This window comes from Macaca mulatta, chromosome 5 (genome assembly GCF_049350105.2).
Source record: "Macaca mulatta isolate MMU2019108-1 chromosome 5, T2T-MMU8v2.0, whole genome shotgun sequence".
In the NCBI taxonomy this organism is placed as follows: Eukaryota; Metazoa; Chordata; class Mammalia; order Primates; family Cercopithecidae; genus Macaca; species Macaca mulatta.
In genome coordinates, this window is record NC_133410.1 from 194,844,865 (window position 1) to 194,909,407 (window position 64,543).

The 64,543-nt window shown below is 45.0% G+C and overlaps 1 long non-coding RNA gene across 1 annotated transcript; it reads left to right on the forward strand.

The window, feature by feature from the left end:
• Nucleotides 1-49,664: 49,664 nt before the first annotated feature.
• LOC144340933 (uncharacterized) lies at nucleotides 49,665-54,537 on the forward strand. The gene is made up of 2 exons (XR_013417487.1): nucleotides 49,665-51,273; nucleotides 53,108-54,537. It is a non-coding gene; the product is annotated as an uncharacterized LOC144340933 (long non-coding RNA).
• The last annotated feature ends 10,006 nt before the right edge of the window (nucleotides 54,538-64,543 follow it).

The following is a 64,543-nucleotide window of genomic DNA, read 5'->3' on the forward strand; positions in this document are numbered from 1 at the left end:
ATACTGTGTTCCCTGCCTCCTTCTGCAGCCTTGCACATCCTTAGCTAGCCTCTCATTTTCAACATTTCTGAATTACTTTATTTTAGATCCTCTCTTTTACATAGTTCAGGGCTTTGCTTTATAAGTGACCTTTTTTTTTGTCTTATTTCCGCCAAGAACATATTTAATGATTTTCACAAATCTTTTGTCATAGTTCCCTTTGTCATCTCTTGGTTGACTGAAATTTATTCTCCTATGGTTTCCTAAAGGAAAAGCCCATGAGAACAGTATTTTCTATCTTAATGCATGTTTAATGGTGTTTTACTGACTTTTTTTTTTTGACATGGAATATCACTCTTGTTGCCCAGGCTGGAATGCAATGATCTCAGTTCACTGCAACCTGCGTCTCCCGGGTTCAAGCAATTCTCCTGCCTCAGCCGCCCTAGTAGCTGGGATTACAGGCGCCTGCCACCACGCCTGGCTAATTTTTTTGTATTTTTAGTAGAGATGGGGCTTCACCATGTTGGTCAGGCTGGTCTCAAACTCCTAAGCTCAGGTGATCTAGCCGCCTCAACCTTCCAAAGTCTGGGAATACAGGTGTGAGCCACCACGCCCAGTGTTTTACTGACCTTTTTACTACACAAAAGGACAGTTTGCCTTCAACTTTCCTCTTTTCAGTATTTTGCAGGTGTTGTTTTGCTACCTTCTAGTTAAATTTTGCCAGGAGGAAACTAGAGGCTAATCTTTTACCTGCCTTGCAAGTCATTTTCTTTTCTTTTTTTTCGTTTTCTTATGTTGTTGTTTGTTGTTTTGGCCTTACTGACTTCAAAACTTTATCTCAAAGCACAATGATTTGACTAGAATCATTTCAGTGTTTACGATTCTAGTCCTGTTTTCCTAGGCCATAGTATACCTTTCAGTATGTTGCTTGCTTTTAATTTCAGGAACATTTTTTGAATTAACATGGAAATAATCATTGTTATTTTGTTTTCTCTTTAGGATTTTAATTTTTGTGCATCACAAATTCTTACCTGGTTTCTGATCTATGTTTTTTCCCTAGTCCTTTTAATTCTTCCTGTGTTCCCATTTCATTGAATTCGCTTTTCTCATCTGGTGTCCCTATCCATTTGTGCAGCTTCCATTTCTATTCGTGCAGCTTCCATTTCCATTCATGCAGCTTCCATTTCTATTCTTCCTAGTGCTCCTTTTGATGTCATTTACTTTTCATTTTTTCTTAAATAATAATTCTGAGTTCTCTAAGCTCATGTTTCATCTACTGTTATTTAGTCATCATTTCCTTAAGTTCTAAAATACCTGATTTGTGATTCTCCTGCATAGAGGTTATTTATTAAGATTTTTTTTTAATCATAGAGAAACAGTCACTTTAACAATCTGCGCTGTGACAATGTGTTTTCTAGTGAGTGTTATTTCTCTATTGAAATTTTATTGCTTTTTTTTTTCAAAATTTTTCACGTAGTAGCTTGCGTCAGTGATGCCCCAGCTCCTTCCTAGCCGCTGTTTTTTTTTTCTCCATCATTGAATGACTTAGAATTTGTGGACATTTCCTGTATAAAGGAGGGGTCCAGGGAACCTTCAGATTTTTACTGTGAAAGATTCTGCCCTCTGCTGCCGTAGAAACATAGCTTCCTGCAAATGTGGCCAGTTACTGTATTTCCCTCTCTCTCCTTCTTTTTTGATATCTCATTTCCTCTAACTCTTTGAGCCAAGCCAAGTTCAAGAAGGCTTCTCCCTTATACTCTGTTTCTCCATCCCTTGTTTCTAACAAGGAATTCAGCTGTATGTTTCAGTTCAGCTGTATGTTTCCATCGTTTTTGGGAAATGTGTTTTTCCTAGCTTTTCTAAAGATCTGCTACAATTTAGCTCACCTTCAGCTTTTCATTATTTTACTCTTCAATCTTGCTTGCATGCTTCTGCAAGATCTTAGCTGTTTCTAGTATCCTGTGCATGCATTTTGTACTAGAGGGGATACATCTATCTCAAAATGCTCAAAATGGAGGTTTTGCTCAAAATGGAGGTTTTCCTTTTACGATTTCCAGGAGGAGAAAGGGAGAGATGATGATCTATGCAGCAATGCTCATAGTGTACATCCACTTAGAAATGTTTTAATTTGATTTATTGGAAATATTTTCTGTGGGTATTAGCTTTTGGTTAATATACTATACAGAGATGCTGCTTGACTTACAATGGGGTTACGTCCCAATAAATCCATTGTAGGTTGAAAATATGGTAAGTTGAAAATGGCTTTAAAGGATAAGATGGTCAAGATGGTGAAATGCAGAAGCCCTAACTCGTGTGCAATGGCCATTACTGGTTTGCAACTTCATGCTGGGAAGTTGTCTTGAGTTTCATCTCAAGAATAATTGCCTTCATCTCATCAGAAGCAGGAAACACAGATGAGTGTCTGTAGAAATGAAGAGATGGGAAACACAATATCCAAAAAACTGCAGGCAACACAGTCCACTGTGCAGTACTGGCTGTTACCCCGCTGGTGGTGGGGCTGCCCGGGTGCTGCGGCTCACTGCTCCTGCCCAGCAGCAGGAGGGAGTATTGGACAGCACGTCCCCAGCCCTGGAAAAGATCAAAAGTCAAAAGTGGAAGTGCAGTTTCTACTGAATGTGTATCACTTTTGCAGCACCCTAAAGTCAAAAAATTAAGTCAAACCATTTTAAGTCAGGGAACATCTGTCTAGCTGTAGGACAATTCTTGAAGAACTAAATGCAGGGCTCCCAGCATGGTGCAAATATTAGGGTAACATTCAGTTTAATTAAATGTCAAATCATAGGGTGGAAAATGACAGTGTCTTTGTCCAAAAAGCAGATGCAGAAGCAGCATAATCCACAGAAATTTTCCATTTCATTTGCGACCCAGCGGCTAGAATCCATTATCTGTTAAGTATTGTTCCAGGGCTTCAGCCTCCCCCACAGATTTCTCCTGTTTTTACTGTTGCTGCAGGGACTGGCCCCGTCTTCTGAGGGCCAGGCCTCCGTGGTGGCTGCACACCTCTGCCTTAAATACTTTCACACTTGCAGAAAAGGACCTTCTTGAAGTAAAAAAGACACTGTCCTCTTCTGCATGGGCCAATGCTCAACATACACATGCATAGAAAAAATTTCCAGGAACTAATAAACTAAGCACCGGGCAAATAAAACAATGCATGACCTAATTTCACCTCTAAGTTCGCTCTTGTGTAGGAGAAGATAAGCATTTCTTTCACTGTGAAGTTGGGGTGGTATCTAATAAATCAGAATGAAAACTCAGGTTTCGTAACAGCAGTGATTTCTCTTCCAGAAAGGGCTCTGAATACCTTGCTACTTACTTGAACATGCTGTCCTTCAAGGCAGGAACTGAGGCAGGGCTCACACCTGTAATCCCAGCACTTTGGGAGGCCAAGGTCAGAGGACTGCTTGAGCCCAGGAGTTTGAGGCCAGCCTGGGCAACATAGTGAGACCCAGCCTCTACCAAAAAAAAAACAAAAACAAAAAAAGGTGATGCTTGCCTGTAGTCCCAGCTACTCAAGAAGCTGAGGTGGGAGTATCACTGGGGTTCAGGAGGCAGAGGTTGCAGTGAGCTGGCATCACGCCACTGCACTCTAGCCTGGGTGACAGAGTGAGACTCTATCTCAAACAAACAAACAAACAAACAAATAAAACAAAGTAGGAGATGATATCCAAGCCATTTGTGATTTGTTCTGACCTTCCAATCTGTGATTTAGGTATTGATTTAGGACGCATTTTATTCATCCCATAAAAATCTCTGCCAATTCTTCCTTTTTTTTTTTTTTTGAGACGGAGTCTGGCTTTGTCACCCAGGCTAGAGTGCAGTGATGTGATCTTGGCTCACTGCAACCTCTGCCTCCTGGGTTCAAGTGATTATCCTGCCTCAGCCTCCCGAGTAGCTAGCTGGGATTACAGGTGCCCACCACTACGCCTGGCTAATTTTTGTATTTTAGTAGAGACACAGTTTTGCCATGTTGACTAGGCTGGTCTTGAACTCCTGACCTCAAGTGATCCTCCTGCCTCGGCCTCCCAAAGAACTGGGATTACAGGTGTGAGCCACCACACCTTCTCAGAACAATGTATTCTTTAACTTTTTGTATGCTTTTTTTAGATTGAAAAATTTCAAAATTATAAGCACATTAAATGGTTGAAATTGGACATCAACGTTGAGCTGGAGAAAAATCAATGGTTCCTTCTGATGTGAAAGGAAGCAACAATATATAAATACAGGTCTATGTCTTCATTTCTCCTTGTAACAAAAATGGGGTTATTCAGTGTTGAAAATTTCCTTAGGCAATTCCCCAAACAACTACTTAAAAATACCCAGAGGTGGCCACTTGTTCTGTGCCTACATCAGACTCCAAAAAAGGAACAAACACTTTCAGCAATGCTGATTGACCCTCCTATAAGTTTCTCTCATTTTAAAACATGGGAGAATCATCACTTCTCACTCAACAGAAGAGGTCAGGTTTAGGACCGTGCTGTGTTTGTTTTATTGCTACTATGTAAGCCAACTTTGATTCTGGCCAGAACGATCAGCTTATGTTTATATCAGCTTTAACAAGATCCATAACTGTTTTCCCTCTTCACTATCCTGGCTATATGTGGGATATAAACTTCTGTGCTTCTTACCAGGAAAAAAAAAATCCAATTTCAAAGACTCAGGTCTAACCACTCAGGTGACTTTAAAATCAAATTATTCTGTAGAATTTTACAGAATGACAGCAAGTTTGTTGAATGATACGATATTGATGTATATATGAATTTTTAGTTGGAGACTAAAATCTGTTTTAGAAATAGACCCAGTGCTTTTTAGAAAGTATTTAAATTTTTCCCATTGATCGTATAGTTCCCTAAAGTTTTAGCTTCTTAAAAAATCTAAACAGCATTATGCTTTTAAAGAAAGCAAAGTGGGACGTTTGATTATGAGATGTAAGGAATGCTAATGTTTTATAGTTATGTCTTCGATAATCAGCTTCTAACTTTTTTTTTTTTTTTTTTTTTTTTTGAGACGGAGTCTCGCTCTGTCCCCCAGGCTGGAGTGCAGCGGTGCGATCTCGGCTCACTGCAACCTCCGCCTCCCAGGATCACGCGATTCTCCTGCCTCAGCCTCCCGAGTAGCTGGGACTACAGGCGTTTGCCACCATGTCCAGCTAATTTTTGTATTTTTAGTAGAGACGGGGTTTCACCATGTTGGCCAGGATGGTCTTGAACTCCTGACCTCATGATCTGCCTGCCTCGGCCTCCCAAAGTGCTGAGATTACAGGTGTGAGCCACTGTGCCCAGCCCAGTTTCTAACATTTTTAATAACCATCATACAATTGAAACAAGGTGCAACTGGACTCATGAGGTCATGGGTCCATTTCCTGACTGCGGGTTTAGACCATCCAGCTTGTTCTCCTGCCACCCACTCTTCGCATGGAAGGATGAAGCAAGTGACAATCAGCCAACATGTGCTCAAATGGCTAGATGTTCGATATTGAGTAGAAAAATCCTTACACATCAGCTGAGTTTTTCAATGTTTACCCATATATTTTGGCACAGAATAAACCAAATCTGTGATTTTTCAGCATGGTATGGTTGTAGAGTTCATGAACTATTATTCCATCTCAGGAATACGTTGAGGAGTAAAAGTAAATTTTATTATTGCAAAAGATGCAGTAATATGTGGTATTTTGTTTTAAAAGTGAAAACTTACTCAGCAAACGCGTGGCATACAGATGGTGAAGAGCTGATTCAGTAAAGGTTTGGTTTCAAGAAATCCTGGCCCACCTAAGGAACCTCCAGGATAGCAAGGTTTATCTTAAAGATAAAAAAGGATCAAAAGACCCTCAAGAATGAGGCACCCACCCCCTCTGTCTCCCTCTCCCTCGGGAGCCATGCAATTCCTTGCAAGACTGTCCGCTCCCCACCTATGACTGTTCTCTCCCTTCCCTCAGAGTGGGTTCTTCACCACAGCCGCTTGTGCTGGCCTCACATGGTCACTTGTGCCCCACTTGATCGTAGCTCACTGGCCCCTCTTATCATTTCTCAGTCCCAGATTATTGACAGATGAATGGGATTTTCACAGTTTACCTTTTCAATGTGGCTCTGCATCCTTCGCAAACCTATGGATTCGCTGCCTGTGGAAGAATACAGACGGTTACAAACTCTGTTCTTCTGCCATCGAAAGATGAAATCTGGTTTCCCTCCCTTAACACTGGCTTTGCCTTTGAGATTTTCTTGATGCATAGAATACAACAGAAGTAACTCAGAAGAACTTCCAAGGTTAGGTCAGAAGGAGCCTCGCAACTTCTATCTGGGTCTCTGGTAGAACCACACTCTTGCCCTTGGAACCATGAGCTGCCACTTTGCTAGAAAGACCTTGTGAAAGGCTCTTGGACAACACAGATAGGAGAGGAGTCCAGCTGAGTCTTGCCTTCCAATGCCCCCGCCAAGATGCCAGCCATGGGAGTGAAGCTGTCTTGGACCCTTCAGACCAGATCAGCTATCAGCTATTGAATACCATCCACCGTCCCGAGTCAATGCCATGTGTAACAGCATCACCCACAGGAGCACTACCTAAATCTCTGACCCACAGAATTATGAAATTTAATACAATAGTTGTTTTAAGCCACTAAGTTTTAGGGTAGTTCGTGATATAGCGGCAGATGAAACGCCTCTGTTCACAGCGGCTGAGACTCAAATGGATGCAAGCCAAGCAACCTACGTCTACCCCAGCAAGGACAGTGGGTAGAAGTTTCCTTATAGAAAAGACTGCATGTCATCAGGAATCATAATTGAAATATCTAAGTTAATTCCTATCCTAAATTTCCCTTGGGGATATAACAAGGAGAAACAGTATTAAGTTACAGCTAGACTCTAGTGGGATTTAGATTAAAAATACAAAAGTACATCTAGATGCTAGATGAGACTAGTGATGTCATGAGCCAGACTGAAACTTAATCACATTAAGAAGCAGGTAATCATATTCAAACTTCATTTGTACTTGGTAACTTAAGGATAATTACATCTCACAGCCAAGGACTATCTTTGTCAGTCTCATGTTTTCATGATCATCTGAAGCAGAGAAATTAATAAATTTTAATGATGCCTCAAATTTTTTTGAAACTTAGCCTCCATGTATTTTGTAGATATTCACTTAAAAGTGAAAAATACTATGCAAAATTCAGTTATGTGTAGATATTTTTGGAGAAAAAAACCTTAAAACTTAGAAACCAGTTACATAGTCATTATTAACTCAACACAGATCATACTGATATATTTCTCATGTTTCATGCCCTTCCTTAAAGACAATGATTTTTTCTTAAACATCAAACATTTCAGCCTTTACATATTTCTCCAGAAACCACCACAAGCATCCATATAATGTATTCACTGTCAGGTTTATTTTGACTTGCCTTCAAAACAGTTGACTCTGAGTTTAGTTTGTTGATTCACAGAAAAAAAAAAAAAAAAACCTGAACGCCACCAAGAAATCTCCATGGATTGTTAAAAAAAAAATTAAATGTGAAAAGAAGAACCTCTGATCCTTGCCCAATGTGTCCTCGATTTTTCCCTCAGATTAATTAAGAAAAGCATGTTAATTATAGTGGATTCCAAATGTGCTCACCTCCAGTTAGTATTTTTCTAAGTATTGACTATTTTGGCCGGGTCCAAGATCACCTACTAGATTACAAGCTCCTGTGAGACCCAGAGTCCATGCCTTTCTTGTCATTGACCAGATAGGGAGAAACAGGAAAGCTCTGTTCATTTTGCGGGGTGTGATAACTCACATTTCAACTGTGCTGAAGGTGCCAGTGATTGACATTTGCTATTTTTACCATCTAGCCTCTGTTTATTGCTTTATTCAAAATAGCTTCTCCTTGAGGAGAACAGCCTCCCGTATTTCATCCATCTGATCTGGGTGGACAGAAGACCCACCTCCAACTGCAAGGACGAGACATCACGGGCTTCAGTTGATCAACAAATCTCAACACCTTTGCAGACAGATTTGCTTAAAAATGTCCCAATAGTCCATAGCCAAGGTGGTATGTTTTAGGGCTTCTGGATAAATACGAGCTTTTTTTTCTCTGGCTTGCAGGAGCTCCGGAAAAGCAATCTCATTCTTCTCCTGAGTGTGAGGTTGGAGATCTGTAACTACAGTCACCAGTTTCCTGCCAGGTGGGAACAGCCTGCAAGGGATGCAGCTGAAAGCAGGAAAGGTTCGTGACATAGACACAAGCTGGATGAAGCCTCACCTCAGGTGTACATCTGGACTTTGCCATTTTATGAACCAATAAGTTCTCTTATTCCAAAGGTGAGTTTTATTTTGGTTTATATTTTGCAGCCAAAATATTTCTACCTTCCCTTTCACCACAGGACCTTTGAATGATTTAGATATAAACTTCGAGCTCCATTTAGGTCGGAGATTTTTGTCTGTATTGTTCACTGATGAATCCGCCTGCCTTGGACACTGCCTGGTAATATTAGATGCTCTGTAAATATCTGTTGATAAAATGTGTAGACTCAGTTCAGCCTTTAAGAAGATGAATATTGTTAATAACACATGCCTAATGAAAGAATCTGAGTACATATTCCTAGAATACACACATAAAATTTAAAACACCTAAAAATGCTTAAATACATTAAAAAAAACCCCAAAACTATAACGATTGGTGAGATTCAGCCAGTAGTGTGTTGCGACTGGCTTGTCCTGGCTTTGGAGACTGAGCTGTGTATATCTCTTCCCGATTCCGCACCCAGTGTCTTCGTGCGGGCAGCCTGAAATTGATCATAGGGGCATTTATGCCATGGTAATTGGCAAACACTACAAATGAGGGGTTTATTTCCTCTCCTCTGCCCCACCCTCCCAGAGAGCCAGTTCAGCATTATTTTCCCTAGAAAAACCTTTTAGTGTAGTGAACACTTTCTTTTAAACAAATAAAATCTTCCAATTTCAGAGCTGGAAAGAAACTTTGAAGTTTTTGACTTCAGTATCCTAAGTTGACAGGCAAAGAATCTCTCCGTGAGCTAAGTTAAGGAGGTGATAGCACACCCCGGACCCGCGATTTGCAAGATCTAAATCACACAGCCACTCCGCAAGAAAAAGCGTGGAAAATAATCCAAACACATGACCTCTAGTGAGATGCCAGGCATTTATTGGGGAAAATATGTCCCTCTAATTATGCAATGTCAGGGATCACTCTAGATGGGGGTCGTGTGGGTCAAATGTGGTACCAGGATCCCTAGATCTGGCCAAGCCTCTCCCAGGCTCACTGACCTGCAGGAACTGAATGCCCAGTTGCAGCCCGGTGTGCTGTCTCTGCGAGATGTGTGAAATGACTCGGCGTTTCCTGCTGTTTCTCAAAGGTAAACTCACACCAGCCCTTGTGTGGCAGGCCAATTCTCCCTGACCATCACACAGACAGCCCTGACAGTCACACAGACAGTCCTCCCTGACAGTCGCACAGACAGGCCTTCTGACAGTCACACAGACAGGCCTGCCTGACGGTTGCACAGACAGGCCTGCCTGACGGTCGCACAGACAGGCCTGCAGAGCACTGCAGTTACACAGACAGATTTCTACAGCACGGCCGTTACATGGAGCACTTAGTTAAACTAGGGAAATCAGAGCCCAGACATCAAAGCTAGAAATGAAACATACGGTCAGTAGGAGCCTTACGTGTGCTTCTCCCTAACCTAGAGCAAGCTAAAATAATAGACAGTCTTACATTCCTCGTGCCAGGACCCACCTCAGGTCAACAAAATCTGAGATGAGTCAAGGTAAGAGGCAGCTGTTTGAATAGATTCATTGGAGAGTCTAAGGCAGCTCTGTGGACCAAGCTGTAAAGGAGATAAAGTAGAAATGATCACTCCGGTGCCACAGGAGACAGACCTGGAAGGTACCGGGGCTCTCACAGCTCAATCGGACTTAGCAGGCATGTTTTTGCCTCTGACCTTCTGGTTGAAACAAAATTAGTTACCAATAGACTTAAGCACTGCTATACTGCATGCAGACACATAACCCCAACCTATATCAGCACTAAGAAAATTGTAACACTTTGAGTTTGGTGGAATTTTCTCTGGCCTTCTCCCTGTATCCAGTTACAGCAATAAATTCCTTCTTTCCTAGCTTGTGTGCTTCTTGTTACTGGGCCTCGAGAAAATGCAGCAAGATCCAGCTTGGTTCCGTGAACACTTGTGCACCAGAATCGAAGGCCTAAGGCAGTAAAAAACCTTGATCTTTGTGATATTCTGTGAGCCAAGAATAATGACTATTTGGGCTTTTTCTGGGAAATAAAATCAATAAATGAACACACATAAGAAGAGATGAAGAAAATTGTCTTAAATTTACTACAAAAAAAAAAATCTCGCTTTCCCACACCTGAAGATGATAAAACAAGGCATTAATGTAAGCACAGACTGATGATTCCTGGTGTAATGCAGGCTGCGTCTCTTGGTTTTCCCTGGAAGGTGCCCTGCCAGCTCCCAGCTAGGACTCCAGGCATCCTCCACACTGCTCCCTGCCCCAGGCACGGTTTCCTTGATGCAGCCAGGAGCGTGTGGAAGGAATGAGGGCACTGCGGTTCACTGCCATCCCAGAAAGGCTGCTGTCCCTGTCACTGACGTCTAAGAATAGTCTGGCACTGGCTGCGTGTGGTGGCTCACTCCTGTAATCCTAGCACTTTGGGAGGCTGAGGCAGGTGGATTGCCTGAGCTCAGGAGTTCAATACCAGCCTAGGCAAAACGGTGAAACCCCGTCTGTATTAAAATACAAAAAAAAAAAAAAAAAAATTAGCTGGGTGTGGTGGTGTGTGCCTGTAATCCCAGTTACTTGGGAGGCTGAGGCAGGAGAATTGCTTGAACCCCGGAGGCAAAGGTTGCAGTGAACCAAGATCGAGCCATTACACACTGCACTCCAGCATCCTGGGCGACAGAGTGAGACTCCATCTCAAAAAAATAAAAATAAAAAAAAAGGAGTAGTCTGGCACAATTGAAAAAGCAGTGTAACCCTGATTATGTCAACTTTATGTGGATAAATCAGGTGTTATTTTCGTTATAGGATTTTTTTTTTTTTTTTTTTTTTTTTTGAGACGGAGTCTCACTCTGTCATCCAGGCTGGAGTGCAGTGGCACGATCTCAGCTCACTGCAAGCTCCGCCTCCCGGGTTCACGCCATTCTCCTGCCTCAGCCTCCTTAGTAGGTGGGACTGCGGTGCCCACCACCACGCCCGGCTAATTTTTTGTATTTTTAGTAGAGACGGGGTTTTACCGTGTTAGCCAGGCTGGTCTCCATCTCCTGACCTCGTGATCCACCCTTTTACCCATACTTAGTTTTTGTGTTTTCCTTCCAGAGGGAAAAAGAAACAAATGCCAATCTAAAAACATATGGAGTTTCTATAGTCAGCCGATTTTTTTCTTGGCTGATTGATTGATCAGTAATAACCTTGCACTTAGCATGACCTAGGTAATGACATTATTTCTATCGTTATTGCATTTTCCCTATTTGGATAATCAATTAAGTCAACAATATTTAGAATTTTGCTGCTCAGACTGAGTCACTGGAAAAAAATATAAGCCAGTGAAAATATAGACCCCAGATTAGAGGCCCGGTCAGGATCAGGCCATGGCTGGTGGAGTGGAGTGGAAGCCTCAAGAACAGGGAGAGGCTCCTGTGCTGGCCCAGGGAGGTGTCATGGCAGGTGCCGCATCTCTCCTTTGCTCAGACACCCAATGCGTGAATGCTTGGAACGACTGTCTTCTTCTTTTTCTTTTCTTTCTCTTTCTTTTTTTTTTTTCAGACGGAGTTTCACTCTCGTTACCCAGGCTGGAGTGCAATGGCGTGATCTTAACTCACTGCAACCTCCGCCTCCCGGCTTCAAGTGATTCTCCAGCCTCACTCTCCCAAGTAGGTGGGATTACAGGCATGTGCCACCACACCCAGTTCATTTTTTATCTTCTTTTTTCAGTAGAGATGCAGTTTCTCCATGTTGGTCGGGCTGGTCTTAAACACCTGACCTCAGGTGATCCACCCGCCTCGGCCTCCCAAAGTGCTGGGATTACAGGTGTGAGCCACCGCACATGGCCTCTTTTTTCTTTTATTTATTTATTTATTTATTTATTTATTTATTTATTTATTTTTTAAGACAGTTTTGCTCTTGTCACCCAGGCTGGAGTGCAGTGGCACAATCTGCTCACTGCAACCTCCACCTCCCGGGTTCAAGTGATTCTCCTGCCTCAGCCTCCTGAGTAGCTGGGATTACAGGCGCCACCATGCCCAGTTAATTTATTTGTTTATTTATTGTATTTTTAGTAGAGATGGGGTTTCACCATGTTGGCCATGCTCGAACTCCTGTCCACAGGTGATCCACCTGTCTTGATATTTAAAAAATATCTACTGTAAAAATGTGCTTAATGAGGAACACATATGCACGCTGGCTAGAGAGAACTGAAATAGGCTCTGCATCAATTACTCACGTTAGTCCAGAAACTGTTCTACAAATGAGCACTGGACTTGGAGAAGCCCACGCCAGCCCTTGACATCCTGGATACTATAGGAAAACTGCCTGCCTCCCAGAGCTCTTGTTTTCTAATCTCGAAATGAGGAATTGGAGTAAGAAACTCTAATACCCATTCGTATTTTAACATTTATTGGTTCTGAATGTTCTTACCCCCCTGTAGTGCTGAGCCAGTTTCCACAGAGAATCTAATATGCATATTTCCATCAGCCCAAAAAGGCAGGTCTGCTGGAAGAGTGGAGGAAGGACAGGCGCTCATCGAGTAATCTCCAAGGAGAGGCCTTTAGATATTCTGGCTACTTAACTTAGAGAATTAAGTATCATTAGCACTGGCATGATTGTTCAAATGACATTATCAATTTCTAATACATAGATCAACAACTCAGGCATTGATTCAGCAGTTATTTGGTAGGTGTCAAATGGTCTCTCTGTGTTGAAATATTTGAAGTGGTGGGGGTGCTATTTAAGGCATTGTAAGACAGTACTGCATTAATAGCAAATAAGCTGCTTAGTTCAGGGAAGAGAAGAGTTCATCTGGACATGTATGTTTCATGAGGCCCCAACGGGGAGAGCAGAGTTGACACTTGGTCTTAGAGAATGTATGTGGCTTGAATAAGTGGGGGAGTGTTCACAGGATATTTCCTGGAGGCTGAGATAGCAAAGGGGGACAGACCTCGAGGAAGAGTGTGCCTGCCAATCTGAACACAGTAGAAGCTTCCTCTGGGCCAGTGGAATGGCAGTGTGGGAAGGGAGCCTCGGCGCCCACTTCTGGAGACAGGACATGTCAAGCTAAACTGCCAGTGATGACCCACCCATAACTGTCATACTTCCCAACGCCGCACACACGCAGCATTATCCACCCATAACCATCACACTTCCTAACGCCACACACACACCGCATTACCCACCCATAACCACAGCATTACCCACCCATAACCATCACACTTCCTAACGCCACACACACACCGCATTACCCATCCATAACCACAGCATTACCCACCCATAACCACCACACTTCCCAACGCCGCGCACACACCGCATTACCCACCCGTAACCATCACACTTCCCAACGCCGTGCAAACACGGCATTACCCACCCATAACCACAGCATTACCCACCCATAACCATCACACTTCCTAACGCCACACACACACCGCATTACCCATCCATAACCACAGCATTACCCACCCATAACCACCACACTTCCTAACGCCGTGCACACACGGCATTACCCACCCATAACCACAGTATAACCCACCCATAACCACCACACTTCCCAACGCCGCGCACACACCGCATTACCCACCCATAACCATTACACTTCCCAACGCCGTGCACACGGCACATTTTCCTTGACAGGAAACTGCAAGTGTTCCTACCTAGTTTCAGTATCATTTTAAACTTTTTCTAGTTTGACTTGGTCAAAAAATAAAGCTTAGAAATCTCTACTTTGTGCCCTTTTTGTAGAAAAGAAATAAAGCATTTCGAAATGTTAACACAGTGGGCCGGGTCCAATATATTAAACATGAAAACCTTAATGAATGGTAGATACACAGTAATCTTCCCAGCTATGATTCCTGGAGATTTTTTGGACTGAATTCAGATGAGGCATTCTAGACAAAGGAGGGGAAAGAAAGTATGAATGGACAAAAGGTCAAGCTAAGAAGGCAGCAAAGCTTTTATAATTCAAATTGTAAGAAATAGTTGGTTTCAACAGAATGAAGGATAAAAACTATATGATTATTTCAACTGATGCTGAAAAAACAATGGATAAAATTCAACATCGCTTCAAGATAAAAACCCTCAAACAACTGAGTATAGAAGGAACATAACTCAACATAATAAAAGCCATATACAACAGACCCACAGTTAGTATCATACTGAATGGGGAAAATCTGAAAGCCTTTCCTCTAAGATCTGGAACTGACAAGGATGGCCACTTTCACCACTGTTATTCAAGATGGTACTAGAAGTCCTAGCTAGCACAGTCAGAGAAGAGAAAGATGTAAAAGGCATCCAAATTGGAAAAAAAGTCAAATTATCCTTGTTTGCTGATGACGTAATTTTATATTTAGAAAAACCTAAAGACCTACAAGAAGACTATTAGAACTGATAAATTCAGTAAAGTTGCAGGATACAAAATCAACATATAGAAATCAGTAGCATTTCTATATGCCAATAGCGAATAATGTGAAAAAGAAATGTAGAAAGTGATCCCATTTACAATAGCCACACATAAAATTAAATACTTAGGAATTAACCAAAGAAGGGAAAGATCTCTGTAATGAAAGCAGTAAAAAATATTGATGAAGGAAATTGAAGAGGACACCAAAAAATAGAAAAATATTCCATGTACATGGATTGGAAGAATTAAAATTGTTAAAAATGTTCATACTATCCAAAGCAATCTACAGATTCAATGCAATCCCTATCAAAATACCAATGATGTTCTTCACAGAAATAGAAAAAACAATCCTAAAATTTATATGGAACCACAAAAGGTCTAGAATAGCCACAGCTATCCTAAGCAAAAAGAACAAAACTGGAGAAATCACATTACCTCGTTTCAAATTATACAGAGCTATAGAAAGCAAAACAGCCTGGTACTGGCCTACAAATGGACACACAGACCAATGGAACAGAGGAGAGAACTCAGAAACAGATCCACACACCTACTGTGATCTGTGATCTCATTTTTTACAAAGGTGCCAAGAACATACACTGGGGAAAAGACAGTCTCTTCAATAAATTGTGCCAGGAAAACTGGACATCAATATGCAAAAGAATGAAACTAGACTCCTATCTCTCTCTCACCATACACAAAAATCAAATCAAAAGAAATTAAGTAATTAAATCTAAGACTTCGAACTATGAAACTGTTGGAAGAAAACATTGGGGGAAAATCTCCAGGACATTGAATCTCCAGGTCTGAGCAAAGACTTCTTGAGTAATACCCCACAAGCACAGGCAACCAAAGCAAAAATGGACAAACGGAATCACACTACATTAAAAGGTTTCTGCACAGCACAGGATATAATCAACAAAGTAAAGAGACGATCCACAGAATGGGAGAAAATATTAGCAAACTACCCCCTCTGACAAGGGATTAATGAGCAGAATATATAAAAAGCTCAAACAACTCTACAGGAAAAAAATCTAATAATCCAATCAAAAGTGGGCAAAAGATTTGAATAGACATTTCTCAAAAGAAGACATACAAGTGGCAAACAGGCCTCCCAAAGTGCTGGGATTACAGGCATGAGCCACCTTGCCCGGCCTCTCTATTTTTAACTATGCAACAAAAGATATTCCACCAGAAGGTATCTTCAGTTCCAGTTTTTTGTTCTGTGAGAACTTGGTTTGGAGATAGGGTTGGTAAATTGTTAAAAGTGTGTGGTATCTTTAGTCATTTCCCAATTTGCTAAATTACAAAGGACGAGCTTTTTGATAGATTACTGGGTGGCCAATCTGATTGATAAGAAGCTCAAAGACAAGTCTGTTCCTCAATCACACATTTTTAATCCTCGAGGCCAGAGGGTTAGTCTTTTCTTTAACTTCCTTTTTAATTAATTTTATTAATCTGTTGCAGATGTTCTTTTGATATATCCACATTGGTCAAGGAAGCTAATGTCTTGGCACAAGATTATGTCTAAAGCCCATAACTTAAAATCAGACGGGCTAAACTTCACATAAACTGCATACACCTTGGTATCACTCCTCCTCAAAACTTCTACCATCTCACTACTTACAGACATTCCAACTTCAGAATCCACGCCTTGTATGAGGTGACTGCCACCTTCTGCTCTCTGAAAATACTTCCCTACTTTTAGGTGTAAAAGAAGCAGTAAAGCGTTTAATCTTATAAAAATTCATTTCTGCTAATATGCTAGCCCCTCAGGAAACAGTCTTAAATCATTACAAAATTTGCATTTTTTAACATTTTGGTGCAATTTAGGTCAGTGAGGGGAAATCTCTCCAGGTCAGCCTTTCGTTTTTGTTGCCACAGATTGTTTCACAAAGATGATAGCAGTTCCAACCAAGAGCGCCAAGGGGCTACTCCCCTCAACACATCACAATGCACAGGATTAAAAGAAGAGTTTCCCAAAAACATTGCATCCAGTACATTTAGATTAGGTTGAATCTTCTAACTCAAGCAAAAAGGCATTATCTTGCTTCCATGCTTATTAAAATCTTGGTGTTTGTTTTATAGTTTTAGTCTTTAAGCTCCCCAAACCCAAAGATTTTTGAATAATTCCCCGTAGTTTTACCATGTATAAAAACAGCCTTCAATTTTATAAGCTTCTTTGATCTCTGCTAGGCCAGCATGCTGAGGGGATAAATATCAAAATTTAAAAAGAAATTCTCAGCCAGTAAGAAAAGATAAAGATTAATTCAGTATGTTACTATACATTCAACAATTGACACAGCTCTATTATCACTTTATGATACCATCCGCTGACCATCATTCTTCCTTCTAGAAAGGCTTTAGTGGTAAGAAATTAACTAAGAAAGAGAAAAGGAACTTTTAACTTGTCCTCACAGAGATGATGGGTGGAAAAGAAGATAAAGAAACTTATTACTGAAAAATATAAACTGGATCAACATCAGTCATGTTAAACAGATTAATGCTTGTTTTCCCAAAGTATTTCTTGGTATTTAGAGTTGCATCCCTGTTCTCTGCTCACCCTGAGCTAGGCCCAGCCTCTGGAGTTCTGGTTTGAGCAGGATCAGCACTCTACTAGCCACCTAGTTTCTCTGAGTCTTGAGCATCCCGTTTTTCCCAGGCAGCCAGAGTCCTCTGATTTCTTTTCTGCATTTTTTGTTGTTTTCTAATTTAGAAAAAGGGTTGCACTCTGTCACCCAGACTGGAGCACAGTGGCACAATTATGTCTCATTGCAGCCTGGACTTCCTGGGCTCAAGCCTCAGCGTGCCTCAGCCTTCTGCCTCAGAAGTCCTCCTGCCTCAACCTTCTGAGGAGCTGGACTGCAGGTGCACACCACCATGCCTGGTTAATTTACCAATTTTTTGTAGAGATGGGGCCTTGCTTTGTTGCCCAGGCTGGTCTCAAGCTCCTGGCACAAGTGATCCACCTGCCTCAGCCTCCCAAAGCTCTAGGATTACAGGTGTGAGCCACCACACAGGGCCCAGAGTCCCTGATTTCTGGGGCTTCTTTTCAAGTTGCAATAACAGATGACTGACAAGATGGATATGTAATCACCTAATTTAACCCTTAACCCTGCTCCCTGGAGCAGAGTCAGCTGGAGAATTCAGAGCAGCAGCGCCCAGGTTTCTCAGGTAGGCAGGCTCGGATACCCTCTTTGAATGTGGTTGTTCTTTTCCTTCATGGCATGATTCCTTGTTTGTGGTAAGCTCCTAAACTAATATAAGGTTTTAGAAATCATTTCACCAAAGTGATTGCTTTGGTAAAGGAGAGAGAGGGATATATTTGGAAGAGACAGGAGGGTGCTGAAAATGTGCTATTTCTTAGCCTTCTTAGGCCAAGAGTTACACTATAATATTGTAGTTACAATGATGTGCCTACTTTGTGACACATTCACAGGAGTGTGCATTTCTGATTTGCACGCTTCTGTGTTTTATTTCCATTTTAAAAGCTTAAAAGTAAAAGAGTGGCATGCCCCTGTAATCCAGCTACTCAGGAAGCTGAGGCAGGAGAATCACTTGAACCTGGGAGGCGGAGGTTGCAATGAGCTGAGATCATGCCACTACACTCCAGCTTGGGCAACAGAGTGAGACTTCACCTCAAAAATAAATAAATGAATAAATAAAAATAAAAGAAAGCTACAGAATGGTATCTGAGTGTTATCCTCTGTGATTTGCAGAAGTTTACTCTGTACACTTTTAAACACACAGATTATTTCTGGAAAAACATACAAGAACTTAGTATTAGTGGTCGTCAATAATGGGAAGTCAGGGAACAATTATGGGATCTTAGTAGAAACCTAACATTTTTTATGTAAATCTTTATGTACTCTTTAAATCTCTCAACATTTGTATGCATATATTTTCAAATAAAGAAATCAACATTTACCAAATAAATAAACTAGAACCTAACTGAACTGAAAAAAGTGGGCACTGTATTGAGGGACATTTGTTTGATGTGGACGAAATATTCAGAAATGTAGTGATGGACGTGTGTAGCAAAGCAAGGAGCAGATTGCAGGAGGTCCAGAACCCCGACAAAGGACCTAGACCAAACCAGCACTGAGCTTGTCTTTCCCAGCCTGACTCTCCTCCTCCAGTCTACCCCTTCTCAGTATTTTTCATCACAAACCACCCAGTTGTATAGACTGCACGTGGACTACCCAACCACAACTTCTCCTTATTCCCCACCATCAGAGTCACCACTGACTCCTTCACAGTCTAACTCAAATGTCTGTTTTTAATATGTCTACCTTCCTTGATGTCCGCAGATCCTACCCTTGGCCAAATCACCACCGCCTCTCCCCGACATATCACAGTATTCTTCTGACTTGCTTTCTACTTGCCCCTTTCTGTGCCTAAAGAAAGCACTTCAGTGGGTTTGCACTGCGCGTTGGTACCCCCTGAACCTAAAACAGAAGTTGAAAACAGTGGAGCTGTGCTGGCCGTGGTCAGCAGCGCCCTCGCGGATGTGGTGCTGCCTGTCCCGGCCTCACGTGGAAGCAGTCCTGCGCTCTTCCGCGTTCCGGCCTCTCTTCCGCGTTCCGGCCGCTCTTCCGCGTTCCGGCCGCTCTTCCGTGTTCCGGCCGCTCTGCTTTTCTCAGGACCTTGAGCTTAACTCTCTCTTTCCTGACTTAGAAACTTGGAGACGTCGTTCCCTCCGCCTGGAACCCAATTCCAAACGATCCTTGTGTGGTTGGCTCTGTTTCTTTAAGTCTTGATTTAAAAGTTACTTCCAAAAAAGAGACTTGCTCTGATGACATTCAGTGTTCCTCCCTCCCAGCCGTCTGGACCGCGGCTCACTGGCCACGGCATTCCTCTGCTTCCTTCTGCCTGCCGCATTACAGGCCGCTGCGGGGGTGCAGGGGGGAAGCTACTGCAAAATCCATGGGATCGGCCGGGCGCGGTGGCTCCCGCCTGTCATCCAGGGCTTTGGGACGCCGAGGCAGGCGGATCACAAGGTCAGGAGATCGAGACCATCCTGGCTAACACGGTGAAACCCCATCTCTACTAAAAATACAAAAAATGAGCCAGGCGCGGTGGCGGCGCCTGTGGTCCCAGCTACTTGGGAGGCTGAGGCAGGAGAATGGCGGGAACCCGGGCGGCGGAGCTTGCAGTGAGCTGAGATCGCGCCACCACACTCCAGCCTGGGCGACAGAGCAAGACTCCATCAAAAAAAAAAAAAAAAAAAAAAAATCCATGGGATCACCTATGTGCTAACATATTTTCCCCATTTAAATTAGTCCTGAAATTCTCAAGAGAAATTGTGCAAGTGAATCCCTTTAGCTCTGTGCCTCTGAAAAAAAGACAAAGAAAACAAATGAAAAGCAGTAAGTGAACTGAAGCTGCAAGCCTGCTAGGCCCTGGGCCCAGAAACAGATAGAAGCACCATGATTTTATTCTTGGGGAAGGACCATAGCTCGGCTCACTGAGACCTGGCCAGGAGCTGGGCTCTCAGCCTCAGGAAAGCAGCCTGCTGATGCTGCTGCCTCAGAGACTTGTGTGAAACTGCACATGTGGGGAGGTGAGAGTTCACACACAGCCTCACTGCCAGCACTAGAGCCTGGCGCCACTGCATGTGCAGTAAGCTCCCAGCACAGCGGGGCAGCCGTCCGGGGTCACCATGGATAGATGACCACGTTCTTGAGTTGAGCCTTGGGAAGCACAAGGAGGATACGGGAAAACATTAAGCAGAAGATAGAAGAGAGAGAATTATTCTGCTGAAAAATGAAAATTCCAGCCTGGCATGGTGGTGCACACCTGGAGTCCTTGTTACTCAGGAGGCTGGGGTGGGAGTATTGCTTGAGGCCAGTAGTTTCAGGCTGCAGTAAGGTATGATCTTGCCTCTGTACTCCAGCTTGTGCAAAATAGTGAGACCCTGGTCTCAAAAATAATAATAATAATAATTTCCAAGCCAAATTCAAAACCAAAATTTCAAAACACATGTAAAGAAATGTCACACAAAACTATTAACAATTGGAAAAAAAAGACATCCCATACTAAATAAAATAAAGCAAGCTGAAAGAAAAACACTTTAAAATGTGTACCTGAGGATACTCAAAAATGTTGATTATTCTATTAAAAGAACAGAAATTATGAATTAAGAAGCATGATGTATGGGCAAGAAAAAGAACCAACTAGAGCTCTTGGAAATGAAAATACTGCTTATGGATTTTTTAAAAACTCAAAAAGCGGTACTTGTAGTTAAATTTGGTAAATTTAATGCATATCTTCCTCTGTATCCTCTGCTCACTAAAATAATGAAAAAACAATTTTTAAAGGCATACTGAAAGACATCAACAAAATTTTTGAAGTTGGAAAGTGGATGGACTTCTTAAGGCAGAGACATAACTCTGTAAGAAGGAGAGTAACAAGAAGTAAGCCCACATGCAACAGAACCCTGAAAAGTTAAACCATTTGGGGCACAATGAATTTCTGCAGGATGATGTGCGGAGTGTGGCTGGGACAAAGTTTATAAAAGAAATTCAGGCACCTTATATCCCAAATGCAAGCCAAAAAAGAGTGGCTTAATTTCTGAAGAGGCTGAACCACAGAAGGTCTGGCCTTGGAGGGATACCAATCTCCGCCGAGGGTCTGTTAAGATGATGTACTGAAAACAGGGATGTTAGGTAGGCATTTGCATACCAAATGGAGAGGTCTTCCATTTCCAGCTCACTTCCCCTACTTGGCTTTTAGAATACTGATCTTAGGCTTCTAACATACCTCCACCCACCCCACCTCCACGACAGCAACAGGAAACTCGTTTCTTGAGAAAACTGAGGAGCTCAAGAAAAAAAGACATTTAGATGCTCCCAATGGAAAAGTCAGCATGCCAGATTTCCAGTGTTCTCCTAAATTCATTCTCTCTTCTGCACTCTCTTCTCTACCCTAGGAATCTGAGCTGTAAAGGCTACATAAGTGATCCTCACTGCCCTCTGGCTTTTTACTGGGTTCAACTACTAGGGAGCCCAACAATATAGATGCAAGGGTAGAAGGAGAATACATCAAGAGCGCTTATGCACTGGCTTCCCTACATACAGGACTGCTTTCTGCTGACTGAGCTGTTGGTCAGGCATCTTGGTTTCTCTTCCAAGACTCTCATTTTCTAGGCTCTGGTAATCACGTCTTCCCTCCATCCCTTTGAGCCCAGGAGTGGTAATAAACTCAGAGTATTTCCCAATTCCTTGCGTGTTTTCAACACTCTGTAAATGCCCAACGGGTTCTTTGTGCCTGCTGCACAGATAAAACCAATTCACTGAGACAACAGTATTGCAGTAGAGAAAGAGCTTAATGCTCACAGGGCTAGACAAGTGGTATGATGGGAGTTAAATACCCAAGTCAGCCTCCCTGAGAACTCAGAGGCTAGGGTTTTTATGGATACTTTGGCAGGGGGCTAGGGAATGGGTGCTGCTAATTGGCTGGGGAGGAAACCATAGGGGTGTAGAAAATGCTCCCTGTGGGCAGAGTTAGTCTCCAGGTGGGGGTCATAGGACCAGCTGAGTCATGAGTCATGGGTCTGTTTGGGGTCAGTCTGTTACCAGAATGTGAAAGTCTAAAAAGCATCTCAAAACCCCAATTGTAGGTTCTACAATAGTGATGTTATTTACAGGAGTAATTGGAGAAGTCACAAATCTTGTGACCACTGGCCACATGACTATGGAGCAGTCAGATATCATAGGAAAGAAATCTAGGGGACAATGGTTGGATATCATTTAACTACACCTACATCTTAGCAGAGTTCAGGCCCCTTCCATCATCCTAATCTTATGGCCATTCCTTTATCTTACAATGGTGGCTTCAGTTCTCAGACAGTGGCCTTTCATTAGTCTTACAAAGGCAGTTTCAGTCCCCAAATAAGGAGGGAGTCAGTTTTAGGGGGGAATTATTATCATCCTTGCTTCAAAGTTAAACCAGAAACTAAATTCCTCCCATAGTTATTGTATTAGTCCGTTTTCATGCTGCTGATAAAGACATACCGGAGACTGGGCAATTTACAAAAGAAAGAGGTTTAGTTGGACTCACAGTTCCACAGGCCTGGGGAGGCCTCACAATCATGGCAGAAGGCAAGGAGGGGCAAGTCACATCTTATGTGGATGGCAGCAGGCAAAGAGAGCTTGTGCAGGGAAACTTCCCCTTAAATACTGTCAGACCTTGTGAGACTTTATTTGCTATCACGAGAACAGCAAGGGAAAGATCTGCCCCCATGATTCAGTCATCTAACATCAGGCCCCTCCCACAACATGTGGGAACTATGGGAGCTATTAGATGAGATTTGAGTAGGGACACAGAGCTAAACCATGTCAGTTATCTTGACCCATGCCTAGGAATGAGTGAGGACAGTCAGCCTGCAAGGCTAGAAGCAAGATGGAATCAGCCATGCTAGACTTACCTTGCTGTCATAATCCTTGCAAAGGTAGTTTCAATTCTGTCTACATCATTGTAAGTTGTCATTTCACTCAATTTTCCTAAAAATTGTCCTAATTGAAGCACCATCTTTTTTTCCCCCAGGACTCTGACACTACCAGTTCACTACATTGTGGCCCTCTCAATGAAATCCTCAAGCCCTCAAATTCAGCTCTCACCTACAGAGCATCCAATCAGCTTTTTAGTGGTTCATTTTCAACCATGAATGGACAACCAAGAATTAATCACCAGACACATAAAAAAATCTTCCAGCATGAAAGATAGACCAAAACGAAGAGCAAAAAGATACAATGAGATGACGTGAAAAGAAAGGAAGAAGACAGCCAACATCTCTCCAACAGGAAACTTAAAAATAAGAAAATGGAAGAAAAAATAATCAAAGAAAAATTTCAAGAAAATGTCCCCAAAGTGAAGGACTTCATTGTAAAAACAGCAAAAATACAGAGATGCTGCTAAAAACCTTCCATAAAGCAAAACAAGTCACATCACAAATCAGAAGGATGGCCATCTTCTCAACAACTTTGGAGAAATTCCTTACACTGATGAAGAAAAATGACTTGCGACCTAGAATTTTATAATTAACCCAACTATTAATCAAATGTGAGAATGGGATTATAATTCATAGGTAAATGCTCGAAAATTTGCTGCAGTAGACAGCTTCTAAGATGACCCCAAATGTCCTGACCTCCTAGCACTGATGCCCTTTACAAGATCTCCTCCCATTGAGTATGAGTTGGACTTAGTGACTTACTTCTAATGAATGGAGTATTGGAGGAGTCATGGGACACCGCTCTGATGTTAGGCTATAAGAAGGCTGTGGCGTCCATCGTGGGCACTCTCCGATGTTCTCTCTGCGTTTGCTTACTGTGGGGGAGGTCAGCAGCCAGGCCATGAGGCAGCTCTCTGGAAGGACCCACACAGAAAGGGCTCAATGCTTGCCAACAACCATACGAGTATGCCTGGAGGAGTCCTAGTGTTTATTTTTTTAATATGATATAGTTTCTCTTTCTCAGTTTATTGTAACACTTGTAACCAAAATAGGTCTGTTGCCCAATTCACATGAAAAGTCAACACCCTGAGATATGGGGCTGCAGCACAGAAAGGGGTTTCATCATAGGGCTGCTGAATGAGGGGATGAGAGGAAACCTCAAATTCTTCTCTCTGGGGAGTATGAGGGTGCGGTTTTTAACAGAATTTTAGAGTAGGCTGAAGTGTGAAGATCATGGATTGGTCAAAGAGTACAAGATGAAATGCTGGGACAAGAAGATGAAGAAACAGTATTCCCATGTTGATTTGGTTCCTCTGTGGGGTCTTCAAACTGGTGGCATTGACTATTCCCCTGGAATTCAGAATCTGCTTAAGCACTTCTTAAACATAAGCCTTATGATTCTAAGGTCAGAAATCCTCCCTATAGGAACAGTGGGGATATGAGTTCCTAGTACGTGGTGTGACAGGCCTTTCAGTTACAAGGAAGTGGGTCAAAGCACAGCCTGGCTAATGCTTAATTACAACAACATTTCTGTCCAGAATTCTTGTTAACACTGTCGGGACAGCCTTACTGTATTAAGTATAATAATCACATTGAAAATTATTTAAGCTTTCCTCAAAAAGACAAACCATAGACCATTTGCAAAGCATATAATTAATAGAGGGATAATGTTCAGGATTTGTCAGAGTTTGAAAAATATATTAAAAAGATGACTGAACAGAAAAATTCTCAAAGAAAACAAATAGGCAAATAACAGAAAACACACACACACACACACACACACGTGGCCAGTGAAGAGATACCCGACTTCACTAATAACCCAGGAAATAAAAATTTAAATGAAAGCTGACACCATTTTCACCCATCCATTTTGTAAACATGATGAAATCTTTTTCACCAACCTAATGCTAAAAAGGAAAAAAATTACAAAGTCTAGCATTATAAAGTATTGTGGAGATTTTGAAAAGTAGAAATAGTCACCCGTCACTAGTAGGAGTACAAACTGGAAAAACCATTCTGAAAGTATTTTTATTATGTCTATGAAAGTTACCCCCAAAAAGTACAAGTTCTACAAATGAACAATTTTACTTTTTACATATGTCATATTAATACCTTACACATCTGCACAGTGAGACATGTAAAATAATGTTGTAAGGACAAATAAAGATTAAAAATGATAGCCTAAGTCTCCCTGTTGAAAATAAGGTAAGAAACTTCTCACTCTCCCTTTTCTTAGAACATTTACTTTAGAAAACTTGTAATTGTAAGTTCCTCTTCTGTCTCTTTGAAAGGTACCTAAATCTTTTTCAAAGCTCAGTAAGCCTCTTGCCAGCTTTGTGACCCAGGAACGGCTTTCTCAAGCACCTGGAAATCACCCCTTTGTAAACACGGAGTGAGACAGTGCCTCTGTGGCCCAGCTTCTGGGGGAGGGTAAGAGCCTATCTTTGGGGGATGCCTTGCTGCTAGTTGCAAAACTACCTCTTGTCATAAAAATAAATGTTTATTTTTCCCTCATTTAAAAGTGATTACCAGGTGAATTTAGGAAGAACTGTGTGTAATAAATGGTGCTATCACATTCTCTCACTTGAGGGCTAATTATGACATACCTTGAGAGCATGTATGTAATGAATTGTATCTGCTTGGTTACACAAAGGGGTGAGATTTCTTTCTGTCTTGGCAATCTCTTTGTAGGTTGTCTGTGATCTACAGCGCATTCTGATTTAATGCCTATTCAATTTTTAAAAACTGTTTTCTTTCTCTACTACCTTTATGAAGAGGTTTTCTAGGTTGGGAGAAGATTTTGGTTTAAATTAAATTTCCCCAGCAATGTTCATTATAGCATTCTTTGTAATAGTGAAAAATATAAGTACTTTAAAATATCCAGTTGTAGAAGAATGAATAAATTATCATAAAATAATACAATGCACTAATATACAGCAGTTAAATAAATAACACACTATGTGTCAAAATGAGTAATCTCAAAAACATAATATTCAATGAAAACATAGTGGCAGATAATAGAGGTATCATTTTGTTTCCATAAAATTGAAGATACTAAATATATTATGTATGGTTATACGTAAAAATAGTAAGGATATAAAAATAACAACAGGGCCAGCATGGTGGCTCATGTCTGTAATCCCAGTGTTTTAGGACACTAAGGTGGTAGGATCACTTGAGTCCAGGAGTTCGAGACCAGCCTGAGCAACACAGGGAGACCCCTGCTACACAGGAACAAACAAACAAAAATTAGGTGATTGTGATTGTGTGTGCCTCATGTCTCAGTTACTCAGGAAGCTGAGGTGGGAAGATCCCAGGAGTTCAAGACTGCAGTGAGCTGTGATCGCCCCATTGCACTCCAGCTGGAGCAACAGAGTGAGACTCCATCTCTTAAAAAAAAAAAAAAAAAGAAAACAAATAGCAATAGGAAGCACATCCACCAGTCTGTAATTACCATTACCTGTGGCGCAGAAGGGAGGGTAATTATTTTGGGAATGAGAAAAAAGAGAGTTTGACTGTATCTGTAACAATTTATTTATTAGAATCTGAAGCAACATATAGCTAGATTGCAACATATAGGTAGTAATCTGGCTTTTAGATACAGAAAATAGTATGACTTAGATTGGTGGGTGTTCATCATATTCTTCTCTGTATGTTCAAAAATTTTCAGGACAATAATATTTTCATAAACAAAAACAGAGTTCCTGGATCAAAGAAAAACCATTTTAGAAGACGTTTTCATCCAAAAGTTCTACCAGTGAGTGGAAAGTATTTCAAACACATTGTCTACACACAAAATCTGGAGACCTAACTCTCTTTACCAAGGAGGAAAACTGTCTCTCATTCTCAATTTAGCAGGGCAATTTCATGATGGGAAACATTTCCTGTGGGTTTTCAGTGGCCAGTGAAGAAGTAGAACAAAGCACTTGCTACCTGGGTTACCTGTTAAGTCCACAGACCCTGCCAGAGCATATCCTGGTCCCTGTGATGCCATGGAACACAGCAGTCAGCCTGGGGACACCATTCCTGTCACCACAAAGCGGTCCCAATCCAGACTCCAAGACAGGATTCTTAGACCTTGCCCAGGAAAGTTTTATGGATGAGTCCATAGAGGAAAGTGAAAGCAAATTTATTAGGAAAGTAAAGGAATAAAGAGCCCAAGGTGGGCAGATCACAAGGTCAGGAGTTCGAAACCAGCCTGACCAACATAGAGAAACACTGTCTCTACTAAAAATACAAAAATTAGCTGGGCATGGCAGCATGCACTTGTAATCCCTGCTACTCAAGAGGCTGAGGCACGAGAATCACTTGAACCCAGGGGGCGGACGTTGCAGTGAGCCGAGATCGCACCACTGCACTCCAGCCTGGGCGACACAGCGAAACATCCGTCTCAAAAAAAAGGAATGAAGAATGTCTACTCCATAGGCAGAGCCACAGCCTGGGTATACTTACAGTTCTTTCTTCATCATATGCTAAACATGGGTGGATTATTCATGAGTTTTCCTGGAAATAGGTGGGGATTTACCCCAGAACTGAGGGTCCCCTTTTTGGCCATATAAGGTAACTTCCCGACATTGCCATGGCATTTGTAAACAGTCCTGGCGCTGGTGGTAATGTCTTTTAGCATGCTAATTCATTACAATTAGCATATAATGAGGATGACCAGACATTACTTTCTTGGTTTTTAGTTTTCATTTTAGGCTTGGGGGTACATGTGAAGGTTTGTTACATAGATAAAGATATGTCACGGGGGTTTGTTGTACGTATTATTACATCACTCAGGGATTAAGTTGAGTACCCAGTAGTTATCTTTTCTGCCCCTTTCCCTCCTCCCTCAAGTAGACCCTGGTGTCTGTTTTTTCCTTCTGTGTGTTCCTAAGTTCTTATCACTTAGTTCCATTTACAAGTGAGAACATGCAGTGTTTGGTTTTCTGTTCCTGTGTTAGTTTGCTAAGAATGATGGCCTCCAGTCCCATCCATGTTCCCACAAAAACATTATCTCAGTCCGGAGCTCACTTTCATTGCCATCTGGGTTTGGATGGGTTTTGGCTGGTTTCTTTACTGTGTCGTGTTTAATCAGCTGGATCTTTGTAACCTGTATCTTTGCCAACCTCCCCTCCATCCTGTGACTATTCCTCCTGGGAATGCAGCCCAGCAGATCTAAGCCTTATTTTACCCAGCTCCTGTTCAAGATGGAGTCGCTCTGGTTCCAATGGCTCTGACATTCCTGTCTTTGTTATTATTGTGAATACTTTTTTCAAAGTGTAATATATTTATGATATCAGTTATTAAGTAGCCCTGACACTGAGATAAACCTTGTTAGCATCTGCTGCTCACTCTGGATGCCTCCCCTAGTCAGACAGCCTTTACGACTCCCATCCTATTCTACTTTTCTATTGTCCTGCAACACATCAAGGAATCCAAAGAGATCCTAGAGATAACCCATCCTCAATCAAAACATTTTCCTCTCCCCTTTTTCTTCTCTTTTCTGTCTTTCTTTCTTTCTTTATTATTATTATTATTATTATTTTTGAGACAGGGTCTCACTCTGTCACCCTGGCCAAAGTGCAGTGGTACAATCTCAACTCACTGCAGCCTCGACCTCTTGGGCTCAAGTGATCCTCCCACCTCTGCCTCCCAAGTAGCTGGGACTACAGGTGTGCACCACCACATCTGGATAACTTTTTTGTATTTACAGAGACAAGGTTATGCCATGTTGCCCAGGCTATTCTTGAACTCCTGGGCTCAAGTGATCCACACACCTCGGATTCCCAAAGTGCTGGGACTATAGGCATGAGCCACCACACCCAGACTCCTCTTTTCAAATGTTGTCCTAAAATGTTCTCAGAAATAGGACAGCTATCAATAGCTGCAGTCTTAACCCCCGTTTCTTGCAGCTGGAAGGTACCAGAATATGCCATCCCAAAATATGCCTCATTGGTGCGTGCGGATTATATTGAGCCAAAGGCAACTGAGAACCAACAGAGGAAGTAAGGGCCCTTTACCTTCTCCCAGTTGCCTGAAAACAGAGTATACATTTCCCCCTTTTGTAACAAAAGTTTTCATTTATAAAGGACATTTTTATCTCTAAAGGTGTCTCTGTATCAGGAAGAGAGTTTCTTCCTATTACGTGGAAATGACACTTATCTGCATAGCAAGACAGCACTAATTTACCATAAATTTCCTCTCCTTACCTTCCAGAATTCCTCCACCCACCCCTCCAAAGCCCCATATTCTCTTTTTAAGCCTAAAATGGTATAGAAACCTCAGTCATCTGACCACCTCCTTAAGTGTCAATTTTTGTGAAACTCCCATGCACATATATACAATTAAACCTTTTTTCTCTTGTTGATATGTTGTTTGTCAGTTTAATTTCCTGGGTCCTGGCCAGAGAACCTAGGAGAGCAGAGGGAAATGGTTTGTTCCTCCCCTACACTGCCCTAAGATATTAACAGGAAGTAAAAGCATATTCTCAAACCCTCATGATACAGGATTTTTGTTCTTGGTCACTTTGCAAGCCAGGGATCCCCAACTGGTAATGCTCCAGCTCATCTGTATTATAGCTTGTACCCGTGTTCGGCAGTTCCTGAGCTCTTGTACTGTGCTTGAGAAAAATGAGGATATGCTGGACATTGAAGGGTAAGGAGGGCGGAGAAGAATTTTGAGTGATGGAGCAGCTCTCAGTGGAGAGGGGACGCGGGGGTGGTCCCCGACCCCCACAGTTGGGTAGTTCTCCTCGTGTGGCTGGGCCCAGAGCTTTTTATGGACTCAGAATAGGGGAGTGCATGCTTATTTGTTTGTGAGTATGCAAAAAAGGGAAAAGCAAAGACATCACTCAAAGGTGGGCATGACAGTGTAGAAAATCAATTAGGAAAGGGTAGGCATATGTAAAATAGGTGAAGGGTGGGGATTAATCAGAGGAAAGTGTGCCAAATGGGAAGACAAGTTCTCAGTCCAGTTTGAGGATTGAACTTGTGCTTGGCTTTCAGGCTTTAAACTGTCTTCAGCTTGGAGGTGAGGTTTCACTGGGACCTGCCCCTATCTGGCTAGGCATTTGACTGCCTCCTGCCATTATCACTCATATGGAATTATTTTCTTAAATGTTTAAATGTTTTTCACTTCTACTTGGCAGCTTTTCCTTTGTCTGGTGTTTATTGTTTTAGTAATTCTTTCAAAACAAATTGATTGTGATCAACTTTTAGAAACATTGAGGGAAAAGTGGGGCACATCTTCATCTATGGTCCTTATGATACTGTTTATGTAAGGACTTCATGGAAGCTGAAAAACAAAGATATTTATCATGAATTTAGATATAAAAGTTTGTCAAAACTTTTTCCCAATGAGTACAACACTTCTGAAAAATATTCTCCACTATTCGAACAAGCTTGTACTGGGCATACACTGCTCTCAGGGCTGCCAGTATAAAGTGTAGGGGAGATAAACATTCTCTGACTTTCTACCCATCTTAGTTTCATGGGCTAGGGACTGCCAATTAGACAGACAAAAGATAGATTAGCAAGAGAAAAACAAACAGAAATTTAGTAATGAGTGCATTGCCCATACACACAGGAGTACTCAGTAATGAATAGGTCAAACGGATCGCTAGAACCTGGGTTTATATTTTGCCATCTGAACAAAAGAACAAGAATTTTGTGGAGAAGTAACAACACAAGGGGAAGGGGCCTTCAGCTGTAGGGCCAGCACATTGTGGAAAGGTAAATCAATGGAGGAAAATAAGGGAAGACAAGGGCTATTAGGACAGTTCATTCTGTAGATTCCTCTCTCACGCAGATTCTCCGGGCTGGGGAGGGTCTCTAGAGAATTACCTCTGGCCATTAAGAGTTATCCTGCACTTCCTGGTAGAGAGCGGGAGGTCAAAGAGTTTTTCTTGCGTCTGTTCTTTTTACTTGCTTTCAGCTTAAAATAATCCTACTTCAAAGTGGCATATTTTGGGGTGGCATATTCTGAAGCAAGGGAGAAAAACATAATCCCTGACACAGAGTGTAAAGTACAATGAAATAATTCATATTCAAAAGGAATCCGGTCCCTTTGATAATCAGACTTGGGTTTCCACCAGAAACTGATACAGCCATTATAATGTCAAGAACTGGTTGCCTGGACTTACAGTGTACTCTGAGTGTACTCTGTGAACACTCAGGCAAGAAATTTCAGATTCTCTGAAAAGGTGACTACCACAATGTTCCAGTTAGAGTTCAACCATTTGCAGATGTACATGACTGACTTCTGTGCACTCTCAATTTTTGCAAATACATGAAGAACCACCCCCCACTGAGTTTTTCCTCTGTAGAGTGTGAAGGTAAACCCTCACCCCAAAATATGGTTCCCTGATATCACAAGTATTTTAAATTAAAGGCCCTTAGAGATCAACAGACACTGGAAGAGGCTTTTCTCCCATCTATATAAAGGCCAGATGAACCTACCATGAAGAGCATTTTTTTTTTTACTTCTCCTCCCGTTATCTCATTATCTATTGCAGAAAAGATTAAGAATGAAAAAACACCTGAACTGACTCCATAAGCTATTATCTGTCTCTTGGGTTTATTCAGCTTCCAAAGGGAACCATTTACAGGTTAATCTCCATTGCCCAATCCATTCATTCTTCCTGGTAATCATTTATTGCCCCTCAACAGTTACGTATATTCCCATCCACCCGTCCCCTGAAATGGGGCCATATACGTATGTGGACTCCATTGGGATATCGGGCAGTCACCCTGTGAATCTCCCCTGTGCACACATTAATAAACTGGTGAGCCATTTTCTCAATTAATCTTCCCTTTGTCAATTGATTTTTCAGGGAACCTTAAGAGGACAAAGGGGAAATTTTCTCTTGTCCCCTGCAAGTGGGATGGGTGAGTATTCAGAGCCAGCTAACTTAATGAAAAATCTCACAGAAAACATGACTGGCTGAAGCCTAAAGCAAAATAAAATCTTCAAGGGGTCTCAGAGCTACAGAAAGTAGTAGGAACATGGTGATCTCTCTCTCCTGACAAGCATATGGCCTCATCATTTTTCTGTGAGGATGTCAGAAGAGGCTCCCTGATGATTTGATCAGCACTTGTTGTCGGGCACCATGTTCAACTGAGTGTTTCTGATGAATTAATACTTTAATAAAGTTAATGTAAGGTGGCATTAATAAAAGGGTGCTCTTGCAGAGCGCGGTGGCTCACGCCCATGATCCCAGGTGGGTGGATCATCTGAGGTCAGAAGTTGGAGACCAGCCTGGCCAATGTAATGAAACCCTGTCTCTACTGAAAATACAAAAATTAGCCAACAATTGTGGCGGGCACCTGTAATCCCAGCTCAGGAGGCTGAGGTAGGAGAATCGCTTGAACCTGGGAAGCAGAGGTTGCAGTGAACTGAGATTGCGCCATTGCACTCCAGGCTGCGCGACAAAAGTGAAACTCCATCTCAAATAAATGAAAATTAAAAAAAAATTAAAAGGGTGCTCTTACCTAAAGGCAAATCTCATTAGCATACACAGAAATAAAAAATAGTTCTATATGGTCAAGAGATGTTTATATTTGTCTGTTAGCTGTATAATTGTTGACCTGCTTAGACATAAATTTCCCCTTCATCTAGGTGTATTAAAATTGTAAAGAAAAATTTATCTTGCAGATTTCCATTGAAATAGAGAGAAAAACCTTTATTCCTCTACTCTCCTAAATTCTCTGACTGGACCTGCAAATCAAACTGACAGACTAACAAAAGAAAAACAAAGTTTTATTTACATACGTATGTATGGGTGTTTCACAAAGAAATGAGACTCAAGGAGGTGGTCAGATAATTGAGGCTTATGTACACTTTGGGCCAAACAAAGGAAAAGAGGTCTGGGGCTTCTGCATGAGGAAAGGCAAGTTATGGTAAGGAAAAGGAGGAAATGCAGATAGATGCAGCCTGTCTTGCTATGCAGGTGAGAGTCTGAGGCGGAAAGAGCTGTCGCTATGGCCACATGCAGTGGCTATGCCAGTAATCCAGCCTTTGGGAGGCCAAGGCGGGAGGACTACTTGAGCCTAGGAGTACAAGACCAGCCTGGATAACAGTGAGAAACTGTCGCTACAAAAAAGAAAAAAATTAGCCAGATGTGGTGGTGGTGGTGTGTGCCTGTAGTCCCAGCTACTCAGGAGGCTAAGGCAGGAAGACCACCAGAGACCAGGAATTGAAAGTTACAGTGAGCTAGGAGGGTGCCACTGCTCTCCACTCTCTAGTAACAGAAGAAGATTTTCTCACTAAAAATAAAAAGATAAATAAATAAAAATTATTTGGTCAAGCACAGTGACTCATGACTGTAATTCCAGTACTTTAGGAGGTTGAGGCAGGAGGATTACTTGAGCCTAGGAATTTGAGACCAGCCTGGGCAACATAAGCAGATTCTGTCTCTACAAAAATAAAAATTTAAAAAATAAACCAGGCGTGGTGATGTGCTCCTGTAGTCCCAGCTACCCCAGAGGCTGAGGTGGGAGGATAACTTGATCCCAGGAGGCCAAAGCTACAGTGAGCTGAGATCGCACCCCTACACTCCAGACTGGGCAACAGAGTGAGACCCTGTCTTTAAGAAAAAGGAGGGGGGGTCGGGTGTGGTGGCTCACGGCCTGTAATCCCAGTACTTTGGGAGGCCGAGGTGGGTGGATCACAAGGTCAGAAGATCGAGACCATCCTGGCTAACACCCCGTCTCTACTAAAAATACAAAAAATTAGCCAGGCGTGGTGGTGGGCGCCTGTAGTCCCAGCTACTCGGGAGGCTGAGGCAGGAGAACGGCGTGAACCCAGGAGGCGGAGCTTGCAGTGAGCCGAGATGGTGCCACTGCACTCCAGCCTGGGCGACAGAGCAAAACTCCATCTCAAAAAAAAAAAAAAAAAAAAGAAAGAAAGAAAAAGGAGGGGGATTGTCTGTCTCTAGAAGTAGCTGTCTTCCAGGTACAGAGGCCCCTTTCCCAATGGAAATTACCTTCATAAGTGTAAATCTTCTTTATAAAAGGCGGGGGGGGGTGGTATTTTTCACACAGACAGGGAAGGTAAAGAGCTTTTCCTTCATTCACTGGCTCTGAATTACTTAGTCAAAAAAATCCCTATGCCTAATGAGAGGTGACAGCATGCTGGCAGCCCTCCCTGGCTCTCCGGCGCCTCCTCGGCCTCAGTGCCCACTCTGGTCGCGTTTGAGTAGCTCTTCAGCCCATCGCTGCACTGTGGGAGCCCCTGTCTGGGCTAGCTGAGGCTGGAGCCAGCTCCCTCTGCTTGCCGGGGGAGGTATGGAGGGAGAGGTGCAGGTGCCAACAGAGGCTGCGCAAGGCACTCACCGGCCAGAGCAAGTTCCAGCGCCACCTCCAGCTGGGTGCGGGCTCCATGGGCTGCACTCAGAGCGGCAGCCAGCACCGCTGGCCCCTGGTGGTAAGGGGCTTAGCACTTGGTCCAGCAACTGTGGAGGGTGCGCTGTGGAGGGTGCCACAGCAGTGCTGGCCCGCCCGCACCACGCTCAAATTCTCACCGGGCCTCAGCCGCCTCCCTGTGGGGCAGGGCTTGGGACCTGCAGCCCACCATGCCTGAGCCCCCCACCTCCGTGAGCTCTCACAAGGCCCGAGCCTCCCCGACGAGCACTGCCCCCTGCTCTGCGGTGCCCAGTCCCATCAACCACCCAAGGGCTGAGGAGTGCAGGCAGACCACAGGACTAGAGGGCAGCTCCACCCACGGCCCGGACCGAGATCCACTAGGCAAAGCCAGCTGGGTTCCTGAGTCAGGTGGGGACTTGAGAACTTTTATGTCTAGCTAAAGGATTATAAATACACCAATCAGCACTCTGTATCTAGCTCAAGGTTTGTGAATGCGCCAATCAGTGCTCTGTATCTAGCTAATCTAGTGGGGACTTGGAGAACTTTTGTGTCTAGCTGAAGGATTGTAAGTGCGCCAATCAGCACTCTGTAAAATGGACCAATCAGAAGGACGTGGGTGGGGCCAGATAAGGAAATAAAAGCAGGCTGCCCAAGCCAGCAGCGGCAACGCGGTTGGTTGCACTTTCAAGGTGCAGAAGGATTGTTCTTTTATTCTTTGCAATATATGTTGTTGCTGCTTAGTTTTTGGATCCATACTGCCTTTGTGAGCTGCAACACTCCCTGCGAAGGTCTGCAGCTCGTTCCTCAAGTAGCGAGACCCGGAACCCAGTGGGAGGAGTGAAAAACTTCAGACGCGCAGTGTTAAAAAGCTGTAACACTCACCGCGGCGGTCCGGAGCTTCATTCTTGAAGTCAGCGAGACCAGGAACCCCTGGATTCCGGACACACTAAGCAGCATATTTTGGGGTGGCATATTTTGGTACCTTTCTCCTTTCTCCCTTTCAGAGGCCCATGTCCCTTTGGGCAACAGCTCTTGACCATTAGGATCTGCTCTTGGTTCTTTATTTGAGACCAATCAATTGTTCGCTATTATGAATGTTTTATGGTGAACCTGTTCTCTATGGAATGAAAGACAAGAAATTATGAATGTTAACAGGCAGCCTTGTCTTGGTACCACTGAGTTTCTACACAGAATCTTGCTGAGATCCAATTCATTCATTTGGTAAAAGTCAATTATCTTAACACTCCATAAGTATTGCTAGTATCTACTAAATCTAACTTGGGTTTTATTTATGAGTTTGAATGGATGTAATTCACCTCAACATGTCCTAGAATTTCAATTTTTCTGCATGACAACAGAGAGAGTAAGATAAAATTTATTCTTTATTAAGTCTGGTGGAATATCATTGGAAAGTCATTCTTCCAGAAATATTTATTGAAGATTCTCGATATGCCAAAATTTTTATGCATGGAGGCTAGAAAGGCTGCATGAGGGACTACAAAGTCTTGAGAAAGTTGTTTCATTGGGAAATGAACCATGGGACCATGTTAATTAGCTCAGATGACGTTCTTTAATGGTAGAGTCAGTGGTGATAAAAAGCAAAAGATTGGAAAATATAAACACAGCCTTTAAAATATAATTCCATGTCAGTGCTTTGGGACTGTTTTTCATTAGGCTGTCTCTAGGGGAAGTCTTATTAATAAGTCTTTACCAAGTACATTGTAAGGGGCCACATTTTCTACATTTGCATTAGGAGATTGAAAGTAGGTTTATAACTTTTAAAGATCAAATTACTTCTATGCATTTTATGTGCCCCAATTTCAAGTGTAAAGGGCACATATAAAACCTTGAAGAGGGATAGATGGCCACTGGACTTTACATAATGCTTAGAATAGACACACCGATGATCCTAAACATATTTTTAGAGATCTAAAGACAAAAATCAACATTGAAATAGAATTTAAGTGAAACAAAGTTTTTAATTAAATATATATTTGTTTAGTACATATATGTTTAAAATCATCTTGTTTCACTTAAATTCTATTTCTCCTATATTCGTGTGTGTGTGTGTGTGTGTGTGTGTATGTATGTATTTTGGTAGATCAGGGTCTTGTTTTGTTGCCCAGGCTGGTCTTGAACTCCTGGGCACAGGCGATCCTCTTGCCTCTGCCTCTGAAAGTACTGGGATTATAAGGATGAGCCACTGTGCCTAGCCAGACAGTTTTTAAAAAAGAAATTCATCTTCACGTTGTGACTATCAGTGTATCCTACTAATAGCTGAAAAGCTCATATAGATTCAGAATTCAACCACCTCACTCCCCTACCCCGCCAAAAAAATAATAAAAATTTAAAAAGAACAGTGGTCTCTTCTGTTAAAGAAAGACACAAAGCTAGGAGAAACCAAGTTTGGAGACAACATATGATCTCTTGCTACTGGAGGCCATGTTTTCATAAGGAAAGATAGCATTGCCACTGCCTTGGGCTCCAGTCATGCAGGTGGCCCTATCTGTAAGTTACTCAGTCTACCTGAAGCAAACTGCTTCTCCCAAAACAGAAGAGTGCCTGGTAACCCAATTACACCTTGCTGTTTTTTCTCCTCACACTCTTTTCTTGTGGTTCACATGAGAAGAGGGGATTCTGAATCATAAACTAGCTCTAGGAGATGTGTACTGGCTGTAGTTTTTGGTTAGTGACACATAAATGAAATCTATTTTGATTTGTATTCTCATTCTTAAATTAACTTTCTCAGACATATGAACACATTTTTTTTTTGGCCAAGGTACAATATGGCAAATATAATTTACTATTTCTTATCAAATTAAGATTGTGATCTATCTCAAGGTCACAATTAAACATGACATGTGCTTTTTAAAGAATAATTTTAGTTACAAATAGATAAATAAGGCCGCCTGTAATCCCAAAAGTTTGGGAGGCCAAGGCTGGTAGATCACTTGAGGTCAGGAATTCGAGACTAGCCTGGGCAACATGGCGAAACCCCATCTCTACTGAAAATACAAAAATTAGCCAGGCATGAGTGGCACGTGCCTGTAATTCCAGCTACTCGGGAGGCTGAGGCAGGAGGATCACTTGAACCCGGGAGGTGGAGGTTGCAGTGAACCAAGATGGTGCCACTGCACTCCAGCCTGGGTGACAGAGTAAGCCTCCATCTCAAAAACAAACAAAAAAAGAAATCACAAATACATAAATAAAAGAAACAGAACTAATGAAGCTCAGCTCGTTTCCTAAAAAGTAACAGTGAAACTGGAAAAGGGAATCCCAGATTCACCCCAAGCACTCATTCCCACAGCTGCTGGGAGGGTCAACAGGTTCAATTCTGCTGCCTCCAGCCTCTCTCAGGTGCAGGAGAGGAAAAATACCTTTCCATCTACCCTTCTAAGTTCTCAGTTGGGAACCCCTTCACAAAAGACAGGTTAATAAGAGAAAAAGCGTAGAAATTTAATTAATATAAGTTTTACATGACATGGAAACATCCATGAGAAAATAAAGACACAAAAAAAGGATTCAACTGCGGTGTGTTTATGCTGTTTGATGAAGAGTGGAAAGTCTTGGGGAAATGTGACAGAGCAGAGTATGGGCTAAGAATATGGGCTAAGAGTATAGGCCGAGAGTAGTAAACTGGGGGACACTCAGCAGGGACCGTTTGTTCCGATTCCTCTCAATACTCCTTTGTCTTTGGAGATAAGAATGTTGTCCTGTAGGTCTCGGAAGGCACCTCTCACATGAGGTCTCATCACTTGCTTCAGGACAGAAGGACAGAGACAGGTCGGAGAGACCTTCTTGCCATTTCTCAAATTCCTTCAGCTCAACATATTCAGCATGCCAAGGGGCCATATTTTGAGGTTGTACTGAATCCCATCAAAGGCATTGATTTCTAGGGCACTCTCCCATAAACTTTCTGCACCCAAATTCAGTCTCCAAGACTGCTTTCTAAGAAAACGGTTGTGTGTCTGTGTTCATGTAAGTCAGTTAATATAAAAATCAGTGAAGAGCAACGCATCACAACACTGAAACATCTTTCAAATAAGATTAAGGCAATGAACTTGAAAATGATTCTGTAATTGTCTTACAAAATACACATCCATGTTATCCTTGCAATTTTATTTTCCATGTAAAACATGTCACATGACTGAAAAGGGTCTCATTAACCTATTAAGAACTAAAAACCACCATTGAGCCTAACCAGGTGCTCTTATTCTCATGGCCTGACATGTCTTCGTCTCCCTCACCACTCTCCTTCTTCCCCAGTAGATTCCAGACGTTCAGTTAACTATGGTATGTGCTCTTTTTCTCAAGGCCAAGTATTTCCAAGTTTCCCCTTATATGATGTCTTACACAAATAAATGTTTAAAGCATATCAATATAAAATTGAGATAATGGAAATATTTACTGTTCCTATCACTTCATCTTTTCAAAGCCAACTTTAACAGCAAACACTGTTGGCCTCGCAAGGCAGGAGATCTGAAGACAGATATATTAAATAAATAATTTTGATGTGTACCATGAGCCAAGGTAATAAGATTGTGAACACTCACTGGGAAAAATAACGATCTGATGTAGAAAATGACAGGATATTTGAGAGAATATAGGTATTTTTCTGGACAAAAGTAAACATTAATGTATTTATGAGACGTTTCTCACTGAGAAGTAAACTCTGACCTTTTTTCTCTCTTGCCCAAATTCCTATCTAAGGGGCCTGGGGAGTCACGCCTACAAACCAAAACATCTCATCAGATGGGCTTTATTTCACCCTCTATAATGTGGCTCACTTTCCAACCCGACACTGGCATAACATCACATGAAAGATAAAGAAAGAAATCAAAATATTTTACCCCAAAAATATGTAGGGTTTTTGGCCATATTTTGAAATGGCGCCGCAAAGTCTTTTTTGCATCTGTGAAGAATCTCTGTTAACATAACTCTATCTTCCCCTTCCAGGACCTCCCAGTCCTGAAGAGATTAATTGAGAATCTAGCAGTTTCTATTTTTTATTTTTATTTTTATGTTCATGTTTTTTGAGATAGGCTGTCACTCTGTCACTCCACAGGCTGGAGTCCAGTGGAGGGATCTCAGCTCACTGCAACCTCCACATCCTGGGCTCAAGGTTCAAGCCATCGAGAGTCTAGCACCTTTTAAAGGTTTGAATAGGAGACATTCACCATCTGTTGTTTCAAAGGGCAGCCACCTATAAGGTTTCATAAGAACCTCAGTGTCCACAGTCCCTTATCTTATCCCAGACACTCTTTTCTATTGACTGTATTATTCTGTTTAGATAATAACTCTTTTAACCGATTGCCAATCAGGAAATCTTTGACTCCATCTACAATCCGGAAGCTCCCTCTTGGAGCTGTTCTGCCTTTTCAGAATAAACCTCATGTGTATTGTGTATGTCTCCTCAAAACTTACAAAACCAAGCTGGGCCCCAAACACCTTGGACACATGTTCTCAAGATCTCTTGAGGCCGTGCCTCGGGCCATGGTCACTCATATTTGGCTCAAAATAAACCTCTGCAAATACAGAGTTTGGCTATTTTTGTTGACATTGTAGGGATAAAAAAACTATTACATAATATGTGACTGTACTGACTGAGGTATAATTTACAAAGGACAGAATTCAGATAAATAAGAAGGAGGTTCTAGAGAGGCAGCCTTGTTGACCGACCTTCTTGCTATCTGAAATGTTCGGTTGTGGGAAGTGGAAATGAACTCTTTTCCTACACACCATAGATGAGGCTAACAGTGGGCAACAACTGGCCATATACTACATGCAGATGGATGGCAGAGACAGCCAGGACCTGGACAACCTTGGTACCCCAGAAAGAGACCACCACCTGTGAAGTATATGTACCCAAAAGACAAAAATTATCTGAATCTAATCAAGGACTTAAATCTAATAACTGGTTTCAAAAAATACCAGTGAGAGCTGGGTGCAGTGGCCCATGTCTGTAGTCTCAGCTACTCAGGAAGCTGAGGTGGGAAGATGGCTATGATCACACCTGTGTACAATCACTACACTCCCACCTGGGCAACATAGTGAGAGCTCATCTGGTAAAAAATACACATGTAGGTGATAAAGGAAAATGAGGCCTTGGGGACATAATCAACAAAATCTAGAATTGGAAATTCCTAGATGTAAATTATTAGGTTTCTTCAACAAATAGCAAGGGAAAAAGAAGATGGAGGGAAATCACAGATTAAAGCAAGTTGATACATATGAAGCAAATGTGATATGTGGTCCTTTTAGATCCCAATGCAAACAAACCAAATATTAAACAAACATTTTTGAGAATTGAGAAAATTTGCACACTCACCAGATATTTGATTATATTAACATTATTGTTGATTTTAGGGATATTAATAATATTGTGTTTACATTAAAGAAAGAATCCTTATGTTTTAGGAATATATGTTGGAGTGTTTCTGGATGAAATGATATGATGTCTGGAATTTCCTTTAAATTATTTGGGAGGTGGGAGGATGGGTGGAGAAAGAAACAGATGAAATAAGAGTGGACAAATGGCAGTGATTGTTGAAGGTGGGTGATGGCTGTGAAGGGTGGGTGAACTGAAGAAAATGACAGAGGTGATTTTTTTTTTTTTTTTTTTTTTGAGACAGAGTCTCGCTCTGTCACCCAGGCTGGAGTGTAGTGGCGTGATCTCAGCTCACTGCAACCTCTGCCTCTGGAGTTCAAGTGATTCTCCTGCCTCAGCCTCCCAAGTAGTTGGGACTACAAGCGTGTGCCACCATGCCCAGCTAATTTTTGTATTTTTAGTAGAGGTGGGTTTCACCATGTTGGCCAGGGGATGGTCTTGATCTCTTGACCTCATGATCTGCCCACCTTGGCCTCCCAAAGTGCTGGGATTACAGGTGTGAGCCACTACACCTGGCCTGATGGAGGTGGTTTTAATCCATTTAGAGGTTTATTTTGCCAAGGTTAAGGAAGCAGCTGGCAAACAGAGACACAAGCCACTGTAGGATCTGTGGCCCACCCTTTTTTCGAAGAGGATTTTAAGAGCTTCAATATTAAAAGGGGAAAAGCAGGCAGGAGGGTAAAAGAGGGAAAAGGAGAGGGAGGGCTGGTCACATTCTTTTGAATCCACATGAAAAGGAGTGGGTAGATGAACAATCAATTATGTATTCATCTCCTGCTCAGTACATCTGTACTTTACATAAGATAAGGTAAACATCAGTAGAGAAAGCAATTAAATATGCATTGACCTCAGGGTGGGCTGGGGGACAATTTCTAGGCTCCTCTTGTTCCATATTCTTGAAGATAAACTGTTAATTTCCATGGTTAGAGGGAGGGAGGCCCCTGTGGAAACATGTGGACTTCTACCGGTAGCTGTTAGTTTAGGAACAAAAGGAAAGGCAGGCTTTTCTGGGTTTTTTCATGCTCAGCTTTCAAGCTTCACTTTCCCATTTTGGCAAAAACCGAATCTGGGCTCCCAAGATGTCTTCCTTTCGTAGGAGAAAAAGTAATTTCTTTTCTCAGCCCGTGTAAGTTCGTAACTGGGACAGACTTCTGTTAACAGAAGACAGATCAACAAGAGAGAAAAGAAAAAAGCATTTTTATTTACATGTGCGTGCCTCTCCCATGGGGAGAAAGCTGAGTTCAAAAGTGCCTCTCAGAAAGGTGGCTCAGGGTCCTGGCTTACATAGCACATCAAGCAAAGAACAATGTATTCAGAAGTGACAGGACAAAGGACGAAACAGCTCCAGGCTCCCAAAAGTGGAACAACTACGGAAAGGTAGTAAAGCTGCTCCCAGACTCCTCCGGCCCTGGGGCACCAGCCACCGCACTGATAAGTGAGCCACTGTTTACATCTCTGTCTCAGGCAGACAGGGGAGGCAGAAGCTTCTCTGCATCTTTTCACAGCAATTTTTATGGCCTGCCTTAGGTAAGAAAGGGCAGCTCAGACAGCCCTTTCCTGTAACTATACTTTCCACTTGCCAAAGAAGCATATTTCGGGGTGAAATGTTCTGGGGTTCTTCAGATGTATGGGGGTTCATAAGATTATTTTCTCTTCTGCTGTGTCTAAAATTCCACAATGAAGAAGTTAAAAAATCTCTACTGTAATTAAAAGTAAACTGAAAAATATTACCGTTTTAGTAAATTAACTATTTGAAGTTTTCATATAAAAGTGCAAGTTTTCAGAATCTATGCATCTGAAGGATATTTTTTAAATCTAAAAATTGAATATAATTAATATGCAAATTATGTTCTTTTCTAACCTAGGATGCTACTTATTAAAAACCTAAATTATGGCTTTAAAGAAAATAATAGAGCTTTTTAGTTCACCTTAATTATATATTTTATAGTTTTGTTTTCTGTTTTGTTTTCTGTTTTGTTTTGTTTTGTTTTTGACAGGGTCTTGCTCTGTCTGGAGTGCAGTGGTGCAATCATGGCTCTCTGCAGCCTCGACCTCCTGGGCCCAAGTGTTCTCCCTCAAGTAGCTAGAACTTGGCCCTCAAGTAGCTAGAGCTACAGGTGCTCGCCACCACGCCTGGCTAGTTTTTGTGGCTTTTTTTTTTTTTTTTTGGTAGAGATGTGGTTTTGCCATGTTGTCCATGCTTTAATTATATATTATACAGGGAATATCAAAGACACTATCAGTGTAAACATGCTAGAAGCCAATATAAGCCACTTCAAACAAGCAGTGTACCTACGTGACCTACAGGAGAGCTTTTCAATCTAAGTTGTGAGGCTTGGTCAGAGTTGTGCCTGAAATTATTGAATTTTGTTTCATTTCTTACACACTATTATGGCATTAGTAAATTTGTTATGCACTATAATTATATAGCATTATAATTCTTATGAAATAAAATATACTCTGTATGATAAAACAGATGCTGAGTTCTACAGAAACTCTTCAATTTATATTACCCCAGCAAAATATCAGCAATAATGGCTAACAAGTATGGAGTACTTTCTGTAGTGTCTAATATATTACTGTGTCACATTAGTGGAGTGGTATTATTAGTGCTTCTCTTTCTTCTCAGGCTGAGGAACCAACAGATGAGAGGGTTCAGGAAGGAACCACTAGGTTCCAGAAGTGCTGAGGTGGGATTTGAGCTGACCCTCTCACTCCAGATCCTGACTTAATCATCATTCCAGAGACTGTCCTTATGACGACAACAATTAGTTGAACTCACTTTCTAGAATCCAATATCACAGTGGTCCTCCAAATTAGTACATTGTATCATGAAGTAAATTTGCCTTATTTATTACTGTTTTACTTTCATCCACCAGTAGAGGGAGCACAAATTCACCTGTAACTGAGTTCAGATCCCGAAAACAGATTCAGGGAATGATAGGATCAGGCAGGAGTTTAAATCTTGTATTTTCATGTGTTAAGGAATCCGAGGTGGCAAAGGTTGAGTGAGTTAATGCAGTTACATAGTGGCCAATGGTGGGGTCAGATGAACAGTTCGCATCCCCTGGCTTCCAGAACAGGCTGTTTTACCACCTGCGAGGCTGGTCCTTTCTGGGGATATCAGGTTTCCTTCCTAGCCCACTGGGTGGTCATGTGGAATGTTTCAGAAAGCCAAGCTCAGTTTCCTTCAAGAAAAGTTAGTGAGCACTAGATTAAGATAAATTTGTATTCGGCTGTGGTGAAACAGCTGATGATATATTCCCTAAAATGAACATTAATTTAGCAAATTAATATACTGCACAAATAAGTATACAAAAGCAAAATCAACAGGTAAATGAAGACAAAATTCCTCTCTGGGTCTTTCAAAAACACGATATTAGTTGAGAACGAATTGACTGTTTACAACTGGAGGTGAGAAGGGTGTATTCCTAGATGTCTGCCTGAGACCATTGGACAAAGGGATGAGTTCCAGTTAAATTTTGGAAAAAGAAAAAAGGGGGAAACAACAGGGCACAGTGGCTCACACCTGTAATCCCAGCCCTCTGGGAGACCGGGACGGGCAGATGGCTTGAGGTCAGGAGTTTGAGACCAGCCTGGCCAACATGGCGAAACCCCGTCTCTACTAAAAATACAAAAATTAGCCAGACATGGGTGGCTGTAATCCCAGCTACTCGGGAGGCTGAGGCAGGAGAATTGCTCGAACCCAGAAGGCGGAGTCTGCAGTGAGCCGAGATCGTGCCACTGCACTCCAGCCTGGGCGACAGTGAGACTCCATCTCAAAAAAAAAAAAAAAAAGGTGAGGTGGCGGAGGTGGGGGAACAAAACAAAAAGCTGACCCTGAAAGTTTCCTTACTACTCAGTTTGAGAGAAAAAAAGTCCAGCTCCCCTGTTTACGCTCATGCCTGGCTCTGCTTCCACTGCCTGCCATACACTTTGCCGGGGCGGGGCTGACTCTGGCTCCTTAGGACAGAGCTGTCTATGACACTGTATTAAGTTCCACCTTTCTATGTCTGGGAGGACACACCTGTTTCGTGTTCATTTGCATTCCCAGCTTGTCTTCCTTTTTTTCCTGGTGGCCACAGGAGGTGCTTCGTCGGCTGGCAGGCCCATTTTGGGTGTTCTAATCCAGGCTTTTGACTGGCTTTGGTAGCTGTTCTCATTCTACTTCTCATTCATTCTAATTCTCTTTCTACTGTTTTTCACTTAGACGTAGTTTTCTTGGCAGGAAAGGCCATGGTAAGCAGACATAGTGTGCACGGTAAACATGCAGCCCTTCTGAGTTCCTGGACCGCAGTAGCACCACAGTCACCCATAAGAGCCACAGAGCAGCCACGCCGAGTTCTAAGAGTGAGTAGAGTTGGACCAAGTTGTGGAACTTCAAGGTTGCTTTTGTTTTTAGTTGAGGCCTAACCTAGGCTTGGCTGGGCACTTTTTTCAGGGTGCTAGTGTTGTAGAACCTCTGAGAGCAGAGAAAAGTTTATTTGATTTGGCCAAGGCCAGAGGGCGGGAGAGAAAATCTCGCAATTCTGATCTGTCTTTGGACATAATTGAAGCTTTATAAGGAAGGTGGGGGTGCGGGAGTGGCGATCCCAAGGCCAAAGCTGCTCGCCTCCCTCGGTCCCTTGGCCAGATGAAACTTCTAGATGCCTTAAAGGATGTCTACCTGACCAAAGGATCTTGTTCTTTAAAAGAAAAACAAAGCTGGGTGTGGTGGCTCATGCCTGTAATTCCAGCATTTTGGGAGGCCAAGGCAGCCAGATCACTTGAGGTCAGGAGTTTGAGACCATTCTAGCTAACATAGAGAAACCCTGTCTCTATTGAAAATACAAAAATTAGCCAGGTGTGGTAGCGGGTGCCTGTAGTCCCAGCTATTTGGGAGGCTACAGCAGGAGAATTGCTTGAACCTGGGAGGTAGAGGTTGCAGTGAGCCAGGATTGTGCAACTGCACTCCAGCCTGGGCGACAGAGTGAGACTCCATCAAAAAAAAAAAAAGAAAAGAAAGAAAGAGAGAGAGGGAGAGGGAGAGAGGGAGGGAGAGAGGGAGAGCGGGAGGGAGAGAGGGAGAGAGGGAGGGAGGGAGGAAGGAGGGAGAGAGAGAGAGAAGGAAAGAAAGAGAGAGAGAAAGAAAGAAAGAGAAAGAAAGAAAGAAAAGAAAGAAAGAAAGAGAGAGAAGGAAGGAAAGAAAGAAAGAAAAAAGAAAAACAAGTTCATCAATCTCACAGGCAGACCCTGGAGGGTTAGGATGTGAAGATAATCATTTATTAGCAACTGCCCTCCACCAAAATGACTCCATGCCAGTAAGTGTGCACGGGGAGAGGAGAGGACAAAGAGAGAGGAAAATAAGCAAAACAAATACCTTAGGAGTTTTTTTTGTTTGTTTGTTTTTGATTTTTGAGATGGAGCTTAGCTCTTGTTGCACAGGCTAGAGTGCAATGGTGCGATCTCGGCTCACTGCAACCTCCACTTGCCCCCCCCCGCCAACCCCCTCGGGTTCCAGTGATTCTCTAGTCTCAGCCTCCTGAGTAGCTGGGATTACAGGCATGCACCACCATGCCCGGCTAATTTTGCATTTTTGGTAGAGACAGGGTTTCTCCATGTTGGTCAGACTGGTCTTGAACTCCTGACCTCAGGTGATCCACCCACCTTGGCCGCCCAAAGTGCTGGCATTACAGGCATGAGCCACGGTGCCTGGCCTAGGGTTTTTATACTATAGGCTCAGTCACACTAGCGTGGTCTCCTTTTGTCTTTCAAGGCCAAAGACACATACCTCCAGGAAGCCGTGTCTCACCACCTACATGCTGTAAAGATAAAAGAATGCACTTATCTAGGCCACTGCTGTCAGGTCTTCCTTTCTTTTTTTTTCTTTTCTTTCTTTCTTTCTTTTTTCTTTCTTTCTTTCTTTCTTTCTTTTTTTTTTTGAGACAGAGTCTTGCTGGAGTGCAGTGGTGCAATCTCAGCTCATTGCAACCTCTGCCTCCTGGGTTCAAGCGATTCTCTTGTCTTGGCTTCCCCAGTAGCTGGGACTACAGGCGCCCACCACCACAACCAGCTAATTTTTTGTATTTTTAGTAGAGACAGGGTTTTACCTCATTAGCCAGGATGGTCTCGATCTCCTGACCTCGTGATCCGCCCACCTCGGCCTCCCAAAGTGCTGGGATGATAAGCGTGAGCCACTGCACTCCGCCTCATGTTTTCATTTCTGCAACCGACATCTCCATGCTCAGGTCTTCCAGTCTTCAAGCTGTGATCTTTCTCAAGACGGACACTGCGAGTGAAGCAAGCCCCAGACTCGTCCCAGAGAAGGAGCGACAAATACACCCACCACCTGCAGCCCCCGCGGACACCATTGGTTGATCACAGCCCTCCTTCCGCCATTCACGGATCACAGCCCTCCTCCCTCCATTCATGGATCACAGCCCTCCTTCCGCCATTCACGGATCACAGCCCTCCTCCCTCCATTCATGGATCACGGCCCTTCTTCCACCATTCATGGATCACGGCCCTCCTTCCGCCATTCACGGATCACAGCCCTCCTCCCTCCATTCATGGATCACGGCCCTCCTTCCGCCATTCACGGATCACAGCCCTCCTCCCTCCATTCACGGATCACAGCCCTCCTCCCGCCATTCATGGATCACGGCTCTCCTTCCGCCATTCATGGATCACGGCGCTCCTTCCGCCATTCACGGATCACAGCCCTCCTCCCTCCATTCATGGATCACGGCCCTCCTTCCGCCATTCATGGATCACAGCCCTCCTCCCTCCATTCACGGATCACAGCCCTCCTCCCTCCATTCATGGATCACGGCTCTCCTTCCGCCATTCATGGATCACGGCTCTCCTTCCGCCATTCATGGATCACGGCGCTCCTTCCGCCATTCACGGATCACAGCCCTCCTCCCTCCATTCATGGATCACGGCCCTCCTTCCGCCATTCATGGATCACGGCCCTCCTTCCGCCATTCACGGATCACAGCCCTCCTCCCTCCATTCATGGATCACCACCCTCCTTCCGCCATTCACGGATCACAGCCCTCCTCCCTCCATTCATGGATCACAGCCCTCCTTCCGCCATTCACGGATCACAGCCCTCCTCCCTCCATTCATGGATCACGGCCCTCCTTCCGCCATTCATGGATCACGGCCCTCCTTCCGCCATTCACGGATCACGGCCCTCCTCCCTCCATTCATGGATCACGGCCCCTCCTTCCGCCATTCACGGATCACAGCCCTCCTCCCTCCATTCATGGATCACAGCCCTCCTCCCTCCATTCACGGATCACAGCCCTCCTCCCTCCATTCATGGATCACGGCCCTCCTTCCGCCATTCATGGATCACGGCCCTCCTTCCACCATTCATGGATCACGGCCCTCCTTCTGCCATTCACGGATCACAGCCCTCCTCCCTCCATTCATGGATCACGGCCCTCCTTCCGCCATTCACGGATCACAGCCCTCCTCCCTCCATTCATGGATCACGGCCCTCCTTCCGCCATTCATGGATCACGGCCCTCCTTCCGCCATTCACGGATCACAGCCCTCCTCCCTCCATTCATGGATCACAGCCCTCCTCCCTCCATTCACGGATCACGGCCCTCCTCCCTCCATTCATGGATCACGGCCCTCCTTCCGCCATTCACGGATCACGGCCCTCCTTCCGCCATTCACGGATCACAGCCCTCCTCCCTCCATTCATGGATCACGGCCCTCCTTCCGCCATTCACGGATCACAGCCCTCCTCCCTCCATTCACGGATCACAGCCCTCCTCCCTCCATTCATGGATCACGGCTCTCCTTCCGCCATTCATGGATCACGGCCCTCCTTCCGCCATTCACGGATCACGGCCCTCCTCCCTCCATTCATGGATCACGGCCCTCCTCCCTCCATTCATGGATCACGGCCCTCCTTCCGCCATTCATGGATCACGGCCCTCCTTCCGCCATTCACGGATCACAGCCCTCCTCCCTCCATTCATGGATCACAGCCCTCCTCCCTCCATTCACGGATCACAGCCCTCCTCCCTCCATTCATGGATCACGGCTCTCCTTCCGCCATTCATGGATCACGGCCCTCCTTCCGCCATTCACGGATCACGGCCCTCCTCCCTCCATTCATGGATCACGGCCCTCCTCCCTCCATTCATGGATCACGGCCCTCCTTCCGCCATTCACGGATCACAGCCCTCCTCCCTCCATTCATGGATCACGGCCCTCCTTCCGCCATTCATGGATCACGGCCCTCCTTCCGCCATTCACGGATCACGGCCCTCCTCCCTCCATTCATGGATCACGGCCCTCCTTCCGCCATTCATGGATCACGGCCCTCCTTCCGCCATTCACGGATCACAGCCCTCCTCCCTCCATTCATGGATCACGGCCCTCCTTCCGCCATTCACGGATCACAGCCCTCCTCCCTCCATTCATGGATCACGGCCCTCCTCCCGCCATTCATGGATCACGGCCCTCCTTCCGCCATTCACGGATCACAGCCCTCCTCCCTCCATTCATGGATCACGGCCCTCCTTCCGCCATTCACGGATCACAGCCCTCCTCCCTCCATTCACGGATCACAGCCCTCCTCCCTCCATTCATGGATCACGGCTCTCCTTCCACCATTCATGGATCACGGTCCTCCTTCTGCCATTCACGGATCACAGCCCTCCTCCCTCCATTCATGGATCACGGCCCTCCTTCCGCCATTCATGGATCACGGCCCTCCTTCTGCCATTCACGGATCACAGCCCTCCTCCCTCCATTCATGGATCACGGCCCTCCTTCCGCCATTCATGGATCACGGCCCTCCTTCCGCCATTCATGGATCACAGCTCTCCTTCCTGCTGAGCTTGGGTGTAGCCTCAGAGTCCTTCTCAACGTAGCATTCCAGACAGCCACCACCAAATGTGGCTTGACACTCAAGTAGCACACATTTACCATTCCTGCCTGTCAATGAGAACCAGAACTGGACACCACTTAAAGTGGCGTAGATCGATTTTATGGAGAAACTAAACTGCTGTAATAGGGGAAAAGAGACTTCAGGACAGAACTGAGCTCAGTTTGAGTACAGGGACAAGTGAGAATTTATCACTGAACAGCAGGATGGGGGCATCAGTGGATGGAAAGTCACTAAGAGGAAACATCAAGGTAGTAGGTTGTTGAGAAACTGACTTAACAGTGTTCTTGCTGAGAGCAGGCTGGCAGGATGGGATATCAAGAGTTGGGAATTCTTTTGCAGGGAAGGAAAAATATCTTTTTTCCTACCCTTCAGAGTTTGTGGCTGGGGACCCCGTAACAAAAGACAGATTAACAAGAGAAAAGCATAGAAATGTATTTAATATAAGTTTCAGGAGACATAGGAGCCTTCATAAGAAGACAAAGAGCCAAAGAAATGTTTAAACCTTAGTGTTGTTATGCTAGATTGGATGAAGAGTGGAGAGTCCTGAAAAAATGTTTGAGGACAGAGCTCCATATAGTCAACTGGGGGAACATTTAGCAAGTCTCAGATTCCTCTCAGTGTCCCTAAGTCTTTTTTTTTGAGACGGAGTTTCACTCATTTTGCCCAGGCTGGAGTGCAATGGCACGATCTCGGCTTACTGTAACCTCCGCCTCCTGGGTTCAAGAGATTCTCTTGCCTCAGCCTCCCAAGTAGTTGGGATTGCAGGCATGCGCCACCATGCCCAGCTAATTTTGTATTTTCAGTAAAGACGGGGTTTCTCCATGTTGGTCAGACTAGTCTCAAACTCCTGACCTCAGGTGATCTGCCTGCCTGGGCTTCCCAAAGTGTTGGGATTGCAGGCATGAGCCACCGCACCCAGCTCCCTCTGTTTTTAAAGTCAAGGACACTCCTTCCCTCCCAGCATAAAGAGGTCACCCCTTACATGAGCGTTGTATAATCCGCCTCAGGGGAAGGTCAGAAAATCGTTTCACCAATTCCTTCAGCTAAAATATTCAATATACCAAGGTAGTGTGTCCTGAAATCCACCACTCTCTAAACTGACATAGCAGCATTCGTGATAAAACTGAACTCAACGAAATGAACACAGAAGCCACGGAGGACACCTGATGGAGAGGGGGGCTCAGAGGAGCGTGGCCACAGTCTGGTTAAGGAGAAAGTCTGTCACGCCCCAGAGTTAGAGTACACAGCCCTCTCTAGCTAAGAAACTATAAATAACTCCAAAGCAATCCATCCGCAGTTCCAGGTAGACAACGCCACGTGCACCATCAGTCGCTTTTGACACCAGGCAATTCTAGGCATGTCGGCATTCTGAGTGATTTGAGCAGAAGGAGGCTGAGCGATCACAGAAGCAAGAAGGTCTCTCCAATCTTTCCTGCCCTCCTTTCTCCTAACCCCCTTTCCCCTCTGAAGCAGGTCATGGAATCTAGAATTCTCCTCCCCTGGAGCAAGCCATCAAACTCTGCAACGTCACTCTCTGAGCTCATCGCTACTCCAGTGAAGACCCTCATGTGACAGGTATCGTGTCCTATACCTGGGGTGGGGAAGGAATTCATAGACACAAAAACAATCGGAATAAACAGTCCTAAAGGAGTTCCTCCAAGTGTATTATCATTAGATCACACTCCCTTTTATCCAGTCATCCTTCTCTACAACTATCTACTTTTTTTCATCAGATTTAGCATAAAAATACAGCTATCCCTGGTTCTTTGGGCCTTCATTCCTGAAGGCCGCTATGACATGTGAAGCTTTCATTAAATATATTTTTTAAGCTTTTCTCTTGTTAATCTGTCCTATGTTACGGAGGTGTCAGCCACAAACTGAATGGGTGAAAAAATATATTACTTTTTGTGCTCTACAAGGCTCAAGGCTCAGAAAGGTATTTTTCAAAAAAGAACTTGAGTTGTACAGCTCTATTTCATTTTTTCTCAGAGACCACATAGACAAAATTGAACAAGCATTTTATAACTTGTCCAAGAAGGCAAAAATATAGGTCACTGAAAACATAGTCATCTTGAATTACTTTTATTTGCCAAACTTTAATTTAATCCTTGTAATAGTCGTATGAAGAAAAGCTTTTTCTACCAATTTTCCTACCAGTTGAACACTGTTTTGAAAGTGGGCTGTCAGTTGCACAGCTCGGTGTTTCAACTAATAACCTATTTGGCAGCTGACATACAGGAATACAAGGGCTATACATGAAAGAAATGTTATTTTTCTCTTCTATGGAATTGGATCCAGAAAAATGCCAGTGAGAAAGGCTTTTTGTATGTACATCTGTCCTAGCACTTTTTCCTTATTAAAAAGTTAATGGTGTGGGCCACATATTCATATTCGGATCAACTCTGGGTACTTATCCCAGTAGCTGTGATAATTAAGATTTTACTTGTATGACAGTCTAGAAGGGCAGAGATTTTACATTCAATATTCTGCCACTTGACAATTCTTTAGCCAGGTTTTCCCAACTTCCCTTCTCATAAGACTCCACTCCAGATTCTGATTCAGCAAGGTTGAGAGGGAGGCTGGTGTCCTGGTATTTACAAAGAACTGCAAGTGACGTTTATAACCAGAAAGGTTTGGAAAGCACCACTCCAGGCAAATATTCAGTTTTAGGGGTTTTAAAAGATTTTCAAAACAAAGCTAAAGATTTTAGTTCATTTTTATTTTTATTTTTTCAAGACAGGGTCTGGCTCTGTCACCCAGGCTGGAGTGCAGTGGCATGATCATAGCTCACTACAATCTCAAACTCCTGGGCTCAAGCCATCCTCTCTCCTCAGCCTCCCAAGTAGATGGGACTATAGGTGCATACCACCATGCCCAGCTAGTTTTGTTTTCAAAATTTTTGTAGAGATGGGGTCTTGCTCTGTTGCCCAGCCTCGTCTTGAACTCCTGCTCTCAAAGGATCTTCCCGCCTCAGCCTCCCAAAGTACTGGGATTGCAGGCGTGAGCCACTGTGCCTTACCAAAACTCAAGATTTTTCAACACAGCACACACACCACAAAGGACAGACGTGACGGTCGCCCTGGTGAAGAGGTGAAAGCACTTGCTAGCTGTCACTGCCTCAGCCTGCCCCAACCCCATGCAGCCCTGCTCCTTCTCTCATTAGAAGCAGCAGGGGAAGGCACGGCAGGGAGAGGGGTAGGGACACTCCCAGCATCCCCAGAAACCATCGCAGCGCCTCCTGCTGGGCTGCAGTGGAGCCATTGCACTCCACCAAGTCAGCGGAGGGCGCTCAGGACCAGACCAGAACACACTTCCATATGCATTTCTTCCACAATTCTTCGAGCAAAGCACCACCCTCTGTACAGAATCATTACAATTATTCTTGTATCACTCTTTTGTCTCTCTACAGTGCCTTTGGTAACAGCAGGGATTCCAGAAACAAGGACAAAAGCATCTGGCAGCAAGGAGGCTGCTGGCAAGACTGAGGGCGGCAGAGCTAGGAGGATGAATGTGTGAGAAGTGGACAGGCGACAGGAAGAGAAGGGAAGAGAGAAGGAACAGACCGACGGGGGAGAGCCCCTCAGTGGCCTGTGGTGGTGAACTTTCCCCAAACCTGTCCTCCCGGCAGAACTGTCTCTCCCAGCTCCTGGAGGCAGAGCCAACCCCAGGCCAGAGGCTATAGCAGGCAGACGTCAAGGTCAAGGTCACTGCCTGCACCTCCCACGGTGGCTTTCACAGCTTCCCTGCCAGCTCCAAGCCTACCCTAAACCTCCGAAAAGCATCTGAGGAGGCAGCTTACACTTGGGGTTAAAACACCAGTGTCACCCCTGTCAGAAAAATGTGCATTATTTGTGTGGTGAACAAAAAATAAAATCTTAAGCCCCCCACTGATCAGACACCCTCTTGGCCAAGGGAACTCCAGAGAAAGCCTAAAACTGAGTTTCAGGCCATCACAGGAAGGGAGGTCAGGCATGTCTCATCATACCCACTCGCTTTTGGACCTTAAACACAACAACTGACCAGCATTCTTGTAAAAACAGATATCATGAGGCTGACAAAACAGACTCTTTGTCATGAGAAGAAGCCAAATTCTAGGCCGGGAGCGGTGGCTCATGCATGTAATCCCAGCACTTTGGGAGGCCGAGGCGGGCAGATCACAAGGTCAGGAGACTGAGACGATCCTGGCTAACACGGTGAAACCCCATCTCTACTAAAAATACAAAAAATTAGCCGGGCGAGGTGGCACACGACTGTAGTCCCAGCTACTCGGGAGGCTGAGGCAGGAGAATGGCTGAACCCAGGAGGCGGAGCTTGCAGTGAGCTGAGATCAGGCCACTGTACTCCAGCCTGGGGACAGAGCGAGACTGCGTCTCAAAATGAACGAACAAACAAACAAACAAAGAAAACCAATTCTAAACAGGATGCAAGGCCGGCAGTCTTGCTGAACAGGTCGTACTGTGGCTGACTCTGACACAGCATCTTTATGTTTTTTTCCCTTTTTTTATTCTCTGCAGGGCAAATCCTAAGCATCCTTATCTTAACTTCAACAGTCCATTCTGCTAACTCCAAATTTTTAGACAAAGTTGTGTTCCTTTCACCAACTGCAGATTAAAGAATCTCAGAATCTGCCTGTGACCTGCAAGCCCCCACTTCAAGATGTCCTGCGTTTCCTGGCCAGGCCAATGCACACTTCCCATGTATGGATTTGTGTTGCCTCCTGGAAATGTGTAAGACCACACTGTAACCCGGCCACCTCAGGAGCACTTGCTCAGAACCCCTTGAGACTATTTCCCTGGGCTGTGACCACTCATATTGACTCAGAATAAACTCATTAAAATACTTTACAGAGTTTGGTTTTTCCCGCTAGCAATGTCAACCTAAAAGGAAGAAACTGAAACAAAATTAATGTAAGTAGAGAGTTTATTTGGGCTAAGTTTGAGGATTGCAATCTGGGAGCATAGATTCAAGTTGCCCTGAATATACATACCAATTAGCAGAAGTTACAAGTGGATTTTTTTTTTTTTTTTTTTTTTGACAGAATCTCCCTCTGTTGCTAGGCTGGAGTGCAGTGGCATGATCTCAGCTTACTGCAACCTCCGCCTCCCGGGTTCAAGCGATTCTCCTGCCTCAGCCTCCTGAGTAGCTGGGACTCATGCTTGGCTAATTTTTGTATTTTTGCTAGAGACAGGGTTTCACCATGTTGCCCAGGATGGTCTAGATCTCCTGACCTCATGATCTGCCTGCCTTGGCCTCCCAAAGTGCAAGGATGACAGGCATGAGCCACCGTGCCTGGCCGATTTTTTTTTTTTTTTTTTTGAGACAGGGCCTGGCTCTGTCCCCCAGGCTGGAGTGCAGCCTCAAACTCTTAGGCTTAAGTGATCCTCCTGCCTCAGCCTCATGGGTAGCTAGGACCACAGACACATGCCACCGTGCCTGGCTAATTTTTTTAATTTATGTTTTTGTAGAGACAGGGTACCACTATTTTGCCCAGGGTGATCTCAAACTCCTGGCCTCAAGTGATCCTCCTCAGCCTCCCAAAGTGTCGGGATTACAAGGATGCGCCACTGTGCCCAGCACAAGTGGATTTTTTTTTTTTCCCTAAGTCTCCCTCTACCTCCAGGCTGGAGTGCAGTGGTGCCATCTTGGCTCGCTGCAACCTCTGACTCCCTGGTTCAAGTGATTCTCCTGCCTCAACCTCCCGAGTAGCTGGGATTACAGGCACGTGCCACCACACCCAGCTAATTTTTGTATTTTTAGTAGAGACGGGCTTTCACCATGTTGGCCGAGATGGTCTGGATCTCCTGACTTCGTGATCCACCCACCTCGGCTTCCCAAAGGGCTGGGATTACAGCCGTGAGCCACCGCACCCGGCCAGGTTGATTTTTTTTTATTTTTTTTATTTTTTTTTTTTTTGAGGCGGAGTCTCGCTCTGTGGCCCAGGCTGGAGTGAGCGGCGCCATCTGGGCTCCCTGCAAGCTCCGCCCCCCGGGTTCCCGCCATTCTCCCGCCTCAGCCTCCCGAGTAGCTGGGACCACAGGCGCCCGCCAGACCAGGTGAATTTTTAAAGGCAATAAAGGCGGACCAGGAATGGGCTGATACAATGAGGCTCATCAGGAATTCTCATTGGTCTACAGAAATAACATTGATTACGGTGGGTCACAGTGTCCGGGCATGGTGTCCTTAGGCACATTTACAGCTACTGTGGCAACAGCAAGCAGTTTCGAGAGATGAATTCCGAGATCTAAAGGGGCAGCAGGCTGCGGTTGCCATCTTATTTTAACATCTCTCTGAGTCTGGCAATCCAAAAGACTTGCATTCCTCCAACAAAAGTTCCCCTCCCCCTCCCCCTCCCCTCCCCCCTCCCTTCCCGTCCCCTCTCCCTCCCCTCCCCTCCCCTCTTTCCTCCCCTCCCCCCTCCCCTCCGCCTCCCTCCCCTCCCCCCTCCCCTCCCCTCCCCCCCTCCCCTCCCCTCCCCTCCCCTCTCCTCCCCTCTCCTCCCCTCCCCTCCCCTCCCCTCCCCTCTCCTCCCTTCTCCTCCCCTCCCCTCCCCTCTCCTCCCCTCTCCTCACCTCTCCTTTCCTTTTCTTGAGGAGACTCCAGGAAAGTGAAAGACAGAATTGTGGCAACTTTTCTTGAGCAGAAACTTCTGAGGCAAGGAAAAGCCCTTATGCGCGATGCGAGGGAGGCTGGAGAAAGCCCGTGCCGCACAGACCTGGGTGGCTGCCCACAGCTTCAGCGCCTCTGAAGTCTGTGTCACATAGGGAACGAGTCACCAGGAAGCCCACAGGCACAAGCACGTGGACGCTTTCCGCCTGGAAGATCCAGGGCCACCTTCCTGCCCCCTGGGGGAGCAGCGGCCTCCAGCCCCTGGAGAAGCTCCGGCTGGGGTTACTGCCAACCAGGCAACCAGCACAGCGCTCCTGGGCAGCCCGGGACCAACTCTAAAGTGGTAATGGCAGGAGAAACCCTACGGGGACTGCCGCACACACACGGGGGCTGCCGCACACACACACACACACACACACACGGACTGCCTCACACACACAGGGACTGCCTCAACCACACACACACACACACACGGACTGCCTCACACACACACACACGGACTGCCTCACACACACACGGGGACTGCCTCACACACACACACGAGGACTGCCTCACACAAAGGGCCTGCCACACACACACACACGAACTGGCTCACACATACACAGGGACTGGCTCACACACACACAGAGACTGGCGCACACACACACACGGACTGGCTCACACACACACACACACACGGACTGGCTCACACACACACAGGGGCTGCTTCACACACACACACACGGACTGGCTCACATAAACACAGAGACTGGCTCACACACACACACAGGGCTGCCTCACACACACACACACACAGACTGGCTCACACACACACACACAGGGGCTGCCTCACACACACACACAGGGGCTGCCTCACACACACACACAGGGACTGGCTCACACACACAGGGACTGGCTCACACACACACACACAGGGGCTGCCTCACACACACACACACAGACTGGCTCACACACACACACACAGGGGCTGCCTCACACACATACACAGGGACTGGCTCACACACACACAGGGACTGGCTCACACACACACACACACAGACTGGCTCACACACACACACACAGGGGCTGCCTCACACACACACACACACAGGGACTGGCTCACACACACACACACAGGGGCTGCCTCACACACACACACACACAGGGGCTGCCTCTCACACACACACACACACAGGGACTGGCTCACACACACACACACAGGGGCTGCCTCACACACACACACACACAGGGGCTGCCTCTCACACACACACACACACACACAGGGACTGGCTCACACACACACACACAGGGACTGGCTCACACACACACACACACACAGGGACTGGCTCACACACACACACACACAGGGACTGGCTCACACACACACACAGGGGCTGCCTCTCACACACACACACGGACTGGCACACACACACACACACACACGGACTGGCTCACACACACACACAGGGACTGGCTCACACACACACACACAGAGACTGGCTCACACACACAGGGACTGGCTCACACACACACACACGGACTGGCTCACACACACACAGACAGGGGCTGCCTCTCACACACACACACACGGACTGGCTCACACACACACACACGGAGTGGCTCACACACACACAGGGGCTGCCTCTCACACACACACACACGGACTGGCTCACACACACACACAGGGACTGCCTCTCACACACACACGGACTGGCTCACACACACTCACGGGCTGCCTCACACACACACACACACAGGGGCTGCCTCACACACACACACACACACACACAGGGACTGGCTCACACACACACACACACAGGGGCTGCCTCACACACACACACACACACAGACTGGCTCACACACACACACACAGGGGCTGCCTCACACACACACACAGGGACTGGCTCACACACACACAGGGACTGGCTCACACACACACACACAGGGGCTGCCTCACACACACACACACAGACTGGCTCACACACACACACACAGGGGCTGCCTCACACACACACACACACACAGGGACTGGCTCACACACACACACAGGGCTGCCTCACACACACACACACACACAGACTGGCTCACACACACACACACAGGGGCTGCCTCACACACACACACAGGGACTGGCTCACACACACACAGGGACTGGCTCTCACACACACACACAGGGGCTGCCTCACACACACACACACACACAGACTGGCTCACACACACACACACAGGGGCTGCCTCACACACACACACAGGGACTGGCTCACACACACACAGGGACTGGCTCACACACACACACACACACAGACTGGCTCACACACACACACACAGGGGCTGCCTCACACACACACACACACAGGGACTGGCTCACACACACACACACAGGGGCTGCCTCACACACACACACACACAGGGGCTGCCTCTCACACACACACACACACAGGGACTGGCTCACACACACACACACAGGGGCTGCCTCACACACACACACACACACAGACTGGCTCACACACACACACACAGGGGCTGCCTCACACACACACACAGGGACTGGCTCACACACACACAGGGACTGGCTCACACACACACACACACAGGGGCTGCCTCACACACACACACACACAGACTGGCTCACACACACACACACAGGGGCTGCCTCACACACACACACACACACACACACACACAGGGACTGGCTCACACACACACACACAGGGGCTGCCTCACACACACACACACACAGGGGCTGCCTCTCACACACACACACACACAGGGACTGGCTCACACACACACACACAGGGACTGGCTCACACACACACACACACAGGGACTGGCTCACACACACACACACACAGGGACTGGCTCACACACACACACAGGGGCTGCCTCTCACACACACACACGGACTGGCACACACACACACACACACACACGGACTGGCTCACACACACACACAGGGACTGGCTCACACACACACACAGGGACTGGCTCACACACACACACACACAGAGACTGGCTCACACACACAGGGACTGGCTCACACACACACACACGGACTGGCTCACACACACACAGACAGGGGCTGCCTCTCACACACACACACACAGGGACTGGCTCACACACACACACACGGAGTGGCTCACACACACACAGGGGCTGCCTCTCACACACACACACACGGACTGGCTCACACACACACACACACACAGAGACTGGCTCACACACACACACAGGGGCTGCCTCACACACACACACAGGGACTGGCTCACACACACACAGGGGCTGCCTCACACACACACACACACACACACACGGACTGGCTCACACACACACACACAGGGACTGGCTCACACACACACACACGGACTGGCTCACACACACAGGGACTGGCTCACACACACACACACGGACTGGCTCACACACACACAGACAGGGGCTGCCTCTCACACACACACACACAGGGACTGGCTCTCACACACACACACACACAGGGGCTGCCTCACACACACACACACAGAGACTAGCTCACACACACACACACACAGGGGCTGCCTCTCACACACACACACACACACGGACTGGCACACACACACACACACACAGGGACTGGCTCACACACACACACACACACACAGGGGCTGCCTCTCACACACACACGGACTGGCTCACACACACACACAGGGACTGGCACACACACACACACACACGGACTGGCACACACACACACACACAGGGACTGGCACACACACACACACACGGACTGGCACACACACACACAGGGACTGGCTCACACACACACACACACACACAGGGGCTGCCTCTCACACACACACGGACTGGCTCACACACACACACACAGGGACTGGCACACACACACACACACACAGGGACTGGCTCACACACACACGCACACAGAGACTGGCTCACACACACACAGACTGGCTCACACATACAGAGACTGGCTCACACACACAGAGACTGGCTCACACACACAGGGACTGGCTCACACACACACACACAGAGACTGGCTCACACACACAGAGACTGGCTCACACACACACACAGAGAGACTGGCTCACACACACACACACAGAGACTGGCTCACACACACAGAGACTGGCTCACACACACAGAGACTGGCTCACACACACACACACAGAGACTGGCTCACACACACACACAGAGACTGGCTCACACACACAGAGACTGGCTCACACACACACACACACAGAGACTGGCTCTCACACACACACAGAGACTGGCTCACACACACACACACACACAGGGACTGGCTCACACACACATACACAGGGACTGGCTCACACACACACACAGAGACTGGCTCACACACACACACACAGGGACTGGCTCACACACACACAGGGACTGGCTCACACACACACACACAGGGGCTGGCTCACACACACACACGGAGACTGGCTCACACACACACACAGGGACTGGCTCTCACACAGACACAGGGACTGGCTCACACACACACACACAGGGACTGGCTCACACACACACAGGGACTGGCTCACACATTTTAAGTGAAGGAAGAAATCAGGAGTTCTTTCCGTTTTTGCCAATTGGAAACTCTAAGAAAAAGGCTACAGTGTTACATTAATGTTTCACACTCCAACCCCCTTTTCAAGTGAAATAAAGAATATAAGGGAAGCCAGAAACATGCTGAAGATTTTGGCAGTGAAGGGTCTGACCACAGAGAAAGCCAATGTGCCACTTGTGTGGCTCTTTGCAGAAAGAGTAAACAGCCTTCCTGCAAAGCACAGGCTGGAGGGGGTTCCATTTTCATGGCTGATTGTGCAGAATTGGCTTAGGCTGCATGCACTGAGCAGATCATGGGGTCTGAGCAGAGTGAGCCTGGGCTCCAGAGCAGACAGCGTCTCCCGCAGACACGGGTGAGGTAGGTGCATGCCATCTCCAGAGTCGCACAGGGCTGTGGGTAGGTGGCCACTAGGGTAGCTCACGCATAAAAGTTGCTTTGTATCTGCAGCATGCAGAAGACTTAAAGAAAGATCTGTAAGACGAAGCAGTGCTAAGTATGTCATTTAGGATGAAGTATAAAGACGAAGCACTGCTAAGTGTGTCATTTAGGATGAAGTATAAAGACGAAGCAGTGCTAAGTGTGTCGTTTAGGATGCAGAAGAAGCAGAACAAGGCAGGTAAAGCCTTCATTTTACAAGTGCTGCGATGATGGTGCAGGACACCATGGGGAGCGGGAGGATGCCTCCCTTCCTCGCGGATCTTCCCTCCGGAGCCTCACTACCGTGCTGCTCTGCCCACAAGCCCTCACGCCCAGGCTAGTTTCCACTCAGCCAGAGGCAGTGAAGATTGGATCCACTGATGGCAGCATCTTGGAAACAGGAAACTGACAGGCCTCTGAATATGCCATCCTAAAATATGACTGTCAGGGACCAGACTATACACCCCAAAATGTGACTGTCATAGACCAGACTATATCACCCCAAAATATGACTGTCAGAGACCAGACTATACCACCCCAAAATATGACTGTCAGAGACCAGAGTATATCACCCCAAAGTAAGACTATCAGAGACCAGATTATACACCCCAAAATATGACTATGAGAGACCAGACTGTATCACCCCAAAATATGACTGTCAGAGACTAACCAGACCACGCCTCCAACACATACCTCTTTGGATCATTTGGAGCTGGTTATTTTGAGAAACTGCAGACACGGGAAAACCTTTAAAAACACAGACTTACCATTTTGTACAAAGGAAATTGACGTCCATAAAGGAACAGTCCACTTGTAAGGGTGTCTTCCTCTCTGCACCAGGGAGAGAAGAACAACCAGATCTCTAGACTCCTGAACCATGGAGAAGGTTTTTCAGCCTGAAGTTTACCCATCTGAGATCAACTCCAGAGACACACTCAGTTCTCTGGGCGTCTCCCAAGTACACACGAGCTACACATACTAATAAACTTCGTTTGTTTTTCTCTTCTTCCTCTGTCTTTGTTATAGGGAGTATCAGCTAAGAATGTTGGAGGGCAGAGAGAAAACTCGTCTTCTCTCCTACCGGAGCAAGTGTGTGTTCCTCTGCACTGATGAATGTGCCTGTCTCCAGAAAGGGCACCCGTAGGTACTGAGAGCAGAGGTGGAGCTTCTAAGAGAGCAGTGATAGCCTCACTCCTCCTCCCAGGCCCACCCTCACCCCGTCCCCTGCACCTGGAGCCACTGGAAGACAGAGGAACCATCCTTTAAGAACCTGCTGGAGGACTCCTGAACCGCATGGGGACATGGCACAAGGCTGGAGAGCAGCTCTGTGGTGAGGGGAGGAAAGAAGATAATCCCATTTCCTCCCAGTCTAAAGAATGGGCATCCCCAGGGGAAGGAGACAGCAGAGCCTCGGCCATGTATAACCCTCTGAGAAGTCAACTGGACTGTGATTAGAAGTGGCTGCTACATCAGCCCAAAGTTGACTTTCAGCAAGGTAGGTTTGTGCAAGTTAAAGCAGTGACAATTGATTTAGACAAGGTTAGCCTTAAGTCTTTTAAAAAATGCTTTTGCATAAGATCTCACTTAATCTTCATTGCGGTTCTTGTAGAAAGGAATCAGAACGTAAGGCACCAGTGTAAGGTTGGAGAGCTGTTATATTATGGAGCTAGGGTTCTGACCTAGCTGGCTTAACAAGGAGGGTTTAATAAAGACAAGGAATCTTCGAGCCCAAATACAAGCAAAGCCAGCCGATAAAGATCTGCTTCCAGATCTTAACCCTAGAGGAAGGGAAATGTTTAAAATTTTCCTAAAATCAAAATTGACAAGACAAATCCAAAGAAAACCGTGTCTCATCCAGTGTGGCCTCAGGTCCAAACGCATCCCCTGAACCTGGTGCATTCGCCTTTGGGTACATTCAGTAAAGGAGCCACAGTCTCAGAATATATAGGGTGCTATTTTTGTTGGGAGCAGGGGTGGAGAAGTTGCCTCGAAATATATGCAGATTAAAAATGTATATATTTCAAATGTATTTAACAAAATTTATAACTAGGTAAATATTCCCTTCTATCTGCAAAAGAAAATGTAGAAATTATCCACAAAGAATTTAGAGCTTCATCTATTTTTAGAGGAAGAAGCTGTTAGCATGCTGTGTTCAGAATAAATACATTCAATTAAGTTAATAAATTAATCATGTAATCTTTGATTAAGATTATCGTCAATGAAATATAACTACACAAATAGTGTAGCTGATGAAGGGAAATGTTCGACTATAGCTTTGCTTATTGCAATGAAAAGGATGATCTGGATGCCCTCCTGAAAACCTTGTGAAACCTGTGACTATCCTCTTCATGCAAGTCCCTCTCCCCGCCCCCGACTGGGAAGTCAATGATTTACCAAACACAGCACGCAGCTGGTCCATGGCAAAGGCAGCAGGAACGCAGCACTATCTGCCTAAAGATGGTAACCTGCTTATGGGTGGCCATGGTCCACAAGTCACCAGTAGCTTCGGCACACGGGTCTATCTTCTGGAATGACCAGGCATCCCTACATAGGCCAGAGTCTTCCTGCACAGGCCCAGGGCCCTAAGGCTGCACAGGTGCCCGAGGTCCAGTCTGCAGATATGTTGGGATCAAGGGACTGCGTGTGCTTCTGCTAAGTCAGTGCTTCTCATACTGTTGGCAGGCACCAAGATCACTTAGAGAGCCTGTAATTCCTCAGGAAATGACCTTCAGGCCTCTCACAAAAAGTATTAAAGAACTGAAACCAGATCACCACACCAGATGCCCAACCAGATGCCCAACCCCTCATTCACCATGATCGATTCCTTGCCCCTCCCAAGTTCCTGCTGTTTTCTTTTTCTTTTCTTTTCTTTTTTCTTTCTTTTTTTTTTTTTTTTATTTTGATGGAGTCTCGCTCTGTTGCCAGGCTGGAGTGCAGTGGTGCAATCTCAGCTCACTGCAACCTGCGCCTCCCAGGTTCAAGCTATTCTTCTGCCTCAGCCTCCCAAGTAGCTGGGACTACAGGTGCACGCCACTACGCCCAGCTAATTTTTGTATTTTTAGTAGAGACAGGGTTTCACCATCTTAGCCAGACTGGTCTCAAACTCCTGACCTTGTAATCTGCCCACCTCTGCCTCCCAAAATGCTGAGATTACAGGTGTGAGCCACTGCAACTACCCTAAATCACCGAGCCTAGCCCTGTTTTCTTATACATTGTTACATTTCTTGCCTGCTATATAAACTCCTGGTTTTGATCAGTCAAGGAGATGAATTTGAGACT